The sequence below is a fragment of the Triticum aestivum genome, chromosome 4D, assembly GCF_018294505.1.
Source record: "Triticum aestivum cultivar Chinese Spring chromosome 4D, IWGSC CS RefSeq v2.1, whole genome shotgun sequence".
NCBI lineage: Eukaryota > Viridiplantae > Streptophyta > Magnoliopsida > Poales > Poaceae > Triticum > Triticum aestivum.
In genome coordinates this window covers 54,225,838-54,296,974 of record NC_057805.1, presented here as the reverse complement: position 1 = coordinate 54,296,974, position 71,137 = coordinate 54,225,838, and the positions used below count along the sequence as shown (strand labels likewise).

Genomic DNA, 71,137 nt, shown 5'->3' with positions numbered 1-71,137 from the left:
ATGAGGTAACTGTACCTTCTCCCGAATTGGAAAGTTGTTCATCACAGAAATCAGTTCCAGTGATGCCTACACCAATTAGTGAGGAAGTTAATGATGATGATCATGAAACTTCAGATCAAGTTACTACCGAACCTCGTAGGTCAACCAGAGTACGTTCCGCAACAGAGTGGTACGGTAATCCGGTTCTGGAAGTCATGTTACTAGACCATGATGAACCTACCAACTATGAGGAAGCGATGATGAGACCAGATTCCGCGAAATGGCTTGAGGCCATGAAATCTGAGATGGGATCCATGTATGAGAACAAAGTATGGACTTTGATTGACTTGCTCGATGATCGGTGAGCCATTGATAATAAATGGATCTTCAAGAGGAAGACAGACGCCGATAGTAGTGTTACTACCTACAAAGCTCGAATTGTCGCAAAAGATTTTTGACAAGTTCAAGGTGTTGACTACGATGAGATTTTCTCACTCGTATCGATGCTTAAAAGTCTATCCGAATCATGTTAGCAGTTGCCGCATTTTATGAAAATATGGCAAATGGATGTCAAAACTGCATTCCTTAATGGATTTCTTAAAGAAGAGTTGTATATGATGCAACAAGAAGGTTTTGTCAATCCTAAAGGTGCTAACAAAGTGTGCAAGCTCCGGCGATCCATCTATGGACTGGTGCAAGCATCTTGGAGTTGGAATATACGCTTTGATGAGTTGATCAAAGCATATAGTTTTATACAGACTTGCGGTGAAGCCTATATTTACAAGAAAGTGAGTGGGAGCACTACAGCCTTTCTGATAAGTATATGTGAATGACATATTGTCGATTGGAAATGATGTAGAATTTTCTGGGAAGCATAAAGGAGTTTTTCAAAGAAAGACCTCGATGAAGCTGCTTACATATTGAGCGTCAAGATCTATAGAGATAGATCAAGACACTTGATAAGTTTTTTTAATGAATACATACCTTGACAAGTTTTTGAAGTAGTTCAAAATGGAATAGTCAAAGAAAGAGTTCTTGCCTGTGTTGCAAGGTGTGAAGTTGAGTAAGACTCAAAGCCCGACCACGGCAGAAGATAGAGAGAGAATGAAAGTCATTCCCTATGCCTCAGCCATAGGTTCTATAAAGTATGCCATGCTATGTACCAGACCTATTGTATACCCTGCCCTGAGTTTGGCAAGGGAATAAAAAATTTGATCTAGGACTAGATCACTAGACAGCGGTCAAAATTATCCTTAGTGGAATAAGGAAATGTTTCTCGGTTATGGAGGTGACAAAGACTTCATCGTAACGAGTTACGTCGATGCAAGCTTTGACACCGATCTGGATGACTCTAAGTCTCGATCTAGATACGTATTGAAAGTGTGAGCAATTAGCTAGAGTAGCTCCGTGCAGAGTATTGTAGACATAGAAATTTGCAAAATACATACGGATCTGAATGTTGCAGACCCGTAGACTAAAATTTCTCTCACAGGCAAAACATGATCATACCTTATTACTCTTGGGTGTTAATCACATGGCGATGTGAACTAGATTATTGACTCTAGTAAACCTTTTGAGTGTTGGTCACATAGCGATGTGAAGTATGGGTGTTAATCGCATGGTGATGTGAACTATTGATTTTAAATCACATGGCGATGTGAACTAGATTATTGACTCTAGTTCAAGTGGGAGACTGAAGGAAATATGCCCTAGAGGCAATAATAAAGTTGTTATTTATATTTCCTTATATCATGATAAATGTTTATTATTCATGCTAGAATTGTATTAACCGAAAACTTAGTACATGTGTGAATATATAGACAAACAGAGTGTCACTAGTATGCCTCTACTTGACTAGCTCGTTAAATCAAAGATGGTTAAGTTTCCTAGCCATAGACATGAGTTGTCATTTGATTAACGAGATCACATCATTAGAGAATGATGTAATTGACTTGACCCATTCCGTTAGCTTAGCACTTGATCATTTAGTATGTTGCTATTGCTTTCTTCATGACTTATACATGTTCCTATGACTATGAGATTATGCAATTCCCGAATACCGGAGGAAGACTTGGTGTGCTACCAAACGTCACAACGTAACTGGGTGATTATAAAGGTGCTCTACAGGTGTCTCCAATGGTGTTTGTTGAGTTGGCATAGATCGAGATTAGGATTTGTCACTCCGATTGTCGGAGAGGTATCTCTGGGCCCTCTCGGTAATGCACATCACCATAAGCCTTGCAAGCAATGTGACTAATGAGTTAGTTGCGGGATGATACATTACAGAACGAGTAAAGAGACTTGCCGGTAACGAGATTGAACTAGGTATTGAGATACCGACGATCGATTCTCGGGCAAGTAACATGTCGATGACAAAGGGAACAACGTATGTTGTTATGCGGTTTGACCGATAAAGATCTTCGTAGAATATGTGGGAGCCAATATGAGCAACCAGATTCCGCTATTGGTTATTGACCGGAGACGTGTCTCGGTCATGTCTGCATAGTTCTCGAACCCGTAGGGTCCGCACGCTTAACGTTCGGTGACGATCGGTATTATGAGTTTATGTGTTTTGATGAACCGAAGGTAGTTCAGAGTCCCGGATATGATCGTGGACATGACGAGGTGTCTCGAAATGGTCGAGACATAAAGATCGATATATTGGAAGCCTATATTTGGACATTGGAATAGTTCCGGGTGAATTCGGGCATATACCGGAGCACCGGGAGGTTACCAAAACCCCCGGGAGGTATATGGGCCTTATTGGTCCATAGTGGGAGAGAAGAGTGGGAGGCCTAGGAGGGGGCGCCCCCCCAAGCGTAATCCGAATTGGGTGGGGGCCCGGCCCCCCCTTTCCTTCCCCTCTCTCCCCCTTCCTTCCACTCCTAGTCCAACTAGGGAAGGGGGGAATCCTACTCCCGGTGGGAGTAGGACTCCCCATGGGGCGCGCCATAGGAGGGCCGGCCCTCCCCCTCCTCCACTCCTTTATATACGGGGGAGGGGGGCACCCCATAGACACACAAGTTGATCATTGTCTTAGCCGTGTGCGGTGCCCCCCTCCACCATAATCCACCTCGGTCATATCGTCGTAGTGCTTAGGCGAAGCCCTGCGCCGGTAGCTTCATCATCACCATCATCACGCCATCGTGCTGACGAAGATCTCCCTCGACACTCAGCTGGATCGAGAGTTCGTGGGACGTCATCGAGCTGAACGTGTGCAGATCGCGGAGGTGCCGTACTTTTGGTACTAGGATCGGTCGGATCGTGAAGACGTACGACTACATCGACCGCGTTGTCATAACGCTTCCGCTTACGGTCTACGAGGGTAAGTGGACTACACTCTCCCCTCTCGTTGCTATGCATCAGCATGATCTTGCGTGTGCGTAGGAAATTTTTTCAAATTACTGCGTTCCCCAACACCATGCTATTATAGTATCAATCTTGGATGTTTTGTATACATTTATAAGCAGCTTTATATCACTTTTGGGGACTAACCTATTAACTTAGTGCCTAGTGGCAGCTGCTGTTTTTTTGCTTGTTTTTGACTTTGCAGAATATCAATACCAAACGAAGTCCAAATGCCACGAAACTTTTTGAAGATTTTTTTCTGGCAATAAAAGACCCTAGAAGCTTCAGGAGGGGACGAGAAGACGAAGGAGTAGCCCACAAGCCTCCGTTTGACCTAACTCCGCCTCTGTAAATTCTCAAAAATCAGGAAACCAACAGGGGAGTCCATGAAATACTTTTTCCGCCGCTGCAAGCCTCTGTTCTCATGAGATCCCATATGGGGACCTTTTCTGGCACTTTGCAGGAGGGGGTTCAATCACGGAGGGGCTCTACATCAAGCTTGCTTCCCTTCCGATGATGCGTGAGTAGTTTACCGAAGACCTACGGGTCCATAGTTAGTGGCTAGATGGCTTCTTCTCTCTCGATGTTCTTCAATACAATGTTCTCCTTGATGTTCTTGGAGTCCTATCCGATGTAATTCTTTTTTGCGGTGTGTCTGTTGGGATCCGATGAATTGTGAGTTTATGATCAGATCTATCTATAAATATTATTTGAGTTTTCTCTGGAGTCTTTTATGCATGATTGTTATAGCTTTGTATTTCTTCTCTGATCTATTGATTTGGTTTGACCAACTAGATTGATTTATCTTGCAATGGGAAGAGGTGCTTTGTGATGGGTTCGATCTTGCGGTGCTCAATCCCAGTGACAGAAAGGGACATAACATGCATGTATCATTGTTATTAAGGGTAAAAATATGTGGTTTATTCATACGTGAGTTCATCTTGTTTACATCATGTCATCTTGCTTAAGGCTTTACTCCGTTTCTTGTGAACTTAATACACTATATGCGTGATGGATAGCGGACGATGTGTGGAGTAATAGTAGTAGATGCAGACTCGTTTCGGTCTACTAATCTTGGACGTGATGCCTATATACAATTCCATTGCCTTGGATATTGTCATAATTATTTGCTTTTCTACCAGTTGCCCAACAGTAATTTGTTTACCCACTGTATGCTATTTTCTCGAGAGAAGCCTCTAGTGAAAACTATGCCCCCTGGGTCTATCCTTTATCATATTAAAATCCTAAAAATACTTGCTGCAATTTGTGCGATCTATTTATCTATCACCATACAATTTAATCTTGCAATTAACCGCCAAGGGATTGACAACCCCTTGTTCGCGTTGGGTGCAAGGATTTATTATCTTGTGTGTTGGTACTGTTTATATAGTGTTGCTTGATTCTCCTATTGGATTGACAACCTTGGTTTCATAACTAAGGGAAATACTTATCTCTACTGTTCTGCATCATGCCCTTCTCTTCGGGGAAATTCCAACGCAGCTCACAAGTAGCACCGTTGCTCTTCCTCGACTAACAACATGGTAGTAAACTTACACACTTGGCATGCAACTCAAATGGCTTTGAGATTTCAGGCTTTTAACAGGGCTAAGGTATAAGATATAGTTGGTCGAGACCCATAAAATTTAACAAGAACCCATCAGATTTAGTAGGCACATTGGATTTCGTTTGTTCACAATTCTATATTTGATACACCTGCAGTTCAGTGGAGAACGATTAAGGTTGAGCCCCACCTAGCAGATAAGCATCTAAACTTATCAACAACTGAACAATGAAAGACTTGCCACTGCATGTATTGCAACCCGACAACAACTGCATGACCCCCAACAGGGCTGCAACTAGGGCAAGTAGTTTTTATCTTATTTTGTTGGCTAGTTGCTTGATAGAGATTGCAACTGCAAATGTTGCAACCTGATTATAACTGCACGGGCCACCAACACGACCTCACGTGTTACAACCAAGAGTGCAACTCCAGTAGCCCCAGTGTAACTGCCGAGACTAGGAACTCGACTAGTGGTGATGAATTTTATTCACTTTATTTCAAAAAACATGAATTCTTTCCAAAAATCAGTAAACATTTTTAAAAGCTTGTGATGTTCACAAATTTGTGAACTTTTTAAAAAGTTCACGGATATTCTTTGAATTGGCAACCATTTTTTGATTTGGCAAATATTTTTAAACCCACGAATATATTGGTAGAATTCGTGAACATTTTTTAAATTAGCGCAGACCGACCAGTCCACGTGAAGGCAGGGAAGGAAACAATTTTCCTGTCTGTAGCGCACAATACTTTTTTGTGAGAATATGCACTCATGGGCTGTTTTGTATAACCCACACACATAAGCCCATGGGTTTTATTTTCTTGAGGAAAACAGAGAGCCCTATATTTCATTTCCAGAAACATCAACAATCTTTCTATGCTAAAAAGAATCAACAATCTTTCTCTATTACATTCTTGATACGGAATGGCACATTGTTAGCCAGAAAAAAAATCATCATAACTGTGCATAATCGGCCAGCTCATGTCCAACCATGTTGCTCTCTCTATTGATCTTGGTCACGTTGAACAAATTCAAGTTTTCAACATGCGAAGAGCATTTTTCTAAGTGGCCCACCACCTTACTATCTGTTTTTAGCATTTAATGCCTCGGCAACTCTTCATGCAGGCAGTTTGTAATAGAGAGATATATATTAAAAAACGTTGACCATGTACAGAAAAAAAAGTCAAATGTGTATAGAAGAAATGTTGACCATGTATTCAAAGAATGTTAAACTTGTCTTTGTAAAATGTTAAATGTCTATACAAAAAATGTTGACCATATATTAAAAAAATATCAATCTTGTAATTGAATAAAATGTTAATCATGCATTTGAAAAAATGTTAATCAAGCATTTGAAAAAAATGTTAAATGTGTATAGAAATAGTTTTTGACAATGTATTCAAAACATGTTAATATTGTATTTGAAAAATGTTAATCAAGCAATTGAAATTTTATAAAAATGTGTATAAAAATGTTGATCATGTATTAAAAATGTAAACTTTTATTTGAAAAACATTCAACATATATATAATGCTTCGATATATACCAAAAGTGTACAATTTGTACGGAAAATTTAGACATAAAAAATAGAATGTTTCAAAAAAATTCAATAATTTATTTAAAAATATTAAAAGTGTATATAAAAATGCTTCTGATGTACACAAAAAATGTTGAATGCGTACTGAAAACCGATATTGTCATAAAAAGAAAAGGAAACAAAGAAAAGAGAAAACCAAAGAAATAAACAAAAAATAGAAGAAAAACTCAAGTGAAAACCAGAGAAAATGACAAAAACACAAAAAACAGAAGGAACACGTGAAAGCAAAGAAAACTGATAAGAACCGAGAAAAAGGAAGAAAAATGATGAGAAAATATAGAAAAGAAAAAAACCAATAAAAAGAAAAATAAGATATAGCTCGAAGAAAACCGGTAAAAAAATAAACCACAAATAAAACAAAGAAACGTCCGCAGCATAAAACCCCGAAAGTCATGAGCGGAACGTTCGAACAAACCAGTGAAGTGCTTGTCTTGGGAAAAAGAACCAGAAAAACAGGCCGGCCCAGTCTCGCGCGTGAGAGCTATATCCTTTTATGCGAGAGTGTCCCCCATCTCGCCTAAAGCGGTATATAGCTCTCTCGTGGTGCAAGTCGACCAAAACTGCCTTAGGTTACGTCTGAGAATCAAAACAGTTTGGAAGCCCATGAGCAATTCAAAAAACAGTTTGAAGCCCACGAAATCATTAATTAAGAAGCATTCTTTGTAAATGTCACTTTCACTTCACCAGGTTGCGACAGGTGGCGGACATGCAGTGCACCATTTGTGGTTTATTCAAAACACTGTACCTCCTGTCGCAACAAGGAAGTTTTACCTTTTTCCGTAGATCCGTTTATTCAGAACACTGTACCTTTTAAACCGTGCGTTCAAATCTTGAACTGTTTTCACCGTTGGATTACTCGCGTCGAGATCTTCAAAATTAGATCCCATATTGAAAGGTTTTCACGAACTTTTTTAAACAAAAAAACCGGACAGGGAGCACGTTTTATTTTCTTGACGAAACAAGGCACGATTGTGCCTCTCGCGGAAGGTTTTTCATTTCCAACAGGCACAGTCGTGCCTCTTGCGAAAAAAAAACGCGTTTTTTCTTTTCCGAGAGGCACGGCCGTGCCTCTCGCGGAAGCAAATCCGTGCCTCTCGCGGAAGCAAAACCGTGTCTCTCGCTGAAGAAAAAAACAAAAACGCGTTTATTTTTTTCGTTTCCGAGAGGCACGGCCGTGCCTCTCGCGAAAGCAAATCCATGCCTCTCGCGGAAGCAAAACCGTGTCTCCCGCTGAAGGAAAAAAATGATAACGCGTTTCTTTTTTTTGTTTGTGAGAGGCACGGCCGTGCCTCTCGCGAAAGTAAATCCATGCCTCTCGTGGAAGCAAAACCGTGCCTCTTGCGGAAGGAGTTTTTTCCCGTTTCTGGGAGGCACGACCGCCGCGGAAGCAAATCCGGGCCTCTCACGGAGAAAAAAATGTGTTTCTTTTACGTTTCCGAGGGACACAATTGTGCCTCTCGTGGAAGCAGAAAAACGCATTTTTTTTGCACAACATTTTTCCCCCAAATGTTTTTTGTTCCAAAAGTTAACAAAGACCGGTGGAAAATTAAAAAGCCAAAAAGCAGAAAATAAAACATCTAAAAAGCCGAAAATGCGTACAGAAAAATAATATTTTTTTCCCGAAAGGAGCCCAGAGCGCGGCACGTGGTAGCGGCTGAGAGCGCGTCAAGGATCACCCCAAATGACCCTTGGAGAGGCTTCCGAAGGAGCGCTCCTTCGTTAGTTGCTTCCGGAAGCTCATGCGTCATGTTGAACCTTAGTCGTTGTACATCGGGCCCAATAAATAAACAAGAAACAAGGGAAGTTATTTTTCATGGTAATACGTTTCCCATTTATATCATAAGGACTTACATGTTGACCTGGTAAAACAGAAAAAAAAATAGCAGAATGTTAGCCTTTGCATGAAGGAACCCCAGCCAAGAAGTGATATTACAAACAAGACCGAAAAAAACCTCTGAGCATGACACCAACGCCCGTCATGTGGCTCTGACACCACCACAGCAACCACCTAAGGAAAAAAATAACGGATCACCTCCACAGCCGAGCTCGACGCGGCTCCATCCCTGATATGCAACTTTCTAAATCTGGCTTGCCAAAGGCGAAACCTTTAGTTAAACGAATCCGACCGGGCCAACACTTCAGACACGCTATCGAACTCCAGATCTGGCACCCCCACATGACTAAGACGTCGGAGGAGGAAATCATACCTGCAATCCAGATACCACAAACCCAGCACACGATCCACCATCTTTCAGATTCCGTCGATGCAGACCACAATCTGCATCCGCTCCTGGACTACCTCCCAAGCTCCGCGCCAACCCTGGATCAAACGTCGTCGCAATGACAGAGCCCGAGGACACAGGTCCCCCACGAGGATGCCACTGCCGCCGCACCATCCTTACTTGAACAAACTTAATTCCAAATCCATCCCCAACCATAGGACCAATTGCCTCGGCGGAGTAGGATCTGAAGAGATTTTATTCTGCGCCGCCGCTGAGCCAAGACGATGAACAACCTAAAAACTAAGCTACTTTGGCCTAAAACTATCCACACGCGTGGATCCGACGACCCCCCTCACCACCGATGACTGAGGTCGTCAGCGGAGGGGAGTTGTCGGAGGACGGCGGCGGAGGAACTCCCTGGCGACGGGTGCTGCCGAGATCGCCTTTTCCTTCGGGAGGAAGAAAGAATGATACGTGTTGCCCAAAAAGTAGTGACAACGTTCAGGCACAACTATACCTTGTTGGGGATCGTAGATGAAATTTAAAATTTTCTACGCATCACAAAGATCCATCTATGGAGTTTACTAGCAACGAGGGGAAAGGAGTGCATCTACATACCCTTGTAGATCGCGAGCGGAAGCGTTTAAGTGAACGGGGTTGATGGAGTCGTACTCGTCGTGATCCAAATCACCGATGACCGAGCGCCGAACGGACGGCACCTCCGCGTTCAACACACGTACGGAGCAGCGACGTCTCCTCCTTCTTGATCCAGCAAGGGGGAAGGAGAGGTTGATGGAGATCCAGCAGCACGACGGCGTGGTGGTGGAAGTAGCGGGGATCCCGGCAGGGCTTCGCCAAGCGCAAGCGGGAGGGAGAGGTGTTGCAGGGGGAAGAGGGAGGCGCCAGGGACTGTGGTACTGCTGCCCTCCCTCCCCCCCCCCACTATTTATAGGGGCCCTGGGGGGGCGCCGGACCCCTGGAGATCCCATCTGAGGGGGGGGCGGCGGCCAAGGGGGTGGCTTGCCGCCCAAGCCAAGTGGGGCGCCCCCCCCCCCACCCCAAGGGTTTCCAACCCTAGGCGCAGGGGAGGCCCAAGGGGGGCGCACCAGCCCACCAGTGGCTGGTTCCCCTCCCCACTTCAGCCCATGGGGCCCTCCGGGATAGGTGGCCCCACCCGATGGACCCCCGGGACCCTTCCGGTGGTCCCGGTACAATACCGATAACCCCCGAAACTTTCCCGGTGGCCGAAACTGGACTTCCTATATATAATTCTTCACCTCCGGACCATTTCGGAACTCCTCGTGACGTCCGGGATCTCATACGGGACTCCGAACAACTTTCGGGTTTCCGCATACTAATATCTCTACAACCCTAGCGTCACCGAACCTTAAGTGTGTAGACCCTACGGGTTCGGGAGACATGCAGACATGACCGAGACGACTCTCCGGTCAATAACCAACAGCGGGATCTGGATACCCATGTTGGCTCCCACATGTTCCACGATGATCTCATCGGAAACCACGATGTCGAGGATTCAATCAATCCTGTATACAATTCCCTTTGTCAATCGGTACGTTACTTGCCCGAGATTCGCTCGTCGGTATCCCAATACCTTGTTCAATCTCGTTACCGGCAAGTCACTTTACTCGTACCGTAATGCATGATCCCGTGGCTAACTCCTTAGTCAGATTGAGCTCATTATGATGATGCATTACCGAGTGGGCCCAGAGATACCTCTCCGTCATACGGAGTGACAAATCCCAGTCTCGATTCGTGCCAACCCAACAGACACTTTCGGAGATACCCGTAGTGCACCTTTATAGCCACCCAGTTACGTTGTGACGTTTGGCACACCCAAAGCACTCCTACGGTATCCGGGAGTTGCACAATCTCATGGTCTAAGGAAAAGATACTTGACATTGTAAAAGCTCTAGCAAACGAACTACACGATCTTTGTGCTATGCTTAGGATTGGGTCTTGTCCATCACATCATTCTCCTAATGATGTGATCCCGTTATCAATGACATCCAATGTCCATAGTCAGGAAACCATGACTATCGGTTGATCAACGAGCTAGTCAACTAGAGGCTTACTAGGGACACGTTGTAGTCTATGTATTCACACATGTATTACGATTTCCGGATAACACAATTATAGCATGAACAATAGACAATTATCATGAACAAGGAAATATAATAATAACCATTTTATTATTGCCTCTAGGGCATATTTCCAACAGTCTCTCACTTGCACTAGAGTCAATAATCTAGTTACATTGTGATGAATCGAACACCCATAGAGTTCTGGTGTTGATCATGTTTTGCTCTAGGGAGAGGTTTAGTCAACGGATCTGCTACATTCAGGTCCGTATGTACTTTACAAATATCTATGTCTCCATTTTGAACACTTTCACGAATGGAGTTGAAGCGACGCTTGATATGCCTGGTCTTCCTGTGAAACCTGGGCTCCTTGGCAAGGACAATAGCTCCAGTGTTGTCACAGAAGAGAGTCATCGGGCCCGACGCATTGGGAATCACCCCTAGGTCGGTAATGAACTCCTTCATCCAGATTGCTTCTTGCGCTGCCTCTGAGGCCACCATATACTCCGCTTCACATGTAGATCCTGCCACGACGCTTTGCTTGCAACTGCACCAGCTTACTGCCCCTCCATTCAAAATATACACGTATCCGGTTTGTGACTTAGAGTCATCCAGATCTGTGTCGAAGCTAGCGTCGACGTAACCCTTTACGACGAGCTCTTCGTCACCTCCATATACGAGAAACATATCCTTAGTCCTTTTCAGGTACTTCAGGATATTCTTGACCGCTGTCCAGTGTTCCATGCCGGGATTACTTTGGTACCTTCCTACCAAACTTACGGCAAGGTTTACATCAGGTCTGGTACACAGCATGGCATACATAATAGACCCTATGGCCGAGGCATAGGGGATGACACTCATCTTTTCTCTATCTTCTGTCGTGGTCGGGCATTGAGCCGTGCTCAATTGCACACCTTGCAATACAGGCAAGAACCCCTTCTTGGACTGATCCATATTGAACTTCTTCAATATCTTGTCAAAGGTACGTACTCTGTGAAAGACCAATGAGGCGTCTTGATCTATCTCTATAGATCTTGATGCCTAATATATAAGCAGCTTCTCCAAGGTCCTTCATTGAAAAACACTTATTCAAATAGGCCTTTATACTTTCCAAGAATTCTATATCATTTCCCATCAATAGTATGTCATCCACATATAATAAGAGAAATGCTACAGAGCTCCCACTCACTTTCTTGTAAACACAGGCTTCTCCATAAGTCTGTGTAAACCCAAACGCTTTGATCATCTCATCAAATCGAATGTTCCAACTCCGAGATGCTTGCACCAGCCCATAGATGGAGCGTTGGAGCTTGCATACCTTGTTAGCATTCTTAGGATCGACAAAACCTTCCGGCTGCATCATATACAATTCTTCCTTAAGAAAGCCGTTAAGGAATGTCGTTTTGATGTCCATCTGCCATATCTCATAATCATAGTATGCGGCAATTGCTAACATGATTCGGACGGACTTCAGCTTCGCTACGGGTGAGAAAGTCTCATCATAGTCAACCCCTTGAACTTGTCGATAACCCTTAGCGACAAGTCGAGCCTTATAGATGGTCACGTTACCATCCGCGTCTGTCTTCTTCTTAAAGATCCATTTATTTTCTATGGCTCGCCGATCATCGGGCAAGTCTGTCAAAGTCCATACTTCGTTTTCATACATGGATCCTATCTCGGATTGCATGGCTTCAAGCCATTTGTTGGAATCCGGGCCCGCCATCGCTTCTTCATAGTTCGAAGGTTCACCGTTGTCCAACAACATGATTTCCAGGACAGGGTTGCCGTACCATTCTGGTGCGGAACGTGTCCTTGTGGACCTACGAAGTTCAGCAGTAACTTGATCCGAAGCTTCATGATCATCATCATTAACTTCCTCCCCATTCGGTGTAGGCACCACAGGAACATCTTCCCGCGCTGCGCTACTTTCCGGTTCGGAAGGGGTGACTATCACCTCATCAAGTTCCACTTTCCTCCCACTCACTTCTTTCGAGAGAAACTCTTTCTCCAGAAAGGACCCGTTCTTGGCAACAAAGATCTTGCCTTCGGATCTGAGGTAGAAGGTATACCCAATGGTTTCCTTAGGGTATCCTATGAAGACACATTTTTCCGACTTGGGTTCGAGCTTTTCAGGTTGAAGTTTCTTGACATAAGCATCGCATCCCCAAACTTTTAGAAACGACGGCTTAGGTTTCTTCCCAAACCATAATTCATACGGTGTCGTCTCAACGGATTTTGACGGAGCCCTATTTAAAGTGAATGTGGCAGTCTCTAAAGCATAGCCCCAAAATGAGAGCGGTAGATCAGTAAGAGACATCATAGATCGCACCATATCCAATAGAGTGCGATTACGACGTTAGGACACACCATTTCGCTGAGGTGTTCCAGGCGGCGTGAGTTGTGAAACTATTCCACATTTCCTTAAGTGTGTGCCAAATTCGTGACTTAAATATTCCCCTCCACGATCTGATCGTGGGAACTTTATTTTCCTATCACGTTGATTCTCAACCTCACTCTGAAATTCCTTGAACTTTTCAAAGGTCTCAGACTTGTGTTTCATTAGGTAGACATACCCATATCTACTCAAGTCATCAGTGAGAGTGAGAACATAACGATAACCTCCGCGAGCCTCAACACTCATTGGACCGCACACATCAGTATGTATGATTTCTAATAAGTTGGTTGCTCGCTCCATTGTTCCGGAGAACGGAGTCTTGGTCATCTTACCCATGAGGCATGGTTCGCACGTGTCAAATAATTCGTAATCAAGAGACTCCAAAAGTCCATCTGCATGGAGCTTCTTCATGCGCTTGACACCAATGTGACCAAGGCGGCAATGCCACAAGTATGTGGGACTATCGTTATCAACTTTACATCTTTTGGTATTCACACTATGAATATGTGTAACATCACGTTCGAGATTCATTAAGAATAAACCATTGACCAGCGGGGCATGACCATAAAACATATCTTTCATATAAATAGAACAACCATTATTCTCGGATTTAAATGAGTAGCCATCTCGCATTAAACGAGATCCAGATACAATGTTCATGCTCAAAGCTGGCACTAAATAACAATTATTGAGGTTTAAAACTAATCCCGTAGGTAAATGTAGAGGTAGCGTGCCAACGGCGATCACATCGACCTTGGAACCATTCCCGACGCGCATCGTCACCTCGTCCTTCGCCAGTCTCCGCTTATTCCGCAGCTCCTGTTTTGAGTTACAAATATGAGCAATCGCACCGGTATCAAATACCCAGGAGCTACTACGAGTACTGGTAAGGTACACATCAATTACATGTATATCACATATACCTTTGGTATTGCCGGCCTTCTTGTCCGCTAAGTATTTGGGGCAGTTCCGCTTCCAGTGACCACTTCCCTTGCAATAAAAGCACTCAGTCTCAGGCTTGGGTCCATTCCTTGGCTTCTTCCCGGCAACTGGCTTACTGGGCACGGCAACTCCCTTGCCGTCCTTCTTGAAGTTCTTCTTACCCTTGCCTTTCTTGAACTTAGTGGTTTTATTCACCATCAACACTTGATGTTCCTTTTTGATCTCCACCTCCGCTGATTTTAGCATTGAATATACCTCAGGAATGGTCTTTTCCATCCCCTGCATATTGAAGTTCATCACAAAGCTCTTGTAGCTTGGTGGAAGCGACTGAAGGATTCTGTCAATGACCGCGTCATCCGGGAGATTAACTCCCAGCTGAGAGAAGCGGTTGTGTAACCCAAACATTTTGAGTATGTGCTCACTGACAAATCTATTTTCCTCCATTTTACAACTGAAGAACTTGTCGGAGACTTCATATCTCTCGACCCGGGCATGAGCTTGGAAAACCATTTTCAGCTCTTCGAACATCTCATATGCTCCATGTTTCTCAAAACGCTTTTGGAGCCCCGGTTCTAAGCTGTAAAGCATGCCGCACTGAATGAGGGAGTAATCATCGGCACGTGATTGCCAAGCATTCATAACGTCTTGGTTCTCAGGGATGGGTGCTTCACCTAGCGGTGCTTCTAGGACATAATCTTTCTTGGCAGCTATGAGGATGATCCTCAGGTTCCGGACCCAGTCCGTATAGTTGCTGCCATCATCTTTCAGCTTGGTTTTCTCTAGGAACGCGTTGAAGTTGAGGGCAACGTGGGCCATTTGATCTACAAGACATATTGTAAAGATTTTAGACTAAGTTCATGATAATTAAGTTCATCTAATCAAATTATTCAATGCACTCCCACTCAGATAGACATCCCTCTAGTCATCTAAGTGAAACATGATCCGAGTCAACTAGGCCGTGTCCGATCATCACGTGAGACGGACTAGTCAAGATCGGTGAACATCTTCATGTTGATCGTATCTTCTATACGACTCATGCTCGACCTTTCGGTCTTCCGTGTTCCGAGGCCATGTCTGTACATGCTAGGCTCGTCAAGTCAACCTAAGTGTATTGCGTGTGTCCCGAGGCCATGTCTGTACATGCTAGGCTCGTCAACACCCGTTGTATGCGAACGTTAGAATCTATCACACCCGATCATCACCTGGTGCTTCGAAACAACGAACCTTCGCAACGGTGCACAGTTAGGGGGAACACTTTCTTGAAATTATTATAAGGGATCATCTTACTTACTACCGTCGTTCTAAGCAAATAAGATGTAAAACATGATAAACATCACATGCAATCAAATAGTGACATGATATGGCCAATATCATTTTGCTCCTTTGATCTCCATCTTCGGGGCGCCATGATCATCTTCGTCACCGGCATGACACCATGATCTCCATCATCATGATCTCCATCATCGTGTCTTCATGAAGTTGTCATGCCAATGGTTACTTCTACTTCTATGGCTAACGTGTTTAGCAATAAAGTAAAGTAATTTACATGGCGTTATTCAATGACACGCAGGTCATACAAAAAATAAAGACAACTCCTATGGCTCCTGCCGGTTGTCATACTCATCGACATGCAAGTCGTGATTCCTATTACAAGAACATGATCAATCTCATACATCACATATATCTCATTCATCACATCCTTTTGGCCATATCACATCACAAGGCACATGCTGCAAAAACAAGTTAGACGTCCTCTAATTGTTGTTTCATGTTTTTTTACGTGGCTTCTATAGGTTTCTAGCAAGAACGTTTCTTACCTACGGCAAATCACAACGTGATATGCCAATTTCTATTTACCCTTCATAAGGACCCTTTTCATCGAATCCGTTCCGACTAAAGTAGGAGAGACAGACACCCGCTAGCCACCTTATGCAACTAGTGCATGTCAGTCGGTGGAACCTGTCTCACGTAAGCGTACATGTAAGGTCGGTCCGGGCCGCTTCATCCCACAATACCGCCGAAACAAGATAAGACTAGTAGTGGCAAGAAAAATTGACAACATCTACGCCCACAACTGCTTTGTGTTCTACTCGTGCATAGTAACTACGCATAGGCCTGGCTCATGATGCCACTGTTGGGGATCGTAGCAGAAATTTAAAATTTTCTACGCATCACCAAGATCCATCTATGGAGTTTACTAGCAACGAGGGGAAAGGAGTGCATCTACATACCCTTGTAGATCGCGAGCGGAAGCGTTCAAGTGAACGGGGTTGATGGAGTCGTACTCGTCGTGATCCAAATCACCGATGACCGAGCACCGAACGGACGGCACCTCCGCGTTCAACACACGTACGGAGCAGCGACGTCTCCTCCTTCTTGATCCAGCAAGGGGGAAGGAGAGGTTCATGGAGATCCAGCAGCACGACGGCGTGGTGGTGGAAGTAGCGGGGATCCTGGCAGGGCTTCGCCAAGCGCAAGCGGGAGGGAGAGGTGTTGCAGGGGGAAGAGGGAGGCGCCAGGGGCTGTGGTACTGCTGCCCTCCCTCCCCCCCCCCACTATTTATAGGGGCCCTGGGGGGGCGCCGGCCCCCTGGAGATCCCATCTGAGGGGGGGGCAGCCAAGGGGGCGGCTTGCCCCCCAAGCCAAGTGGGGCGCCCCCCACCCCCAGGGTTTCCAACCCTAGGCGCAGGGGAGGCCCAAGGGGGGCGCACCAGCCCACCAGTGGCTGGTTCCCCTCCCCACTTCAGCCCATGGGGTCCTCCGGGATAGGTGGCCCCACCCGGTGGACCCCCGGGACCCTTCCGGTGGTCCCGGTACAATACCGATAACCCCCGAAACTTTCCCGGTGGCCGAAACTGGACTTCCTATATATAATTCTTCACCTCCGGACCATTCCGGAACTCCTCTTGACGTCCGGGATCTCATCCGAGACTCCGAACAACTTTCGGGTTTCCGCATACTAATATCTCTACAACCCTAGCGTCACCGAACCTTAAGTGTGTAGACCCTACGGGTTCGGGAGACATGCAGACATGACCGAGACGACTCTCCGGTCAATAACCAACAGCGGGATCTGGATACCCATGTTGGCTCCCACATGTTCCACGATGATCTCATCCGATGAACCATGATGTCGAGGATTCAATCAATCCTGTATACAATTCCCTTTGTCAATCGATACGTTACTTGCCCGAGATTCGATCGTCGGTATCCCAATACCTTGTTCAATCTCGTTACCGGCAAGTCACTTTACTCGTACTGTAACGCATGATCCCGTGGCTAACTCCTTAGTCACATTGAGCTCATTATGATGATGCATTACCGAGTGGGCCCAGAGATACCTCTCCGTCATACGGAGTGACAAATCCCAGTCTCGATTCGTGCCAACCCAACAGACACTTTCGGAGATACCCGTAGTGCACCTTTATAGCCACCCAGTTATGTTGTGACGTTTGGCACACCCAAAGCACTCCTACGGTATCCGGGAGTTGCACCATCTCATGGTCTAAGGAAAAGATACTTGACATTGGAAAAGCTCTAGCAAACGAACTACACGATCTTTGTGCTATGCTTAGGATTGGGTCTTGTCCATCACATCATTCTCCTAATGATGTGATCCCGTTATCAATGACATCCAATGTCCATAGTCAGGAAACCATGATTATCTGTTGATCAACGAGCTAGTCAACTAGAGGCTTACTAGGGACACGTTGTAGTCTATGTATTCACACATGTATTACGATTTCCGGATAACACAATTATAGCATGAACAATAGACAATTATCATAAACAAGGAAATATAATAATAACCATTTTATTATTGCCTCTAGGGCATATTTCCAACAGTAGCCATGGGCAGCCCGACCCGGACAACCCGACCCGAAAAAGCCCGATCTGACCTGGCCTGACGTTGCTCACGGGCCAGACTTGGGCCTAGATATTGAGCCCGAAAGCCGAGCCGGACCGGGCCCGAGCCCGCCATATTTGTGATTCAACGAAGAGGCCCGACCCGAGGCCCGACGGGCTTTTACACTAGCGAGCAGGGCTTGGGGCTTGATTTCTAGGCCTGACGCCTGGGCTGGGCTGGGCCCAGGCCTGGGTTTTCTCCGTTGGGCTTGGTTAGGCCCGGCCCGAGGGATGGCCGGGTATAGCCACAACTAACTACTTTGTACACGTGAACAACCTGTGGTTGGATGGTTAGAAGGACTGTGGTATTCCCAGTCCATCAGGGTTCAAGTCCTAGTGCTCGCATTTATTCCTGGATTTATTTCAGGATTTCCGGCGATGTGCATTCAGTGGGAGGAGACGTTCCCGTCGACGAGAGGTGCCTAGGTGACTTCGTAGGCTCAGTCTTTCGGAGGTGCTCATAAGGGTAGGGTGTACGTGTGTACGTTCATATGGGTGAGTGTATGCGCGTGTATATAAGCGCTTGCGTCTGTACTGTTTTAAAAAAACTACTTTGTACACAGGGACAGGGGTGCCACGTCAAATGGTCGACACATAATTATATCTCATCTAGATTTGTTTCAGCGCTTCCTTTAGCAAATCTACGGCAAATTCGTCCCCTTTTTCCCTTTCCCTCCTTATAAATGACCTCTAACGCTTCACTACGCTCCCACACTACTACAGCAAGCAACAACCAGTCAAGAAGAGCAGAAAACCAACCACACATGCTTGCTCCTAGTGCTGAGGAGCAACATATCAACAAGAAGTGCAGAAACAATGAGACCAGGGGCAGGTTTCAATGCGACGGCGGCAGCAACAAAGGCTGCGGTAGCCCCTCTGGCCGCCGGCGCCGCGCACTCCGCGTGGCACTCGCCGGTGCCGTACCTCTTCGGTGGCCTGGCCGCGATGCTGGGACTCATCGCCTTCGCCCTTCTCATCCTCGCCTGCTCGTACTGGAAGCTGTCCGGGTACCTGGAGGGCAGCGCCGGCCGCGGTGACGCCGAAGGTTCCGCCACCGACGGCGCCAAGCCGGTGGCCTCGGACCTGGCGCCAGCAGCGTGGGAGGAGAAAGTACTGGTGGTCATGGCCGGGGACGTGGAGCCGACGTACCTGGCCACGCCCATGTCAAGCAGAGACCGTAGCGGCAAGGGAGGAGAGGAAGAGAAGAAGGTGTCCATGGTCGCCATGGCTAGCACCAAGGATGCTGGTAATGGTGAGCACAGTCAGAACCAGAGAGAACGAGACGACCACCACTTCCCCGAGGTGTGAGTTTTGCATCCTGTTCCTTTTTAGGCTTAGGTGAGCTGGCAGTGAAGCCTTTTGATTCTTCCAAATAGGAGAAAGTTCATCTGCAGTTCTGGACTATGCAGGGAGAGCGTAACCCCGATCAGAGCCATGTTTTTCGTGGGGTTCTTCAGTTTTTGCAATGACCAAATCGATTAGATCAGCAATCAAGGTCATGTTTTTGCGGATTTATCTCTAACTTTTGCTATAACGGGAGTGGAATTAGAGCATGAGAAATGCAGCTTTTGATACCAAGCTTTTTGTTACCTGAGAAATAGTTGGTGCTCTATTTCCTTTCCTGTTGTTTTCTTGCTCTGAGTAATGGAAATGAGCATATTTTTCTTCTTTCTCCCCCTGCTTTCTATCGTGGCCAATAGGCCCCGTGTGTGTGTGTGTGTGCGCGTGTGTGTGTGTGTGTGTGTGGAGGAATCAGCAGGTAGGGCACACACATGGCATGTACGTATGAGTAAACCAAGGGCAAAGTGGATGGGAATGAATCGTTCGTTTCAGGCAGGACAGGACGCGGTGCGTCGATGGGCATACTTCTCATGATTGCGAATATATGATGTGATCAGGGGGGTGCTCTCAGGAGAGGAGACTTGCTTGAGCTGCTTGTTCCCTTGTGGGCTTGTGGCTAATATTGTTTTCAGGATATCCTGAGTCAGCCAAACCTGGGAGACAGGGTCTAGTGAGCAGATTCTTGAAGACGATGTAAGACATCCTCCATGATGTGAACTGTTGACCTGCACGCATCACTAGGAGTCTAGGATGAATGTATGCTGCTATCACCAATGGTATGATTAGTGCTTGGAACGGTACCTTGGCGCCCAGACCAAACCACGTCTACAAAAGTTTGAAACGGCCGCCGGCCGAAGAGGTACGGCACCGGCGAGTGCCACTACGCTCCCCAAACCCTTCTTAGCGGACGGCCAAGTTATTGACCGGTCATAAAATTCCGACTCAGACGGACTCCTCAAACCGGTCCTATATGTCCACGTTGGCCGGCACCCCTCATATCCGGTCCAAATCTGAGATAGGTATAGGAAGGTCCGGAGGCGTCCGCCACGTCAGATCCAATAGGTAGGACGCATCATATTTGCATCAAATTGGTCCACCAAATCCACAAGACCACAACCCTCCTTCCTCGTTCATTTTTCACGCCCTAGCCATCACCACCATCCACCCTTGCTCCCCCATCCACGCCGCCACCCCACCCGCCGCCCTAGATGTCATCGTCGGGTACCCCGTCCACCACCGCGGCCACGGATGTTGCCTCGGCGTCGTCCATGAGCCTCACGTTAGTGGTGCCGAGCTGCAAGCCGGAGAACGTCGCCCCGAGGGAGCGGCGATGGAAGCAGCACAAGAGGGAAGCGACGACAAGGAGTTTCAGACAAGGATGTTGTGGACCTCAAGGAGGATGTGTCCCCTCCGTTGTGCCTGGTCGCCCACACCCGTCTATCCAGCCGCCGACAATGAGGTCGTCGTTCGCCCTGCCCATGATCGACATCAATCCAATGACCGATTGGAGGATTCCAAACGGGTTTATGGGACCGCAGGGGACGGACGACTAGGTGTGCGACTCGCCGCAACTCCATGGATGCACACAAGCACGGGTATCGCCGACGGCAGCAGGTCTACTCGTGTCATGTTCGACGGAATGTCCCAGCTGGAAGGGGTAAATATTTTGCTCAATTTTGTATGGCTTTGTTCATTACATTTGCTATGCATCGTATACGTTAGTTGCATATGCCATTGAATGAATTAGTTGCATATTCCGTTAGTTTATTTGAAATCATGATCGTTTTAGGGGAATACATGATCAAGATGATCAACGAGGGTCAAGAGCCTATGGCCGGTATGGAATATGAGTTGAGGGATTCAAATTTTCTTACATTTGATATTGGGGTAACATCACGTACGCAAGGCACCCAAGGCAAGAACAAAAAAACGACAAAGGCACCCCAAGCAAGAGGTTCGGACTTCACAACATTTGAAGATGTTTTGTTGGTTAAAATTTGGTTGGCCACAAGCATGGACCCTATATGTGGGGAAGAGAAAAAGGACAACAAGTATTGGGAGAAGATCCACAGATTCTATCATGAACACAAGAAAAATGTGAAGCCACATCCTATCATTACCACCCACAATGATGTTTCTCTTCAACATAGATGGTCCACCATTTAGGAAAATGTGAACAAGTTTGCCGCGCACTATGCTTCCGTATTTGGCCGGAATTAAAGTGGGATGAGAGCCCAAACTCATGTAAGTAAAATTGCGAAGTTTTTTGTGAAGTGGCATGCAAATTTCCGGGGCGTCGTGGGTTGTAAACTTTCGCGCACTATCATCTTTTTTCATGCATGCTTCATGATGAAGGGGCATGCTTGCATGTTGAGAGGCATATGATAGTGAGGTGGACCTTTTCTCATGATATTGTATGCTTGCATGTTGAGAGAAATAGTTTGTGATGCTAACCGTATGTTTTTAGGGGTAGTGAGGGCTAGCTTTTTTTTCGAGGCAAGTGAGGGCTATTTAGAAGATGTCTGCCTGGGCCTGAAAGTGTGGCACGTGTGCCAGCACGGCACGGCCCATTTGTAAACGGGCCGCCGTGGGTCGTGCCGTGCCAGGCATGTTTTACGGGGGACGGGCCGTGCCGACCCATTTGGTCAGGTCTGCTCCTCGTGCGATCCGGAATCCCCTCCTCCCTTGTTCGTCGGTCCAGCCAGTAGAAGCGGCGGCGCCCTCCTCGTTGCTGTAGCAGGGCGAGGCAGCGCTCGACCTCCGCCTCCTACCCCCACTGCTGGGCTCAACCCCAGGGCTCCTCTTCTGCGTCCCGACCAGTACCTCAACCAAAACGAGCTCAGATTTCTCAATTTCCATTCGGAAATCAGGACCGTGGTCATCTCCGTCGCCGCCGCCTGCCGCCGCCATCGCCATCGCCATGGCTTTCGCTATACGGGCCATTCACCACCGCCTCCCCCGCTCTCTCCACCACTCCAATCCCCTCTCCACCTCCGCCTCATCTCATGACCTCCGCGAGCTCCTCCGCATCCAACGCATCCTCAGTGACCCCGCAGCAACCACCCAACCCCCGCAAACGCAACAACGCCCACGAGCCGCCGCCACCGCCGACCTGCACCAACTGCTCCACCGCGCGGCCGGCCTCAGCACCGCCGAGGCTACCTCCCTGCTCCACCGCATCCCTAACACCCATCGTCTGGAACACCTTCTCCAAGAACTTCGTGGCCTGCGCCTCCCGGCGGACGAGATCAAGAACGCCCTCGGGTCCGACCCCGACGGGCTCCTCTCCATGGAGCCGGGCGAGCCGTCCCGCCTTGTCGAGCTCCTGGACGAGCTCCGCTGCCGGGCGGCCATCAAGGACCAGGTCCTCTCTCACGGCGTGCTCAGCGCCGCAATCGCCACTAGGCGGCGGGTCGAGCTACTGCACGAGCGCGGGCTGAGCCGGCGGGACGCGCTGAGGGTGATCTCCGTTGAGCCTCGGGCAATTTTATATAGCCTGGAGGATGTGGAGAGGAAGGTGGAGTTCTTGGTGGGCAGGATGGGGTTTGAGATTGGTTGGCTGGTGGAGTACCCGGAGTTCTTGGGGATAAATCTCGACAGGTCGATCATCCCGCGGCACAATGTGGTGGAGTATTTGGCGTCCGTGGGTGGTCTTGGGGACCCCATTGAGATGAAGCATTATGTGAGATTCAGCCGCCTCAGGTTCTACAATCTGTTCGTGAAGCCATACCCGGAGTGCGAGAGGATTTTCGGGGGCCTGGTCAGGGAGAGAAAGGATGAGGTGAGGCGGCGGCATCCGGTGGGATTGTGGAAGCTGTTTAAGCCGACGAAGTATGAGAGCACTGAGGAGAATGTGAGGGACATGAAGCTGGTTGTTGAATCACTTCATTAGCTCTGTTGAGAACAACAAATGGTATGATTTGCAGTGCATTCTGCCAGCAAAATGTCATCTGTGTTGAACAAACATAGAACCAGTTGGAGTTTTGGGACACCATGTCTTTGGAAGGCATTCCAGCATAGAGCGGGAGCTTAATTAAATTGAGTCCTAGGCTCCTAGCTTCAGGTTGAGGTCAATTATAATGCCCTAATCATGGTATGGTGATCAGAGCTGGTCTCATTGGGAAACAAACAAGATAATAGTTTGATGGAATCTGGCAACTTACAGAAGGCTCATCTCAAGTTATCAACAAATAGGTAAGAGAGGCAGTCATTCTCTATATTTTGAATCAGTGATCATCGGGGGAAAATACCTGATAAGTTGCCAAATTGATTATTAATGTTGGCAGACTTGTGAACTTGTATGGTCTTCTCGGAGAAAGGTTATTGTGATACAAATTATATAAGCGGCTAATTGTCTCCTGAAGTTTTTGCAAAATCAAACTGAGTGAATAAGCAGATGACATAGTGTGTGCTGTTATGCTTGGAATTTGTGTACGAAGATGACAGATGATAGCAAAAAAGTGATGTATCTGGAAGAAAACAGCAGTGAGGCTAATACTCAGTTTTAGTATTGTCATTAGAAGCGAGGAAAAAATCAAAGGTACTCAGGTAGTATGCTCTTGTTGCTGGTTCTTGCATGATCTGTTTAGCACAGATGATGTAGGATTTGTAAAATGGTCATGCTTCCTAACTTGTACTCCCTCCGTTCTAAAATAGATGACCCAACTTTGTAATAACTTTGTACTAAAGTTAATACAAAGTTGGGTCATCTATTTTGGAACGGAGGGAGTATCTGTTAACATAAGGTTGGTGGTCACTGTAGAGAGACTAGATGCCTTTATTTCTGTAGTCTTCAGTTTTCAGTTTCTAGTGGAGCACCCGGTATGTGGAGATCATAACTCTTTCTCTACCGTATTTATTTCATAGGAAATGCCAAGATGATACTTGCCATTTCCAGTGCATATAAATACACGGGGATAACTCTTCGTTCTTTTGAACTTCAAAAGCTGACATCTATCTGTCGTAGTGCTCACTATCCTTAATGCACAATATCACTAATGATACGTATCTAATACCTTTTTCTTCTTGAAATTTTCAGTTTGCAGAAGTTAAAATCTGTTTGCGGTCTATAACACCAGGTCTATTTTTTATTTGAATTGTTTATTTTGTGTTGGTCTATTACATTGTGGGAGTAACTTTATAGTGCATGTAGAAAGCGAGGAGAATTTCTGTGTGATGAGAGAGAAGCATTTTTTTCTACTTTAAAGTGCATTGAAAAGATAGAAGTACACTTTTTTTGTGGACAAATTTTGAATGCTAAATGTCCGTTTATTTGAGGACGGAAGGAGTATTGTATAAACTGAAATTAGTGGTGGTGATAGTGAGTTCAGTCTCCACTTCGCTCCAATCTCCCTTATCCATAAGAATCCACCAGACCGCTCCTGGTTGGAAGGTCACTGGGCATGTATACCAATCATGACGAATCTTTACTAGTGGCGATACACCAAACAGTTTTAGATCTGAATTCAAATACGATCAGAAAAGAGTTTAGGAGAAAAAAAATCACGAGCAAGGAGTCTCGGTTCATCTACAATAACCTTCTCTCTCCCTCACCACATTTTACGTTTTTTAACAATGATCTACAACTTTATTCAAACTCGTCAAAATTACAAATACAATGCTACGGGTCATAGATCCAAGAAACTGCAAAGTAACTCCAATAACTAAGAACGATAAAGAAATTTTTCAGAAATATCTTTAGTAAATAGAATTGTCAAGGCTTTGGTAAACAGACTCTGGTCAGATCGGAGCAGCAACATCGTCACTCACACATTTGCACGAACTTTACTCCCTTTATTGGTTTCAAAACACTCTTATGTTGTCCATCCAAAAGAATGAGAAGCCATGAACTTTGAACATATTTTCAGCCGGTAATGATCCCTTAGAGGTATTCAGACCACATTATTTTCATCGAAACTTTGAAGTCTGAATGAATCACACTAATAAACACAAAAAACACTAATACAAACTCATCAAATCTATGTGATCAAATACGCATGCAAAGGTGTTAAAAAATGCATGCAAAGGACATATAAACCCAAAACCCACAAGGTCAGACACTAATACAAACTCTCTCTTTTTTTTGCAACGGGTACTTTGAATGGGCCAGACTTCCAGGGAGTACCTGGGCCACGTGCTGGCCGGGGAAACGTGCGTGACAGATACGCAGCAGCAGCAGCACGCCTCCCGTGGCGCCGCGCTCCAGCCCCGCCTCTCGTCTCCTCCGGCGGCCGCGGCGCGCACCCCCCCCCCCCCACCACCCCCCCCCCCCCGCCCCCCCATCGCAATTGCTCCGTCAACCTACTACCCCGGCTCGGAACCCTCCCCGTTGCCGCAGCAGGGCGAGGCAGCGCTCGACCTCTGCCTCTGTCAGGACCTGCACCGCGCAACTACTGAAGAAGAGAAGAAGGAGCAACAGGAGATTCAGATAACGAACGGTCAAGATGCGAGGATACCGGTTCAGAGCAGATCAACGGCTCAGATGTAGCCTTCACCGTTTATCTGTTTAATTCAGTTATTGTAATATAACCGTTACTACAGTTTACCGCAGCTGAGTTGATCATGTTATAAGTCCGGCTCCGAGGCTTGGTCGGGCAAGTAAGGAATATTCGCTATCTCATAGTAGTAGGTAGAACCCTAGCTATCGTATGGAAGACGGGGTATCTTCTCTCGCAATCCTCCTCTGTATCCAATTTTCCCCAAGTAATTGCATCGATCTGGAGAGAATTGAGCGAGCTATTGATTCCTAAGTGATCCGGGTCTTACAAAGGTATTAGAGCGCCAGTGGATTCCTCGGCGATGACTCGACGGCGGCGAATCGGGCTGTGGAGAACAGGAGGTTGGGATATCTCGTAAAATCCATCCCGTCCCTCCCAGTTCGCGGCGGCGGTGTTGCGTGGCGGCGACAGGCGGCGGTGACATTCGGGCGCAGATCACCGAGTCCGATCCGGTTGCTGAGAGGCATTCTCTCGGTGGTAAAATTCCGGGATCTGAAGGGATCCGTGCGCCAGAGAGGAGATCCGTCAGCGAGGCTAACGGGACTGTCTCAGTCGCATAATAAGTGAGCAAGATGGCGGACACTAGAGCCAAAGTGCAGATCACAGTAGATCGAGTGGAAAAGGAAGTAGCAGATCTACGGGCAGAGGTAGAAGGCCTACAGGAACTCAAACAAGAGGTAACTAAACTCAGATCCGAGATGGTGACGATGCCAAAGGTCGAAGCAAAGTTGTCTGAAATGAATGAGAGAATTCAACAGACACTATAGTTGATTTTGCAGCAGATGAACATCAATCGTCGGAAAGCAGAGATAGTGACTCCAGATCCCAAAGCTCCAGAGCAGTTTAACCAGGAAAAGGACAGTGATCATATATCAGTTACTGTTCCAGGCAGCACCACCGTGCCAGTGGCTCCAGTTTCTCGAAATCTTGAACAAGAATTCAGAGTTTCAGGAAAAGTTCCAGTAACTAACATCACTGACATTACTACAGAGTTGTCACACACTCAACTGATGTCTGAAAGTACCAGAGTGTACAGTGATAAGCAACAGGAACCAGGAGTAAGGGGGCAAGTCAGAAATGCTACAACAAATCCAAGTGCAACAATACAAGCTCATACATTGGGGTTCTCAGGCAACAGTGGGCAATTTGCTCCTATAGGTGCTCCTTTGTTTTCTCCACCACATACTTACAATCCTGTTACTGGTCAATATATTAACATGACAACAACTGCTCAAGGAGTTCCTCCTGTATAACAGGCAATGGGAAACTTGTATGATATTCAGAGAAATCAACACTCAACTCAATTAGGGGGACCCTCTTATTTTGCAGAAGCTGTATTAAAAGGCCCCAGACTGGAAATTCCACTATTCAGTGGAGAGGATCCTATTGGGTGGCTAATAGCTTGTGAAAAATTCTTTGATATGTCTAGAACACCTTATGAGCAGTGGGTGAATCTGGCTACAGGACATCTGCAGGGCAGAGCATCAAACTGGTTAAAGAACATTTGCGTTCCCTGGCAAATGGTCACATGGCAACAGTTTTGTCAAATGATAGCTGACAGATTTTCAGAAGCTAGTGTTCATGAAGCTGTAGAATTGTTGAAAAATATACAACAAACAAACACTGTGGCTCAGTATATTGACAATTTTGAACAGTGTGTGGCTTTAGTCAAAAGAGATCATCCTTGTCTCCAAGAGAATTTCTTATTAAGCTGTTTCATTGGAGGTTTGAGAAGTGATATCAAACATGAAGTATGTGGACAAAACCCACTGGGATAATTGAAGCATATTGGTATGCAAAGGTCTATGAAAAAGTTGTAGCTGCCAGAAAAAATCAAAATCCCCCAATGTACAGAAACAGGAACTATTCAGCTTCTTACAAGCAACCTGCAAATTCATTACAAGTGCAAGTCCCAAGTCAGGAAAAGTACACTGTTCCTTTTCCCAAAGATGCTAGAGCTTGTTGGTATTGTAGGGAACCATGGTCAAGGCAACACAAATGCAAAATTGGGAAAACATTGCACATTTTGCAAGAGATAGATGATGATGAGGACAGTGACAACGCAGAAGACAGTGCTGGTATGGAACAAGCATATCATACAGCTCCAAACACTCCGGATAAGGAAAAAAGCAGTGATCCCACTGTAGAGAAACCTGCACAAGCAATGCACATATCTGCTAATGCAGTAGAAGGAACCCCAAGCCCTAATACCTTCTCTCTGATCATAGAGATTGCAGGAAGAAAAGTCACAGCCTTGTTTGACAGTGGATCTTCAGATACATTTATTAGCACTGAATTTGCTATTAAAAGTAACTGCCACCAACTACCTATACAGCCCAGGAAAGTGACGGTAGCTGGAGGGGGCAAACTCATATCCCTGTCTAAAGTCCCTCAGATGGATTTCCAAATCCAAGGCAAAACCTTTTGTAGCAGTTTCAAAGTGCTGGATCTCCAATCTTATGATATCATATTGGGTGCTGACTGGATATATCAATATAGTCCCATTTGTTTGGATCTGGTAGAGAGAATTTTGATTGTGACCAAACAAGGGCAACCAATCACATTATTTGTTCACACAATTCCTAAGAAGAAATGCATCATCTCAGCAGCTAGGATGGAAACTGCTAACAAAAGGTGTGATGGGTATATTTTGCAGATTCAGGAAGTGGCAACAGACAACAACAAGCAACAGATACCACCACCACCAACACTCCAACCTTTGCTACAGAAATTTGCTGACATTTTTGCAGAGTCAGACAAACTACCTCCACAAAGAGATTGTGATCACAGGATTGTATTACAAGAAGGAGCAAAACCACCAAACTTAAGACCTTACAGAGTACCTCATTATCAGAAAGCAGCCATGGAAGAGATTATTAAACAGTTGATTAAAAAGGGAGAAATTCAGGAAAGTTTTAGCCCTTTTTCTTCACCTGCAATCATGGTCAGAAAGAAAGATGGGGGATGGAGACTGTGTGTGGACTACAGGGAACTTAATGCAATCACCATCAAAAATAAATTTCCTATGCCAATTATTGAAGACCTCTTGGATGAATTACATGGAACACAAGTGTTCTCTAAGTTGGATCTTAGATCTGGGTATCACCCGATCAGAATGGTTGTAGAGGATATTCCAAAAACTGCCTTCAGAACTCATACGGGTCACTATTGTTGGAAATATGCCCTAGAGGCATAATAAATGGTTATTATTATATTTCTTTGTTCATGGTAATTGTCTATTGTTCATGCTATAATTGTATTGTCCGGAAATCGTAATACATGTGTGAATACATAGACCACAAAGTGTCCCTAGTAAGCCTCTAGTTGACTAGCTCGTTGATCAACAGATAGTCATGGTTTCCTGACTATGGACATTGGATGTCATTGATAACGGGATCACATCATTAGGAGAATGATGTGATGGACAAGACCCAATCCTAAGCATAGCATAAAAGATCGTGTAGTTTCGTTTGCTAGAGCTTTTCCAATGTCAAGTATCTTTTCCTTAGACCATGAGATCGTGCAACTCCCGGATACCGTAAGAGTGCTTTGGGTGTGCCAAACGTCACAACGTAACTGGGTGACTATAAAGGTGCACTACGGGTATCTCCGAAAGTGTCTGTTGGGTTGGCACGGATCGAGACTGGGATTTGTCACTCCGTGTGACGGAGAGGTATCTCTGGGCCCACTCGGTAATGCATCATCATAATGAGCTCAATGTGACTAAGGTGTTAGTCACGGGATCATGCATTGCGGTACGAGTAAAGAGACTTGCCGGTAACGAGATTGAACAAGGTATTGGGATACCGACGATCGAATCTCGGGCAAGTAACATACCGATTGACAAAGGGAATTGTATACGGGATTGATTGAATCCTCGACACCGTGGTTCATCCGATGAGATCATCATGGAACATGTGGGAGCCAACATGGGTATCCAGATCCCGCTGTTGGTTATTGACCGGAGAGGCGTCTCGGTCATGTCTGCATGTCTCCCGAACCCGTAGGGTCTACACACTTAAGGTTCGGTGACGCTAGGGTTGTAGAGATATATGTATGCGGAAACCCGAAAGTTGTTCGGAGTCCCGGATGAGATCCCGGACGTCACGAGAGGTACCGGAATGGTCCGGAGGTGAAGAATTATATATAGGAAGTCCAGTTTCGGCCACCGGGAAAGTTTCGGGGGTTACCGGTATTGTACCGGGACCACCGGAAGGGTCCCGGGGGTCCACCGGGTGGGGCCACCTATCCCGGAGGGCCCCGTGGGCTGAAAGTGGAAGGGAACCAGCCCTTAGTGGGCTGGGGTGCCCCCCTTGGGCCTCCCCCCATGCGCCTAGGGTTGGGAACCCTAGGGGGGAGTTCCCCCTTGCCTTGGGGGGCAAGGCACCCCTTCCCCCCCACTTGGCCGCCGCCCCCCCCTTGGATCTGATCTCCAGGGTCGGCGCCCCCCCAGGGGGCCTATATAAAGGGGGGGAGGGAGGGCAGCACACAACAGCCTTGGGCGCCTCCCTCCTCCCCTGCAACACCTCTCTCTCTCTCGCAGAAGCTCGGCGTAGCCCTGCGGAGACCCGCTACATCCACCACCACACCGTCGTGCTGCTAGATCTCCATCAACCTCTCCTTCCCCCTTGCTGGATCAAGAAGGAGGAGACGTCGCTGCACCGTACGTGTGTTGAACGCGGAGGTGCCGTCCGTTCGGCACTCGGTCATCGGTGATTTGGATCACGGCGAGTACGACTCCGTCATCCACGTTCATTGGAACGCTTTCGCTCGCGATCTACAAGGGTATGTAGATGCACTCATTTCCCCTCGTTGCTAGTATACTCCATAGATGCATCTTGGTGAGCGTAGGAATTTTTTAAATTATGCTACGATTCCCAACAACTATGAGTATAAAGTAGTTCCTTTTGGACTATCTTGTGGGCCAGGAACTTTTCAGGGCCTCATGAACACTGTATGTGAAGAAATCAATGAACCAGAAAAAGAGAAATTCATTCTAGTGTTTTTTGATGACATGTTGGTGTTCAGCGAATCACTAGAACAACATTATTCTCACTTGGAAAGAACTTTTGAAATCTTAAGAAAGCATGAACTTTATGTCAAGCTGTCCAAGTGTACATTTGCAACAACTCAAGTGTCATACTTGGGTCACATAATTTAGACAAGGGAGTAGCCACTGATCCAGGAAAGATCCAGTCAGTAGTGGAATGGCCAGAACCTGAGAATATTAAACAGCTCAAAGGATTTCTAGGTCTGACTGGTTATTACAGAAGATTTGTGAAGAATTATGGACAAATGTGTAGACCACTACATGATATGTTGAGAAAAGATGCATTTCAGTGGGGACCTGAGCAAAGCAAAGCCTTTCAAGCATTAAAAACCACTATGACCAGTTGCCCTGTTTTGGCACTACCAGATTTCACTCTACCTTTCACAATAGAGGTTGATGCTTGTGCAACAGGTATTGGAGCAGTTTTAATGCAACAAGGCAAACCACTTGCTTTCTTGAGTAAAAGCTTAGGACCAAGGTCTGCTGCCCAGTCAATCTATGAGAAGGAAGCAATGGCCATTTTAGAAGCACTGAAGAAGTGGAGACACTATGTGTGGGGACATCCTTTGATCATAAAAACAGATCAACAGTCCTTAAAATATATGACTACTCAGAGATTAACTGAAGGAGTCCAACACAAGCTGTTACTTAAACTTCTGGAGTATGATTATACCATTGAGTATAAAAAGGGAAAGAAAATAAAGTGGCAGATGCACTTTCCAGAAGGGACAATGTACAACACATACAGTGCAACAATATCACTGTAGTGATTCCTTCTTGGACTGAAGATGTGAGGAAAAGTTACCAAGAAGATCAGGACACTGACAAAATTTTGAAGAAAGTGGCTGCAGATGTGGAGGAAAATCCCAAGTTTACCACTCACAATGGACTGTTAAAATATAAAAACAGAATATATGTGGGAGCCACCACTAACTTTAGATTTCACTCATCTGCCATAGGGGGCCACTCGGGAATTAAAGCCACTTACTATAGAATCAAGAAAGTCTTTTACTGGCCAAACATGAAGAAAGATATTGAAGTTTTTGTCAGTCAATGTCCTGTGTGACAACTTAACAAAGTGGAACACATTTACCCTCCTGGATTACTGCAACCCCTACCTATTCCTGACATGGCTTGGTCCCACATCACAATGGACTTCATTACAGCTCTACCAAATTCTCAGGGCAAGGAGGTTATTCTAGTGGTGGTGGACAAGACTAACCAAATATTCACATTTTATCCCATTAGCTCATCCCTACACAAATGACAGTATTTGAGGCACTCATGGATAATGTGATTAAGTTGCATGGCCTGCCTATCTGTATTGTGTCTGACAGAGACTCAATCTTTACCAGTGCTTTATATCAAGAGTTGTTTCAAGCTTTTGGAGTTCAGATCAGATTTAGCACTGCTTCTCACCCACAAACAGATGGACAGACAGAAAGGGTAAATCAATGCTTAGAAGCTTATCTATGAGGGATGGTTTTCCAAGAGCCCAAGAAGTGGATGAAGTGGCTACCATTGGCAGAGTTATGGTATAACACCAGTTACCATTCTTCATTAAAGTGCACACCATTCCGGGCACTATATGGATATAAACCACCTCAGATTGGAGAATTTGCTGCCACACAGCCACTGTCTCCAGAGGCAGTTCTAACAGTTTCTGAAAGAGAGCACATGATGCAAAGACTGAAAGCAAACCTGGAACATGCACAAAGTAGAATCAAACATTTTGCTGACTAGAAGAGAACAGAGAGGCAGTTGGAAGTAGGGGATTTGGTATTTCTCAAAATACAACCCTACAGACAAAATGCTTTTGGTTTGAGAGGATCTCTGAAACTAAGGTCAAAGTTTTATGGCCCTTACAAAATCCTGGAACGGATTGGGGAAGTTTCTTACAAGCTACAATTACCAGAGGGAACTAATATACATCCTGTGTTTCACATTAGCCAACTCAAAAAACACATTGGTCACCGAGCTGTACCATTGCCCCATGTGCCACTAGTCACACCAGAAGGGTATGTTAAGACAATTCCTGTGGCAGTGTTAGACCGCAGAGTGATACAAAGGAACAAGACACCAGTAGGCCAATGCTTGGTCCAATGGGAGAGTTTGGCTCCAGATGATGCAACGTGGGAAGACGCAGCGTTCCTCAACAAGACATTCCCTGGCCACAAGCTTTTTCGCCTCGAGGACAAGGCGATTGTTATGGCGGCGGCATTGTTAGGACCTGCACCGCGCAACTACTGAAGAAAAGAAGAAGGAGCAACAAGAGATTCAGATAACGAACGGTCAAGATGCGAGGATACCGGTTCAGAGCAGATCAACGGCTCAGATGTAGCCTTCGCCGTTTATCTGTTTAATTCAGTTACTGTAATATAACCGTTACTACAGTTTACCGCAGCTGAGCTGATCATGTTATAAGTCCGGCTCCGAGGCTTGGTCAGGCAAGTAAGGAATATTCGCTATCTCATAGTAGTAGGTAGAACCCTAGCTATCGTACGGAAGACGGGGTATCTTCTCTCGCAATCCTCCTCTGTATCCAATTTTCCCCAAGTAATTGCATCGATCTGGAGAGAATTGAGCGAGCTATTAATTCCTAAGGGTGTGTTTGGTTTAAGAACGAAGTAGAATGGAATGTCATGGTTCCGTTCCACTGGAATGGGTCGGTTCCGTTCCCGTGTTTGATTGGGGATATTTGATGGAATGGAATGGTTACGTTTCAATGTTTGGTTTGAGGGATATAATGAAATGAATTCAGTTCAACCCATCTTTATAAAAATGATGAGGCTGCCTCTTAAATTCATATATATACAAAATGAACAAGTATAAAATCTTTATATTTCTAGAAATATATTATTGGAATTTTCAGAAGCATTTACATCGAATTGTACTTTCAATTGAATGTTTGCAATGACTTCTGCTATTGAGAGGACAAAGACACGGGTAAAAAATCATCAACGAGCAAACAATCAAGGAAATTTGCTCACAGATGAAGCGCAACAAAACTCTTGCTGTTGACCTCGAGATAGTTGCACAACAAGAGCAACCCCTGTCCATCCCATAGATCAGGTCCCAGAAGTAGTGCTCGTCGCTGTTGTAACCCACGTCAGATCAGGTCGTCGCCGTCCCTGGCACCTCAGCTCGTCGCCGTCGCCTAGCAGACCAAGTGGAGAGAGAGCCGTGAAGGAGAGGGGTTGGAGGAGAGGAGGTGAGTGCGAGGGTGAGAGGAAGCAGGCGAGGGGAACGAGCGGTTCCGCGTCGCCGCTCAATTTCGAGGTATCACCTCGTTCCGGATATCGGCCGAATATTCGGTTTGTGGGAACGAGTCCGTCCCCGGTCCACCTACATACTGAACGCGAGAATGTGGCCCAAAAACGGGTCCGACCCGTGACATTCCAGCCTGTTCCTGCAAGCAAACACACCCTTAAGTGACCCTACCCCGGCTCGGAACCCTGCCGCAGCAGGGCGAGGCAGCGCTCGACCTCCGCCTCCTACCCCCACCCACACTGCTGGGCTCGGCCCCGGGGCTCCCCCGGCCAACACTCCAAGAACAGTTCCCACGAGGATAGTACGTGCCCTCACTCTCGGACTCGAAACATCGGCCCGCTGACAGCCCGCCCCCTCCGACCTTATTTACCAAGCCTGCTGCCCACCAGACCCCCGTCCACCTACCCAATCCACGACCGTGAGAAACGGCGGTCAGAGCTCAAGCGACCACCAACCAAGCCCATAGCCGCCGCCGCCGCCGCCAGGGACCCCTCCCCCCTTCCTTTCCCCCACGAGGTGCATTTATACGCTCGCACACCTTCCTGACACTTCCTGTAACTCCCGCTTTCAGCTCACTCCGATCAATCTCGATTTGCCAGCCCTCCGCGACGCCGGCAGGTCGCTGTTGAGCCTGACTACTCCCCGTAGCGGACATGGGATCGACGGCGCTCGGTGGTGCGGCTCCGGCGCGCGCCGGATTGGCCCCCAAGGTGACGCCCGCTCTTTCGTTCCATTTCTATCATGTGCAAGCTCTGATTGCTTGGGGAATTGAATAGGGGCGTGCCTGAGTTGGTTCGGACCGTGTTGACCAGCTCTGGCCGTGTATTGGTTGGTTCTCACCTGTCAGTTGAACCCGATTAGCTGTTCTAGGCGGTCGTTTCTTCCCCCCTCTGTAGAGCATGTGTAATAAACATATGCCCTAAGCGTGACAAGGGAATTACATCGAACTAAGGTTTTAGTGAAACTGATTGCTTCGGTACCAGTAAGCAAATTTGAATTTGCTAACTGAAATGTCTGAGAATGGTATGATTGCATCTTTTAAATGGGGATATCAACTGTACCTTAGAGCCAGTGTATTGGTCATAACGGGTGGTCCTTTTGACCCAACCGTGGCATCGTTCCAGCAATTGCATCCTGTTTCTGTTTCGTCATGAAATTGCTTATTTTTAACTTGAGCGCTAAAACGATTTCTTATTTCTCGTGTAGAGTGGAGTCCTTGGATCTACTTTCAAGCCATGTGGTGGTTTCAAGCTCAAAACAACTACTAAGATGAGTTTTATGCCCTCTTATTTTCTTATAAAGATTTGTTTGTGTAGTGTGGTATTCCACATACTAATAAAAGTGTCTACATTGAAGGTTGGACGCTCTTCAGTTTGTGTGAGGGTATCCATTGCTTCTTCACCACAAAAACAGTACTCTCCTAAGACATCAGCAGTTAAATCAGGGGAGGAAGTGCGCATTGCGGTGCTAGGAGCCAGCGGTTATACCGGGGCTGAGGTTGTTCTTTTCTCCCTGTCATTTTCCATTTGTGTTGACTGCTTATCATCCAGGACCAGGGTTAGATTGTTTCACCCGACAACCATATAAACAAGGGCACATTCTTGGCCCCTATTACCAAAAATGTGGCAGGGTGGGATTGGTTTGGTTGCAAACCCACCTTTACTCCTATGCAATTATCTTCTTTTTTGCTTTTCCGATGCAACATTCTGGTGCTAGGATTCTGATATTTTGATCCTCTTATGGCTCAGTTACTAATGTGGTACGGTACATTTTTGCCAACAGATTGTTCGGCTTCTAGCAAACCACCCTCAGTTCCGTATCACAGTGATGACCGCAGACAGAAAAGCTGGTGAACAGTTTGGATCTGTATTTCCTCACTTGATAACACAAGTAAGAACTTTTCTTCACTTCCTCCACATTTGATGCGTCATTATTGTGCATGAAGAATTAGCTGAACCTTTCAGCAGTAGCACATTTCGGTATGGCATATATTGATCCTCTTTTAATATTGCAGGACCTGCCAAATTTAGTTGCGATTAAAGATGCAGATTTTTCAGATGTTGATGCTGTTTTTTGTTGCTTGCCACATGGAACAACACAGGTTGGTATCTTCATCATGATTTTTCTGAGATATTTTCTGTCAATTGCTGAACTTATGAAGGCATCCAGTTATATGCTCTGCTGTCAATTGGGAGATCAGATTTTGTACTGGACACACTAAGAGCAATGCCTGATCGCAAGTTTTTTATCAGGAAATTATTAAAGGCTTACCCCAACAACTGAAGATTGTTGATCTCTCTGCGGTATGCTCTACACAAACTCATGCTTTATCTGCATAGGTCCTCGGTTGCTATTGAACATCCAATCATTCTGACTTACCATGCTTGCAGGATTTCCGATTGCGTAACATCAATGAGTATGCTGAGTGGTATGGCCATGCTCATAGGGCACCAGAACTTCAGGTTTTCTTGACTACTATACCCTACAGATTTTTTAATATACCAGCCATTGGTCACACAAATTTTGAAGCTACCAAGTTCTGAAGTGCCAGTTTCAACATTTAATTACCAACTTGGATTCCTATTGACATGTTCCATCGATTTCTTTGTATATTACATTTGGGCTTCAGTTAGATTCCTTTGTAGCCTATGATGTTTTTTACTCCTCTCCTGTCATTATGTGTGTTTGTTATAAACTCATTTCCTTTGTGGTCTGTGTATCTTTATATTCAGGAAGAGGCTGTTTATGGTTTGACGGAGGTTCTTCGAGATGAAATAAGAAATGCACGGCTTGTTGCCAACCCGGGATGTTATCCCACGTCTATTCAGCTCCCTCTTGTTCCTCTAATAAAGGTTAGAATCAATAGAAGTTCTTAGTCCTCCCATTCTTTGATCAAAGCAACACAAGTTTAGACTCAATAGCCCCCACTTGTGCGATATATTTACAAATGTACAAAGAATCTCCATTTTCTGTAGCAAAGGAAGTAAATTTGTCAAAATATTCTGCCTAGTCATGCTCCTTTATGTAAATTTAAAAATGTCATCAGTTTAATATTACCTCCGTTCCAAATTATAAGATGTTTTGGATATTTCAATATGGACTACATATGGACTGAAATGAGTGAGCAAACACACAAATATACATCCGATTCAGAAATAAGTTAGAACATCTTATAATTTGGAACGGAGGGAGTAGTCTTCTTAGTATCTAGGTTGCGGACATACGTTGTCTCCACATGGGATTCAGAACAGGATCAGAGGTTCTAACCATATTTTATTTTACCTTGCAGGCAAAACTGATCAAGCTGAGCAATATAATAATTGATGCAAAATCTGGGGTTACCGGGGCAGGTATTTTTTGAAGATACGATGACTTCAAAATATAAGCTTGTAATGACTGGATCAATAACCAAACTGCTCCCCATGACATGTATTTCTTTAGGACGTGGAGCTAAGGAAGCAAATCTGTACACCGAGATAGCTGAAGGCATTCATGCTTATGGAATAAAAGGCCACCGTCATGGTAATCCTTTTTTTCCAAACATCTCAAGTCTGACATTTGTTCTCCCTTTGGTAAAGTGGCTTTAGTATGGCCTTACTGACAATGAGATAAAACCATTTCAGTTCCTGAGGTTGAACAAGGATTGTCAGAGGCTGCTGAATCCAAAGTTACTATCAGCTTCACTCCAAATCTTATCTGCATGGTAAGCACATACTCAAAGACAACTCCAGGTTCTGCAGTTTGTTCTGTGCTGCACCTGCACTAAAGGCATAAAAAATGTGTGGAATTCAGTTGTTAAATCAAATCATTTATCTGTATGATGAACAGAAACGTGGGATGCAATCTACTATGTTTGTTGAAATGGCACCTGGAGTGACTGTCAGTGATTTGTATCAGCATCTCAAGTCTACTTATGAGGTTTGTTTGTTTGACCATGTGGATTAAATTATCATTCTGCAGAGAGCTCCTATTTTACAGTTTTACCACATAAATGCTTTTTCTTTTGTTAGCATCATTCTGCGTGTGCATCTTTTCAGGGTGAAGAATTTGTCAAGCTGTTAAATGGCAGCAATGTTCCTCACACACGCCATGTTGTTGGATCAAATTACTGCTTCATGAATGTCTTCGAGGACAGAATTCCTGGAAGGGCAATCATCATCTCTGTCGTAAGTGCTGCATCAATCTATAAGTTGCTCAAGGTTAGCGAAATGTTGCAGATTTAAAGATGCAAAATCCTTATTCTTCTTGTTCTTCAACACTGCAGATAGACAATCTTGTAAAGGGAGCATCTGGCCAGGCCGTGCAGAACCTCAATCTGATGATGGGACTGCCTGAGAACATGGGGCTGCAATATCAGCCCCTATTTCCTTGATATGTTGTGCCTTTGTTGTGCTCTTTCTCGATGATGCTTTGGAGTTAAGCACCCATCTCTGTTTTCCGTTGAGAAGCAAAGAGCTGAATGTCGGAGTGTAACCAAACTCGCTCAACAGCAAAACTTGGTTTGTGCTGGTGTAGTATTTAGAGAGGAGCAACAATTAGCAGTTGAATAAGAGTATGAACTGAGTGGCTTGGTGTAATGAAAGTCCAAAGGCTATTATATCCTACAGTGGATTGTTGTCATGAGATCAATAAAGCAGTGTAAAACCCGATTCAGAGACATCAACCATTGCTGTCAGCATTGGATAATAGTTAGAAGTGTGTTACTTTTAAATATTAAAGGATAAATTAGTTTTCAAGTTATTTGTCAAATTTTATCTTGTGTGACGTGACCAGATCCTAAACTTTACCACAATAATGCAACTAACTGGTCATTGTGTTTCTGTCCTTTCTAGCCTATCAAAATACCATGATTTATTTCTGAGTCAACTTTGAATCTATCTAATTAGTTACCATCTGTTGTTTGGAATGCCATGGTAAAGCTCCAGCAGTTAATTCTGTTAATGTAAATGGGCTTGCAATAAGGTTGACTTTGTGTGGCCCGTATGCAGTTGTGACTCAAGAGGAGCCTGGCAGCATAAATTTTATTTGAGAATTGCTTGTGTTCATTTGATTTCATATTTACATGATAAATGTGTGTAGATGCATCGAAAGAGGAACCCAGGGATTATTATTTTTATTTCCCATTGTTCTTCTATGTCTGGTTGATTCTTTCGTTATGCTGTTGGGTGCTATCCACACAACAGATCTTTGTTATTTTGACATATGTTAGGGGCTGCAAGCCTGTCATGAACTCTGAACTTATAAATTGATTTTAGAAATGTATGGTCAGGTTCCAGTAGTTCTTCAGCCAGAAGTTTTAATTACTTTCTTCATTTTCTGGAGTGATGATAAAAAAATATAGCTCCAAATATTATAATTTTGTCATTTTTTTTACTGGTCAATCTGATGTTAATGTTGCAAAATCTAAGAACATAATAATTTGATGCGACTGTACAAACTTGTCAAAGATATAGGTACATATATCGATCTTCTACAAAATATCAATTGGTAAATATATGACTATGAGGGAGGCTGCAATGATAAGTCTAAGTTGTTCATTGCATTAAGGAGGGTTAGCCACTCAGCCTACATACCTACGTAAGAGGCAATGCAAAGAAAACTGATGTTGCATGTAAGTAAATTTGAAGCCTAATGGTGAAATAGGAATATTATCCTTTTGAGTATTGTTCTTCAAGGGCTCTTAACTCTTTACTTCTTCAGTACCACTTATTCCTAAATTTTCTTGCTAATGGGTCTTGTTAGGAGATGTATCTAGGCCCTCCTAGCAAAATTTTGAGTTAAAAATTAACTGTTGATGCTTTCTTTTTTGGTTGTGCTAATCGAAGATGCTATGTTCTGTTTGACTTGAAATGGCTGTAGGCTTGGAAACACTTCTGCACTACTTTATTAACCTTTGACCTTCAGGCTTCAGGTCTTTATGCATATTCTCTGACTTCTTGTTCGTTCTCTGGTTTATTAATGTATTTTTGTTTTGTTTGACTTCTCAGTTTTTTGCATTCACAATGCATATGAAATATGAAAGTATGATACATGTTCTTCTGTTTTTAATCAACTTGTTTGGGGGTATTTTCGGGAGTGGTAAAATGCAGATGTGGTTTGGGTTAGCCAAGATCATTGCAAGTCTTTATAATATGTGTTTCACACTTATTTGATATACCTACAAGATAAAATGAAACCGTCCTTCATGTTTTTCTCATTCTGTGTTGCTTTATTTTCATGATAATATCATCATAGCGTGGAAATATCAAAATAAATTTTATCCACTTGAGCTTAAATAGGTAAGGAATGTTTATGCAGTTATTTTAATGTATGTTTATTGAGAATATTCGTATTATCTAAAAGAATGTTTATGCAGTTATTACAATGTATATTTATTGAGAATAATCGTATTAACTAAGGTAGATAGGTTTCAAGTGCATGCTGCAGCAGAACCTACTGGAACTTTTACTTATAAACACTTTGACCTCAGTTTCATTTGAGTTATGTTACTGTACTAGTTAATTTCCTGTAGCATGGCTGCAGCAAACTTTTTTTTCGTAGCAGCGACTCTGCAGGTAAGGTCTTTGTTTTGGATGCTATTTCACATGGTCGATGTACTTTTCTTCACCATTTCTTGTTACGTAAATGTATATAGTTCAGTAAATTAGTATTTATAAGTAAAAAACTTTCCATGTATCAAAAGTCTTACTCCCTCCGTTTCTAAATATAAGGCTTTCTAGAGATTCCAATGCGGACTACATGTGGAGCAAAATGAGTCAATCTACACTCTAAAATACGTCTATATACATCCGAATGTAGTCCATATTGAAATCTCTAAAAGGTCTTATATTTAGAAACGGAGGGAGTAAATGTTATTGTCTGACTAGTTAATTAGCAGGTTGTTCACAATGTATATAATTCAGTAAATTAGTATTTATAAGTAAAAACTTTCCATGTATCAGAAGTCTTACATGTTATTGTCTGACTAGTTAATCGAATACTCTGAAATATATTGTATCGGAGAGTTGTGTTCCTGGGTATCTATCATATTGACACTTCTATGCAAGTCAATCAGTAATATTCCATTAATTGGTTCGACTTGCCATTATCCTTTTTCTCAATTGAAAGTGACACACCATTTTATAAACTGAAAGTAACAATGAGAAATATGTTGTGTAAACATTTGACCAAAGAATCAGAATTTGCTGCCAAGTGAAGCTGCCATCCCCATTGGGTAAATTTCCATGATACAGTGTTCCAAAAAGATCCATTATTATAGTGCACATAATGTTATCCTAGTTAACATGCAAAAATAATAATATGAAATTCGTCCTTGATATGTAGAACCAAAAAGGGGATAGTGATCACTTGGAAAAAAGGGGATAGTAATATTTGTGCGCATGAGCAGTACTCATACTCAGGTTCCATACATAAGTAGCTTTATTAGTGTTATTTAATCTTAATAAGACAACAACAAGGTTATTTCTCCATACATATTTTATTAGTGGTAGTCCTATGCTTGATCTGTGGGCTAAGGAGAATTTCATGTTTGTCCCTTCAGATTTGAATGGGTTCAGAGGAAACAATTTTGTAATTTCGCTTCCTCATGATGCAATTGGACCTTCTAGAAGTCGGAAAGTTACTTTGTATTTTGGGTATGTTCTAGGACTCCATATTCTTCATTTCTATGTCTATCAGAGACACAAGATTACTATTTAGGTATTTCACAAATCATTCTGCAATTTGGCTGCAGAATGTTTGGAAGTTCCTGATTCTTTCATGCAGCTAAAAGGGCAACAACAAACAGGTCTATAAACAAAACACATTATCTTGCTCCTTCCAATTCATCTCCCTTTGCCAGCATCTTAGATATCATTGTTTATTCCATCCTTGATCCTCTGTGTGGAACAAAGAGGCAAGAAGAATAAGTCCTTTTTTGGTGGCGAAGGGGCATTGCACAAGTACAGCTCATTCCTTGCACGACTGGTAGATTCGAGTCATGTGCAGCTCCTAATTCCCTGAATATACGGAAATCAGTTCCAGTTGATGAGGATATCAGCATCAGATCATCCAATGACTCAGATTTGTCGGGTCATTGCAAGACTGATGTTGTGCAGAGTCATTTAGATTTCACATGCTCTCTGATTTTGAAGATATGCCATAATCTGAAAAGAGTATTGAAAGTGCCCACCTGTGAATCTGTGATGTCTCTGGTAATCTTGGCTGAAACTTTTACCTGGTTGACCACCAGACAGATGTCATATTATACTGATGATAGTTACAACTGTACAGGTTTTCTCAGTTCTCAGTTTGCCTAGATCTGTATTGCACTCTTTGGGTGCTCGGAGCTTCTTTCTTCTATACACTCGTTCGCCAGCTGTGTACAGGTTTTCTCAGTTCTTTTTTTTTTTGACAAAGGGTGGATTTTATTAACTCAAAATGAAGTATCAAGTGGATACAAAGACAATGAGCACACACCCGGCCTCTGCATAACAAAGATGCACACAGCCAACATCAACGCACACACTGGCAAAAGGCAAAGTCATATAAGACCAAAGCTATGCCCAAGCGAGGAAAAAGAAAATAACTCGAAGCGATCAAAACAGTGATCACCAAACTACAACAACGACTGTATCCGCACCAACCGTCTTTCGACACCATAAGGACAACGATGTTCTTCAACAACAATGCCTTCAGGAAGGAAACGACGCCATCACCGAATCAAACCACTATAGGCCACATTTTAGGTTTTCACCCCGAAGAACAGATCTGAGCAATTCCAAACAATGCCTTCAACAAGGTAACGACACAAATACATCATCATTGCCAGGTATAAGCAATTCATGTCATACCTAGGGTTTTCACCCCGGAGCTCGAGACCTGGTACTGAAGAAGCACCACCAAATCGAAGTCAAACCTATGTTGTCGCCGCCACTTTTCCATTGTCCGAGCGGCTACATGTCATGGGCAAATTCCCATCGTCTGTGCTGCACAATCATATCCTTTGCGTCAAGTCATCATCCGTAGATTGGATCTCATCACTGTCCAAGGCAAACTGATTGAAGTGGGAACCGTCAAACCCACAACGGAGCATTCCGACTACATCCCACGACCACACCAGTATGAGTTGCCGGCAACGGCCATCAGATCTGGAGATAAACCCTCATGAAGACAGTTCGGTGGTCAACGCAAACTGCAGCTCAAGAGGCCATTGATGCTGCCACGATAAGGTCTGAAGGATCCGGCGCTGAATCGAAGCACGGGAACCCCAGAACTGCCCCAGATCCATCGCACCCCTGAAACGCCATCGCAGGCACAAATCATGGTCGTGGCTCCGGCTACCTTCCCAAATCCCATCGTGAGATGTCATCCCATGAGAAGGAGCTGCCAGATCCACCGGGACGGAGCAGCCAGCAACCGGAGCCGAGGAGCACGAACTGCCAGTCCGATCCGACCGCACCTAAAATGGGGGAGAATTTCACTTCCCCGGCCTCTGCACCAACTAGGGATGCATACGGCCATTTTAGTATGAGTACCAAGATAAACATGGTCCTCAGAATTTTTTAAATGAGTATCAAGATATTTTTTGATGAGTGGTTCCACCACACACCAAACTTGATCCTCAATAAATGGGGAAAAACCCCTGTGCATCACCTGTCAATTCTAGGAATTGAACTCGGGTCGTTAGGCTGCACAACCGCATGCCCAACCACAAACTTGATTCTCAGTTCTAAGTTTGTCTAGATCTATATTGCACTGTTTGGGTACTTGGAGCTTCTTTCTTCTATACACTCGTTCGCAAAAGGTAAATGATTGGTGCAATTTTTGTTTATCAGTGGCTGTGCTTCGATTTGATGATGTAGTAGTATCATAAGTATGAAACAGAATTGAAGGTTGCGGGCAGATGCTGTTGAAATAGGGGTGATGGAAAGCTGTACATTTTGAGTATAAGATGGCAAGCAATCGGGATACACGGAGGACTAGAGGCATTGTCCAATCCCTTTTAAGCATTTAAGAATGTCCAGATTCCCTCCATCATGGTCGTGCAAGCCTCTCCTTGCAGCTCTCTAGTTTATTGGGAGTGGATTATTCCATTCCAACAACATTCTCAACAATACATAATGCCTGATCCTGTATTAATTGCTAAGACAAGCCCATGTTTGTCCTGGCTTTGATTTGAACCTGGGAGGCATGCTTTTTTCCCTTGTCCTATTGGTGCATCGACGCTGCGGGGGAATTCTCTGCAATCATTGAAACCGGCCTTGGGACACTTGCCACTCGAGCTCTGATTGGCTTGACTTCTGAAGATGTGTGATCTTGGATAATTCACTATCTTGTTGTCTACCAACTAGCAGTTGAAGTTTTCTAAACTCATTATTTGCCCATCCCCAGGCCATACTTGGAAGGGTCGTTGTCAGCACAGGTCATACCCAGCCGTGGGTGTCCATTTCTCTAAGCATGATCCTGCATTTCTTAATCCTGCAGCTGCTCTGTTTTCCTTCAGCATTCTCATCAGTATAAATGCACCTGTCCTAACCTGCATTTTTGCTTCAGGAAGCACAAGTGTATCAAACAGCCAAGTCCTCTCTCACACCCTACACTTATATCAGGATGGAGTCTGGAGGAGTGATTGCTGAAGCAGGCTGGGACTCGCTTGGCCTGACGTCGCAGGCCGAGGAGTCGGAGATGATGGAGCAGCTGCTTGGCACCTTCCCCTCCAACGGCGAGGAAGAACACCAGGAGCTACCTTGGTCTGTTCAGGCCACACATGCATACTATGCCCACTGTAACGGTAGCTCTAATGCATACAGTTCCGCTAGTAGCAACAGTGTTGGTAGTCTCGTCCTTGATGTGCCGTCGGATTATGGGGGCTTCTATTTGGGCGACTCAAATGGGATCGGCTCCTGCACCGCAGCACTTGACCTGAACATGGTTCAGGAGCAAGGTGCGGCTCAGTTTATGGATGCCATCTTCAACCCTTCATATGGGAATGGCCATTCAAGCTGCGACGATCTTGGAGACTCGAGCATGAACCTGCTTGACTCCATCGACACGTCCAACAAGAGGAAGCGCCAGGATCAAGGGAAAATAGCTGACCAAACAAGTGTGAGTGTTCAATGCTTTGTTCTTTTTTGTACAAGGGTCGTTTTAGTTGCCCGGTGCGAATGCTTACTGCTTGAATCTTTTTGAAATGCAGGGTCGGAAATACTCGAGGAAGGCCGACTCGAAGCGGACAAAGAAGGCCATGCAATGTGAAGGCGACGATGGCACCACTGCTGACACAAGCAAGCAAAGCTTGAGCTGCTGCACGTCTGAAATTGACTCAAATGCTTTTCAAGAGCCTCCTGTTGCCTCTAAGCCGAAGGGCAAGGCTCAGGCTGGCCGCCAGACAACTGATCCCCAGAGCCTCTATGCAAGGGTATGCTACACATCATCCTCTCAGTTTTCTGCTGAGCAATGTTTTACTGTTAATTAAAATTAACAGTTACTCATGCTCTTGTTGGTTGGATACAGAAAAGAAGAGAAAAGATCAATGAGAGGCTGAAGGTACTACAGAACCTTGTTCCGAATGGAACCAAAGTAAGCATCTCAGCAACATGTCCTTCATAGTTTTTTGGGGGAAATTACTGTAAAATGAAGGGCAACAACTCAAAGATCAACACTTGTGCTATCTTGCAGGTAGATATCAGCACTATGCTTGAAGAGGCAGTGGAGTATGTGAAGTTCTTGCAGCTTCAAATCAAAGTGAGACTATTCCACAGTTCAGTTCAGAACTTCATCCATTTCGAATGCATGTGTTAAGACTTCAGAGTTACTTAATGGTTTATTTGCTACTATGTGCAGCTCCTCAGCTCCGACGAAATGTGGATGTACGCGCCGATTGCGTACAACGGGATGAACATTGGAATCGACTTGAACCTCTCTCAGCACTGTTAAGACACTTCTAACAGTCTTAAAAAACAGCAGTTATATACTTAAAAACGTGATTTGGGTTAATTGGCTCAAGTGTTCGTTACTAACGTGCAAGTGGTTTCTGATCAATAAGCTATACTGGGCAGCTGTATCTCTCTCAGGCGTAAATAGAGGCCGAATACAATGTCCTTCATAAGCTTTTTTGTAACTTCGGTTACTAAAGGAGTGGCATGTATGTTTGGCCCGAAAAATACGCGAAAAAGACGGATACTGAATGTCGGAAGAGGCTCCGCAACTTGTGAAGACAAGGAAGGGCAACCTGTTCTGTTTCTCCTTACTTCAGATGCGACTTCGCATGAGAAGGCTGTGTCGTTTTTCTTCTTTTTTCAGGTTTGCTCTAGTAGCAAATTTGTGTCTTCACTGAAATACAGTGTTTATAGGGTAATATAATGTGGTTAGCTGGAACTTGGCGGTTGTCAGACAGCTAATAATGCAAGATCGTGGCATGATGTGGCAGTTGTCATATAACATGTTCTGTAATGATTACTGTGATCACGTCATTTTCTGCTATACAGTTTGTGTTGAAACCTCAATTCTTGCTGTTGTCGTGACAAAGCGTGGTGCCTTCCTCATATTCTTTTCATCGTTGGATGTTAGTGGAATACTTGTATACTGTTGTATTGCTGGTGTCATCCAATCATTGGTCCGGCATTATTTGGTCCACCTGTTGGTTCACGTTTCTTTAATCGGTTATAAGTTTTCTGGTCCCTTTTACCCTGTTTTCATAGGCAATACAGTCCATGATGCTCGTCTTGTACTTGATCCGTTCACAAATATAAGATATTTTGGATATTTGAGTGAACAAACACACTAAAATGTGTCTATATACATCCAATTCAAAAAAAAATGTTACACTTGTGTGAACAAACATTCTCTATGGTGATATTTGGGTCTCTAGTTCTGAGTGCCACCTGCAATATAGCGCCTTGAATCTGAGTAATAAAATTTGGATTTGCAAAAAATCAAAAACCAACTTTTTAAATTTCAAAAATCACACATTTACATAAGGATCAAAGGATGTATACTTAATGTCCATAAATTTTCCTGATGAAATATGTTTTGATGTGAGCTACATAAAAAAAACATGAAATTCATGATTTTTAGCACGTCAAAACATATTTCATCATGAAACTTTACACACATGGAGTATATATTCCTATGTATATGTGTAATTTTTTTGACAAATTTTGAAATTTGAAATGTTAATTTTTGAGGTTTCCAAAATTCAGGCTCCATGGAGCCTGAGTTCTATTAACAACCGTCCAACGCTATTCATCAACATAGTAGTAACAGATAGTATTACCCATGAAGTAATATAAAAAAGTTCATACTTGTCATGGAATTAACACGTCAGATGTCCTTAGTGTCAGGACTTAGTCGTGAGGCCAACGCATCTATGTGGTAGCTTGAGAGGGGTTGAGCGAAATCGAGAGACGCAACACAAGACAAGGATTTAGACAGCTTCGGGCCCCGGGAAACATCATCCGGTAACAACCCTACATGCTGTTTGAGGCTAGGTCTCATTATGATCACGGGAGAGTCGCCGGGAACCGGCTCTCGGTGTCTAGCCCTAGAGATTGTTTCTTGTTACTTGTCCCTCTTTGGGATGCCCTGCCCCTCCTTATATAAGTTAGAGGGGCGGGTTACATGCGGAGTCCTAATAGGACTACAACTAGTCTATCTTCTCTTACAAGTTGATTACAAGTCCGGGTCTTGCTTCCTCGTAAAGGAAATATTCGTCATCCCTTTCCTTTTAATCCGGCCCATCATAACGTGAGCTGGCCTTCTGGGCTTTGGGCCTTGTTGTCCATCTGACCCGCCCGCCGGGTTACTAATGAGTCGCCAAGATCAGGCAGGTTATCTGTGAATCGCCAAGCTCCGGGCGGGTCACCAGTGAGTCGCCAATTCCGGCCGGGTCATACCGCGGGGTATATCCCCGACATTAGCCCCCAGTTTGATTTGGATTCATCCATGTTAAACTGATCCTATAAAATAAACACAAGAACAAACTTGATAGGTTCTGCTCCGGGTTAAATTTTTGTAAGCCGGCACCTGATCATCTTTAAATCCTTGTCATTTCCTTCTTGATACATGCCCATGAACTCATCGCAAATCTCCTTTAGTAGATATGTTCAAACTTTGTGAATGCAAAAAATCCAGATACTTCTTTTAAGAAATCCGGGTCAATAGGCCAGCTTCAGAGTCAATTTGCTGGCATTGGTCTCTTGTAGAGAAATATTGTAAGAAATAATCCAATTGAGTCGGCCTTCAATGCTCTGACTTGACAAAAATATTGGTCTTGAAATATTCAACTGATATTCAGCCGGCTTAAAGATGTAGATCTTGCCGATTTATGATTTGCAAAATCACCGGGTTATAAAAACTGATGGTTCCGGGTCATAATTGTCACCGACGCCGGTTTATGATTTTTGCAGACACCAGGTCAATCTAATTTACTCAAAACTGAGAATTTGAAGATATTTCTCCCTTATATCCATATTACCTGTAGCCCCCAAGGGCCGGTTTAATCAGCATGAATAAGCCGGGACTTATCACCATGGCTTTAAATAAAATCCAGTTGTGTAGCCCCCATGAGTCGGCTATAGTCATAGTAGTGTAGCCGGGTCATCCTAGAATTGTATTGAATTGTTGCCAGGAGCAATTGGTAGCCCCCAAGGGCCGGCTCATTACGATGTGATGAGTCGGGTCTTCAATGAAGTGAGCAAAAAATGACTTTGCATTAGCCCCCAAGTGCCATGGTGCATGCTGGCAGTGACATGGGACTTGCACATTTGATGTAATCTCAACTTGAATAATGTAGCCCCCAAGTGCCGGGTTGTAAGCCTACAGCGACTCGGGACTATTCCTATCATTGTAGAATAAATCATATCCATTGATAAAATAATAGCCATTGCGCTGAAGCGACTTTGAAAACCTTAATCATAATATTAGTTTCTGATAACCATAATAAAAATCCAGCCATGTTGGCTATTAAAGATTTGACTAACCCGGTTTGAAAACCTCAATCATTCAAATCATAATGAAAATCCAGCCAAGTTTGGCTATTTAAAGATTTCAAATACCTTATCTGTTGACAAGTAAATCCGGAGTTTAAATACCCGGCGGCTCTTGGCCGATGGCGATTTATTACGCCTTCATTGTAAGCCGGAATTTTTATAACCCGGCTATTTATAGCCTTTGAGAAAATCAAGAATTGATAACCCTTTTGAGACACCAATGTCAATCTTTCAATGATGGGCTTGAACTGAATCATTTATGTAAGTCATAGCTCTGTAAATCCTGCACAGAGTTTAAATAACATATGCCCTGGCGACTTAACGTCAAAAGCCAGGGCGGGTAACCACCCGAATGTAGTCTTACCCTGCACACAACTAGATCACAAGATCCCTATGATCCCTTGAATGATACCGCCGGTTTATGTGACCCGGACAGTGAGGGTGAGAACCCAATGCTGTAAAAGCCGGCACACATGATATTTGTGACAACTCAAATATTTGTGATTACCAAAACTGTATGAGAAACAGATAAAATTTTGAGGCTTCTGATTCGAATACGATCAGTAAACCGTTCCAATGGGGTTAAGCTAAGATTCGAATACGATCATATAGCCCCCAGTGGCGTTGGCGTTGCCGATCAAAGTGGGTATCGACAGCTATGTTCTCTTTGGTTCGAATACGACCTATGTTTGAACAGGAAGCCCCCAAATGACCTTAAGAGTTGTTTAGCGACGCTGATTCGAATACGATCCACGTCGATTCCCAAAGGGGTTGAGCTATGATTCGGATACGATCAAGAAGCCCCCAAATAGGTTCAGCAGTTTGCCAATCAAAAGGGTATCGACAGCTATGTTCTCTTTGGTTCGAATACGACCTATGTTTGAACAGGAAGCCCCCAAGTGACCATATAAGTTTAAGCATTGCACCGATCAAGAGGGTACTGATAGTTATGCCCAATGAGCAGGAAGCCCCCAAGTGACCATATAAGATAAGCCGTAAGGCGGAATACCTATGTTTGAACCGCGCATCATGGCAGCCAGTTCTTTTTGGCAACCTTTAATTTTTCCTGAGAACTCGAATCTTGCGAGAGATTAATTCTTTTCGAACCGGAACTTTGAACCGGATTTGAGAGCTTAAAAACTTTGTAAGAGACAAATTTACCTTGAGCCGGATGTTTGAACCGGATTTGAGAGCTTCAAAGCTTTGCGGGAGAGAGATGTCTCTTGAACCGGATTTTAAACCGGAATCTTTATTTTAAGCCAGATATTTTTCTGACGGCCTTTAAATTTGCATCGATAGAGTAGTAAACTCCAGGGCCGGGTTATTTTTTCCTCCAATGACCCGGAATTCTTGAGCCTGCTGAAGCTGGCACGATTTGTTGAGTCATGTCATTGTAGCCTCCGAGTCTCAAGACGACTCAAGGAGTTGGCTTGAGATTCTCCATATTTGACCATAGCAGAAGGTGTGTATCATTGGCGTTGATAGCGCGATGTGAATCCACAGAACGTTGAAAATGACTGTGGTGGGTTATAAATGATCCCGTATGAGCTGTGTCAGCAACTCGGCCAATGGTTCCTTCCAACTGGCTGTTTGAAGTTAACCGAACTATAGTGGCGGCGATTTGTGCGCCTGCCCATTGAACCATGCAGTGCAGACGGCGGCTGATAACATATGATAATTTGCCTCCAATTTGTTGGAAGAAAACCGGGCTTCCCAAGTAGTGACCTGCTCTTATTCAATACACAGCTCATGCAGACAGGTGCAGCTCGGTGTGTTGATGCTGACCAGGCCGCGAGAGGCGGACGGAAAAGGCGACCGCAACATCTGAGGCGGCACAGACAGATGAACCGGCCGTGGCGTTGTAAGCCGGTGCGGACGGGCAAGTTGTCCTCCTTGTTGTAAGACGGCGTGGTCGCAAGAGACGGCCACGACGTTGTAAGTCGGCGCGGTCGCGAGAGACGGCCACGGCGTTGTAAGCCGGTGCGGGAGTCCGTTGAGTAACGATGACCATCTGTGCTCAAAAGATGTTGGCATGCCTCCATCTCCGCGGTATAATACCACCTTTTATCATAAATAATTGCCCTGCATAAACAATATTGCAGACCAAGGCAAAGATAAACTTGTCCTTTGACAACAACGACATGTGCTAATAAAACAAACTTGGATGGATATCGCTTGATTTGTTTGGACGACGGATGATCCGTTTATCGCGACAGAGGTGGCTCAGGCAGACCGGCGACTTAATATAACCCCGGCGGCTCAAAACGGCAAGGGCGGCTCAACGCGGCTCCGGCGGGTTGATGTAGATTAAGCTGCACGGGCGGTGACTTGCGCACACCTGTTCCATCAGTAAGCGGGCGCAGACGCCGGTGCGTGATGGTGCTGACGTACACTTCATAGGCACAATATGGCACCACCTTTGCTGCACATAAAAATATACAGACCAAAGTAATTGTTCCTTGATGAAAACAATATGTTTAATAAAATATACTTAAACGGATAGATATCACCTGATGTATTTTGAACAGCAGACATGAAATGTCCGCTAGAATCTGTCTAGGATGTCTTGTACTGTGATTTCAACCTTTGAACAGACAAAGTACTACCAGTACTTGGCCTTATGTGGGATGCAGCAGTAACTTGGAACGGAGATGAACCAGTAACAGCGGCATGCGGCGGAGCGCGTCTGAAGTGGCACAAGGCCGTGGCGGGTCGTGGCCACGGCGACAGGCTACAGCTGAAGCGAGCGTTGATACTGCAGAGACCCAGGTAGTTACTGTAGCAACGGCGGGTTGAGGCTGGTGCTACAGCTGCAGAGGGGCGTCGGCGGCTCGCGGCAAGTGCGGCCCGGCAAAACGGGCGGCTCTGCGGCTGAGAGGCGCTGGCCGAGACCAACTTGGTGGCAGACCCGGCAGTAGCCGGCGCACGCGGGCCCGGTAGGGGTGGTGAGATGGTGGCGCGGCATGGCAACCGTTACAGTGGGTCGCGGGCGGAGGCTACTTGCTGGTAGCAGTAGTGGCGAGGCTGGTCACAGAGGCGGCGGCTCGAGGCCGTGGGGATTTGTAGGTGGAAGCTCACGATTCGCTGCTCGTGGTGCGGCGGTTTAACGGCGGCTGCGGGGCGGCTCTCGGACGACGCGTCGACAGCGGCTCACGGCCGGGGTGCATCAACGGTGGAAACCGAGGCGCGGTGCGAGCCGACGCATGGATTATGGAAAGAGCACACGGGCGGCCCCATCTGCGAACCGGCGGGCACACCGGTGGCTTAGAGGCGATTTGGAGTCCGAGAGGAGGCCGGGGCAGCTTTGGTATGGCTGCGGGCTGGTGTCCCGGCAGAGGCGGAGGCGAGTCACGGCAAGGGCGACATGAAACGGCCGGGCGGCTTGGCGCGACCCCAGCAGTGGTAGTAACCCCAACGGGGCAAGCCACGGCGGCGGGAGAGTACGGCCGTGCGGGGCGGGGCAGGACGGAGCCAGCGTGGACGGATCACACACAAAGTGAGGCAGCACGCTGCAGAGGCCGCAAGTCTGGGGCGGCTCAGCTCCGGCGGCTGATGCGATGTGGTGGGTCAGGAGGCCCGCAAAGAGATGGAGTGATCGATCGGACGCGGTGGGAACGGTGCCTCGAGGAAACCCCTCGGGAGGCGCAGTCCGGCTCGGAGCCAGCAGGTGGTCGGTGCAGGTAGCCAACGGCAGCAGCAAGTCGGAGCAAAGTGATCCACGGAAAAGAGCGACGCGGGGAGTCGCGATGGAGGAGGTGGCGGCTCCTAGGTGCGTCCCTGGCGGTGAGAGCCGGCTGCTTGACAGGGGAGTGCGGCGAGGCACCGGCGACTCTGACGGAAGATGCGGCGTCTTGCCAGAAGTGGAGCGCGTCATGGCAGCAGAGGCAGGGTAATAGGCGACTCGGACGGGCACCCGGCGATGCACGGCCGCTGCCGCGGCAGAAGAACATCCGCAAGGCGGCAACGGCAGCTCAGGTGACTCGGCGCAAGGGCAGGAGGCGAACGGCGGAGCCTGCGGCCCAGTTCGTTTCCGGGTCATGTATTTTTCAAGTCCACCTTCGCCTCAACCTCCGGGTCGTGGCCCTTCTTTCCTTTTTTCTTTGATGAACCCTTTCAGGCGCGTGCTCTGCAAGTTGATGCACTTGTGCGTTGGCGTGGAACAAGGAGCAATAGTTGGTGAGCAAAACCACCCGGAAAGCCTTGCTTGAGATCAATTTATGGTAATGATGGCCCAGGAATCTGTCCCTTGGAAGGTTTACTTCTCCGTGTAGCAAACAGAAGCTAGAAAACTGATTTGGAGATGTCAAAACATGAGTAACCTTCGGACTTGCTTTAAACCCGCGAGTAGACGATTATGCGTACGCTGCTGTCTGCGTTTGACTGTTGCGGCCAAAAAAACTGGTAACAGCCCCGGCAGAGATAGAAATTTTTGTTAGTCTCACGCGGCTTGCCGTAACGGTTGTAGCGGAACATCCAGGTGGTGTCGACGACTTGCGGCGGCTCAACCAACAACCAATGCAACCCTAATTTTCTTAGAATCTTTTAATCTCACAAATCATAAATCTGGACAGATGAACTTGATGTTGATGTGGATCTTTCCAGACCGGCTCTTTTTCATCTAGATAATTGCGAACTTCCTCAACCCCTGAGAAAGATCCCTCCAAGAACTCAACACCACCGTGCGTCCTGCCCCACGGTGGGCGCCAACTGTCGTGGAATTAACACGTCAGATGTCCTTAGTGTCAGGACTTAGTCGTGAGGCCAACGCATCTATGTGGTAGCTTGAGAGGGGTTGAGCGGAATCGAGAGACGCAACACAAGACAAGGATTTAGACAGCTTCGGGCCCCGGGAAACATCATCCGGTAACAACCCTACATGCTGTTTGAGGCTAGGTCTCATTAGGATCACGGGAGAGTCGCCGGGAACCGGCTCTCGGTGTCTAGCCCTAGAGATTGTTTCTTGTTACTTGTCCCTCTTTGGGATGCCCTGCCCCTCCTTATATAAGTTAGAGGGGCGGGTTACATGCGGAGTCCTAATAGGACTACAACTAGTCTATCTTCTCTTACAAGTTGATTACAAGTCCGGGTCTTGCTTCCTCGTAAAGGAAATATTCGTCATCCCTTTCCTTTTAATCCGGCCCATCATAACGTGAGCTGGCCTTCTGGGCTTTGGGCCTTGTTGTCCATCTGACCCGCCCGCCGGGTTACTAATGAGTCGCCAAGATCAGGCAGGTTATCTGTGAATCGCCAAGCTCCGGACGGGTCACCAGTGAGTCGCCAATTCCGGCCGGGTCATACCGCGGGGTATATCCAGAGTGAGGAAGTACGAATAAAGCTCAGAGTGAGGAAGTACGAATAAAGCTTGGCAAGACTATGGTACCTTTTCACCGATAGATTTCTATTCAAGACCAATGCTAGAAACCAATACTAAAACATTTCCTACTAATCCTATGCACAAATGGTCAAACATGAGAAAAATTGCTCAACCGGTCGGTGTGAACAAGACCAATTCAAAACAGTCCACGAAAACGAGCTCCAAGATATACAATCGAACCGATCATGGCATTGGTCAGGACTAGACTTTGTTTGGTACGGGAATTACAAAAACCATAGCACATGCTATACTAACACGACTTTTTGCCCGGTAAAACCTGTTCCGCCTCTTAATCTCTATTTCCACATATCCCGCGGCTGCCCATCTCGAAATGGGAAGCATCCATAGGCAACACGATTCTAAAAATTACACTCTCTTGCAATATTTGTGTATCTTACTAGGATGGAATATTTGCTTCACTGCTACATTTGTTGCGAGACATGTGCAAATGTAATTGCACGCATAGAGCATGTCTTTTCTTTTGAGGGGTGCATAGAGCATGACTAGGAGGGGTTAATTGCTAAGATCAAAGTGCTAGCCCAGGCCAAATAAGAAACTTGTTTCCTATGGCCCATTATTTACTGATTTTACTGGACCAAATAACTATGTTTCTGCATGGGAAGACCAAGGCATCGCCCAGTATGGTCCCCATGAGGCTCTGCTCGGCGTAGGTATGTTCTTCGGGCGCGCCTATACCTTGCTCACTGCCAGATGAAGCGGAAGCTCGCCTCAGGCGCCCCCTAAATGGGCCGACCCGGCGCGGGAGCAACGCTGGCTCTCTGGCGCACATTTTTTTATTTTTATTTTTTATTTTATTACTTTTACTTACATTTATAAATAGAAAATTATTTTACTTACATTTATCAAAAGTTCATAGCATGTTCAAAAAAGATATTCGTGTTGCAAAATTGTTCTTACAACTTTAAAGAAATATTGATAGCATAAAAAATGTGCGTGATATTTTAAAAATGTTCACATGTTTCAAAAAATTGTTCTGGACATTTTAAAAAATGTCTATATAATGCAAAAATATTTTCTTAATTCGAGAAAAATATTCTGTACCATTAAAAAGACTGTACCATGACATTTAAAATAAGTGTTACAAAAATATGTTCGTGATTTATAAAAAAATGCTTTTACAATATAAGAAAATATCGGCATAGTTTAAAAAAATGTTTCATGCCATTTAAAGAAATGTATGTGTGTCCGAATTTTTAACACATATTCAAAAATATGTACGTCATGTGCTTCAAAAAGTTCAACGTGTATCATTTTTTGTACGAGTGTATAATAGAAATTTACAATATGCATTGAAGAAATAGAGATGTGTTAAAAAAGACAAAGAAAATAACCCAAAGGAAGCCAAAGAAGAGAAACAAAGAAAACAGACACAAAAAACAAAATAAAAAGAAAAGGAAAAAAACTAAGAAAAACCGATGCAAAACGGCGGAAACAGAGGAAACCGGTACTACAATACTGGGTTGGCACAAGACACTAGGCACCAGAGGCGAGACTACCTTAGAGCTCATGGTAAGCGAGGAATAGCTCTCGCGATGTTTTTTCGCGTGCTACAGCTAGCGGTGTTTTATAGAGAAGCAGAGGTGTTGGATCCCCGGAGCAAAGCTGGCCAAACGGGCTGGGATAGCTGGGCCGGCCCGGTAGCACGCCCGCACGGCACGGCACGTCACGACACGTGCTAAATAGGCCAGGCCTAGCACGCGTCATGCTAGGGGCCGTGCCTGGGCCTGAAGGCTGAGCATGCGGGCCGGCATGACACAACCATTTTATTTATTCTATTCTTATTTAGGAATTTATATATATATGGCTGAAAAAATAGCCTAATAGGCTGAATTTGGCCCCAAAACAGCCTAGCAGGCCGGCCCGCATGGCTTCTGGGCTGGAGGGGCAGCCCATGGGCCGGCACGGCACGGCCCAGCTAATAATCATGCCACGGCGGGCCAGGCCATGCCAGGCACGATTACGATCGGCTGGGCCGTGCCGGGCCGGGCCGCTTGGCACAAGGCAGTGAGCCCAAACAGACAGTTTGATCTCTGCCAGAATAATGTGATTATTATTAACGTATATACGTAGTAGTGCTTATTCGATAGCAGCAGATTGGGTTTTAGTAACTCTTTTAATAATTGTTCAAACGTCACTTTGCGTCCTTTTGGACTGGTCACATCCATGATCCATCGACCGTAGCATTGTCGACCCTCCTGACAATCTTTGAGACCCATTCTTCATTGCACAGTTCTGGACCACTTTTTTTTTTTGGCAATAATTAATTTGGCAGTGTTTGCGTTGTGTGTGTCCATCAAGAGTTTCCCGGAGAGGTTGAATCAGGGCGATACGTGAGAGTCCTCTTTTTTTTCTTTCGAGAAATACGTGAGAGTCCTCGTTGCTGAATTCAGGTCAAACATTGGGAACCCAACCTCATCCGAACCACTATGATCGCATCGGCATGTTCAGGCAGCACGCATGCCTGACGACGCAAAATCTGCCGGCAGGCGGAGGGGCTGGCTGCCTCTGCTCTGCTGCGTGGTGCGTGCGGTCTTCGGTCACCCAAACGTACGGGCATGTCCTTGAGTTGAGCAACTGTTGAGCAACCAGCAAAGACGCAAGCAAAATGTGCAATCCAAACCAGCCTTGCCATCGTTGTCTTGTCAGGCATCTCGACTCCTAGAGCCATGGTATGATAACCTTCACCTCACATCAAGCATATTATTTAAGTAATATCTAAGGTCACCGTCTTCATAACCCAAGCATATAATTTTAAAATGTTTGCAAAAGTCTAAAAGATAAGCTAACACAACATCGATGTATGTTGTCACAAAATTTCATATGAAAATCTGAAACATTGCTTGAGATAAAAAATGACATATTTGACATCATTGTGATAATGGGCCAAATCTAAAAGCCAAACTTATTTCATGTACTATTCAATGTCGAACTTGTCATTTTTGTTTTCTAGTTATGTTTCAAATTTTGGATTCGAAATTCTTAGACAACATACATTGTAGTAAACAGTCGGGAGGTCATCGTGCTAAGGCCACATAGGACCAGCGCATCAGAACAACAATTGTCGCCGCTGAAGAGTAGCGTAGATCGAAAGGATCCAACCTGAAAACACACGAAAGTAGACGAAAGACAAACAGATCCGAGCAGATACCCTAAAGATAGATCCGCCGGAGACACATCTCTACACGCCCACTGATGATGCTAGACAAACCACTAGAACGGGGGCTAGACGGGGGAGGCGGGGACCTTATTCCATCTCCAGAGAGCCGCCGATGTCTCACCTTCCTGAATAGGACACAAATCCCACAAAACATAAAGTAGCATCTAAAAACGAAGTCCTCCCACCACAAGGGCCAGAATCCATCATGCCTCCATGGCCCTAAGGCCACAAAAAACGAGGCGGACCGGCGACGGCGGCGGGAGGCAGAGAAAACCTAAACTTGAGAAAGGAGGCGGTGGCTACTTGAGGCGAGATGGATGGATTTAATATGAAAAATTAACTTGCATCAAATAAAAAATCACAAATAGCCGAGTACTCACCAGTATGTGAGTATGTGAACTAGCTATCTTCCTGAACATAGACTAATCGTTCGAGAAGTGCACTTTGGCCATCACACGTACGCTAAGGGCATCTGCAACCTAACATAGCAAATATGATCCCTTAAATGTCCGCGGACGCGCCTGATCAGAGACTGGGCGTGTCCGTTCTAAGCCCCTATTTATTCATCCACGCAGCCATAGTCCTCATTTTTCTTCTCATATGTCCAATCACTTGCACGTGATTAATAGAGATGAAGAGAGAGAAATAAAAGAATGAATAAAAAAAAGACAAAATGTGGTCTGGGGTGGGGCCACGTCCTATGTGGCGGAATGCCCGGACGCATCCGCGAGCCCTCATATCCTCCCCATATTTGAGATGGATATGAGGGTTCGCGGGCAGCCCGAACTTATAGGGATGATATGAGGGATCCGGCTGGGTCACGTTTTTCCTTCTCTCTCATGTCCGATCACTGACCGGGCGCGTCCGCGGGCGTATGAGGGATGGATTGAGGCGTCCAGCTGTAGATCATTCGAAAAAAAGACTGAATATATATGCAAAGTAGTAGTAGGGCATGTGCTAAACCGTGGCGTGGCAGGGGTACGGATGGTGATGGCTCCTCCCTTCTCCTGGGTTCGGGCCGGCGGCGCGGTGTTCGCACCACGGAGATGGTCAGGACATGGGGCTCGTGCTCGGGCTGATCAAATTGGGGCCCGAGACAGGCCGAAACTCCCACTCCGGGTAGGTGATGATGGGCTCGGTACTGGTGGTGCCCGCGGATGATGAGGTTTCTCTCCTCGTAGGTGCGGTGGTTGATGGTTGTGATCGGGACTCCCCTAATTTGTCAGCAGAGCAGCGTCGAAGACCACGGGCATTGGCATCACGCGAGTGTGCTCGGCGACGACCGTTGGTAGCCACAGGGTTGTGTCTCCCACGGTCCATCCAGAGTAGGTGGAGAAGCACGCGTGGGCGGATGGTGGTGGCTCCTCCCTTCTCCTGGGTTTGGGCCGGCGGTGCGGTGTTCGTGCGGCAGAGATGGCGAAGAACTAGGGCTCGTTCTCGTGCAGATCAGATTGGGGCCCTAGGCGGGTTGAAAGTCCCGCTTTGGGTAGATGACGGTGGGCTGGGTCCAAGTGGTGCCCGCGAGCGGTGAGGTACCTCTCCTCGCGGGTGCGATGGTCGTTGGCGGTAATCGGGACTCCGCTAGGCGGAGCAGCGTTGAAGACCATGGACATGTTGTCGTGCGAGCGTGCTCGGCGACAACCGTCAGTTAGCCACGGGGTTGTGCCTCTCCTTGTCCATCGAGACTAGCCGGAGAAGCAGGCATGGGCGCCTCCTACCGTTGATGCGTCGACCCAAATATTCCTTTCCCCCGGTAGAAATTCTTTGGTTCATATTCCGTTTCAATTTCATTGGTTCATCTTGCGTTTTCCCGGGCTAAAAAATTGTCAATTCTTTGGTTCATATTCCGTCCCCCCCGGGCAGAATTTATCGATCGGCTTACCTCCTTGTCAAAGATCGGGACGGTTGATGACTGGTTCCAAATGTTTTTTCAGAGGTTCCCGTCAGATGATGGCACTGATAGCTAGATCGTGGGCCGAGACGACGATGGTGTGGACAAGAGGACCTGCCTGCTCCATTCCCATAAGCGAAGGCCCGCCATTGGAGGAGGATGAGCTGGGTAGTAGCTCACTCAAGCTGTGGAAAGACACTAACATTGAAACCAACAACAACCAACATACATTGCCTTCGAAATTTATTCAGCCTTTGTGTAACGATCTGTATCACTGATATTGACATGTTTTTATACTAGATCGGTTCATATGGATGGTTTCCGATATCGGCACCTTCCCCTTTCCTTTTCAGTGGAAATCAGGGTTCATATTATATGTTGAAGTTCAATTTAATGTGGATCAGGGTTGAAGACTTGTACGACGAGAAAGCTAGTTTGATCTTTATGAATTGTGATGGCATTTTTTTTTCAACCGGGCTCGCACCCCTTTCAATTAATTTTGCAATCAACGGAAATACAGTGTTCCAGTAGTTTTCCAAGACAACAACCCAAAAAAAGACTGAAAGGGGAGGAGCGAGCTGGAGCATCGACAGAAAACCCACCGCAAGAAGACCCTAAAACGGATCAACCGCCATGGGACGAAAACCTGACGACACTGACTAGCCACTACCCTAACCACAAAAGATAATAGTGCGAAACCTGAGAGGCTACATAGCCTACTCAGGGCATAAAGAGATAATCCTCCAAAATCATAGATCACTCCAGGACGGGCATCAAACCCCAGTGGACTGGAAAACGAGCAGGTTAGCCGATCTGGATCCCATCTCCATCCTTCAAAAGCATCACACCTCGCGAGTGAGACCTGTCCGCCAGAGCTGCTGCCGCATACGCCATTCTCTTCACGCCCGCCTGAAACTTCGACCTATCTTCTTCTTTCACCAGTCCTGCCCAATACAACATAAAAGAGCATGCACGGAAAACAACCTCAAGTGGAGTACGAGCATTATATTTGTTAAAAGTGACTTTATTTCGAAGACACCAGATCCCCCAACACAAAGCAGCAATAATCATCATGTAGAACTTTTTTCCACCTGGGAAAAATTTATATAACCACGCCCAACTTTGCCATAGAGACCGTGGGCAACAGGATGCTCCAGCCGTGAGCCCCAGGGTCCCCCAGACTGTTCGAGCAAGAGGACATGTAAAGAATAGATGGTTTGCAGTTTCTATGTTAGTGCAGAAAGAGCAAACAGGATTCCCGGGCCAATTCCTCTTCCGCAAATTATCCCGAGTAAGCAGAGCATTTTGAAATAGCTGCCACAGAAATATTTTGATTTTCAATGGGATACTAGCTTTCCAGATCCACTTATAGTTAGGACCAGCTAAATCCCTCTCCAACCATTCATACACAGATTTAGTGGTAAATCTTTTGTTCTTGCAGAGATTCCAAAACACAGTCTCAGGGGTAGTGTTTAAAGCATATTTTTTTGCCTCAGATACCACCCACTCCCACTGATCATTAACCTCCCCAAACAACCTGCGCCTGAAGCCCAGCTTGTAGTTTTTTGCCACAAAATCAGCAATAGTCCCATCCTGATCCTGACATATGCTGAACAGGATAGGGAATTTTTCACACAAGGGCGCAACATCTAACCATGGGTCATGCCAAACCCTAGCCAAGTTACCACTGTTAATCTTGACAGCCCTTCCTGTCATATATGTCTCCTTAACTTTCATAATCGCTTTCCAGCAAGGGGAATCCGAAAAATGACTACGAATATTAGCCACAGTTTTGTTTTTGAAATATCTGGCCCGAATAATTTGTTGCCACAACCCATCTTTAGTTTCAAGCTTCCACCACCACTTAGTTAACAGACTAATGTTCTGCTTATGAAGGTCCCTGATCCCCAGCCCACCTATTCTTTTGGACCGGCAAACTCTAGCCCATTTCACCATATGATAAGCACGTTTTTTGTTCTTTCTTTTCCAGAAAAATCTTCTCCGGTGTTTATCCAGTTTATCAATAAAAGTCTTGTTGAACAAGAACATAGACATAAGATAAGAAGGGATCCCATCCAAGCTCGAACCTAACAAGGTGAGCCTAGCTCTAGATGAAGCTGCATAGGCTATCCAGGCATCTAGTTTTTTTTATCATCTTAGCATCGAGGAAATCCAACTCTATATTCTTCAAAGTGGAGTAGGAGATCGGTGTACCCAGGTATTTCATAGGTAAAGAACCCAGCTGACACCCAAACATCTCAGCATATACTGCATCAGTCTCATTATCCCCTCCTATAACAATAATTTCACTCTTGTCGAAATTAATTTTCAATCCGGACATGAGTTCAAACTATACCTGGCCATACCTCGGGCCGGGCCGGGCCTAGCCAAGCCCGACGCAAAAAACCCAGGCCCGAGCCCGGCCCGACCCGACCGTCGGGCCTGTTTTTTTGGGCCCGAGCCCGACCCGAACACGTAAAAGCCCGTCCGGCTTCGGGCCGGCCCGGCCCGTCCTTCAGGAAAACGCGAAAACGATGGGCCCGGGCCTGGCCCGGCCCGGTCTTCGCGCTCAAAATCTAGGCCCGAGCCCGGCCGGGGAGCGGTGTCGGGCTGGGCCGGGTCGGGCTTTTTCGGGCCGGGTCGGGCCGGGCTGCCCATGGCCAGGACTAGTTCAAACAAATAAAGCAATAGTTTCACATTAACAGCTTTATCTATATCATGCTCGAAGCAAATGACAGTATCATCTGCATATTGCAAAATCCACACTCCATCCTTTATAAGATCAGAAGCCAACCCTTTGACGAGGCCATTTTTCTGGGCCGAGGTCATCATCTTAGTTAGGCATTCTGCCGCAAGATTAAACAGGAACGGAGCGTGTGGATCACCTTGTCTGACCCCTTTAGCACTCTGTATATATGGTCCTAACTCATCATTGATCTTAACACTAACCGTCCCATTCCTTAGGATCTGATTTACCCATCCACACCATTTTTGGTTAAAACCACGTTTAACATGACATTCTAGCAAAAAGTCCCAATTGACTTTGTCATAGGCCTTCTCAAAGTCAAGTTTGAGAATCACTCCTTTTTGTTTTTTGATATGAGTGTAGTGCATAATCTCATGTAGGGATAAAATGCCATCTACTATATGCCTCCCCTTGATAAAAGCATTTTGCTGTATGCTAAACAGTTTATGTGCATATTTTACAGCCCTAAGGTCCATGACCTTGGTAATAAGTTTGTACGGACAACGCAATAAACAAATTGGTCTGTATTGTTGTATTCTACTAGCATCAGTCGACTTAGGCAATAAGGTAATAATGCCATAGTTCAACCTTTGCACATCCAGTTTCCCCTCATAGAAGCATTCAAACAGAGCAAATAGGTCTGGAGCTACGACCTCCCAGCAATGTTGATAAAATTCAACCGGAATATTATCGGGCCCAGGTGCCCGGTTAGATTTCATGTCGAATAGGGATTTTTTAATTTCCTCAATAGAGAAGGGTTTAGTCAGTTCATCATTGTCTTCAGAAGATATCCTTTCCTCATGGGACCAAAGATTTTCATCAATATGACAAAGGTTACCAGGGGCTAGTCCGAAGAGATTCTTATAATATTCAGTAGCATGCGCCAGGAGGTTCTTAGTCCCTTCAACAATGATCGCACCATACTCCAGTGAGATCATGGAATTTTTCCTCCGGCGGCCATTTGCTACCTTATGGAAAAAATTAGTATTGTTATCTCCTTTCAGGAGCCATCTCTGAGTAGAGAATTGATGCCAATACAGCTCTTCCTCCACATACATGTTATTGAGCTCTAGCAAAATTTCCAGTTTTCTGGTATAGACCTGTCCACATAACCTAACAGTCTCCTCAAGCCCTTCCAGCTCTTGCAGTTCGAGCTTAATGATGTTTCTTCTGATCTTGTTGTGCCCAAAAATATTGGAGCCCCACCCTTTAAAGAATGTTTTAATTCTCTTCAGTTTTATGTTCAGAGTGTCAATAGGGTCCTCGGTATATACAGGTCTCGACCAAATTTCAGCAACCAGAGGCAAAAACTCTGGGTTATTAAGCCAATTGTTGTCAAACTTAAAGCACCTATTACCTGGTGCTCTAGAGGAGGCCAAACCCCCATTCAACAACAAAGGATTATGGTCAGATAACTCCCTCACTAGCTTACTAACTGAAACAAGAGGATACAAGTCCTCCCAGTCAGATGACATTAATATCCTATCCAACTTCTCCAGGGTAGGATTCTCCTGCTTGTTAGACCAGGTATAACACCCTCCTGACATACTGATCTCTCTAAGCCCCAGAAGGTGGATGACTGAATTGAACACCTCAGAAAAATGGGACATGGGGGTTTTCTTGTTCTTCTCTCCACTGTGCCTAAGGATATTAAATTCTCCTCCCACCAAATAAGGAATGTGGGTACTATTGCACATACTAGACAGTTCTGCAATGAATTCTGGTTTATTTTCATCCTGAGCTGCTCCATACACCACTAGCAGGGCCCAGTTGCATTTCTTACCTTTATCAAAAAGATTCATTTGAAGGACATATTTCCCATGTTTAACATTGATAAGATCAAATTTGTCTTTATTGACACCACCCAAAATACCTCCTAATTTACCCTTGGAAGGAATCCATTCCCATTTAAATTTACCTTCAGGGTCCAATTTCCTAAAATAGGAAGGATTATATGATTTTTTCATAGTCTCTTGCAGACCAATAAAATCCACATCATTGGCATTAATGATATCAATGAGGCAGGTAGACATGCCTTTCTTGCCTGCCCTCCTACAGTTCCATAATAGTCCTATCATTTATATCTTGCAGGTTTCCCCCTCTCCCTAGTAGGTCTACCAGGATTCAGGGCAGACTTACCATCCTTATTATTTATCTGAGTCCTCGTTACAGGTCTGTCCATATCATGAGGGGACAGGACCTTCACTTTTTTCCTCTGTTGAGCATGTTTCCTTTTTTGTCTAGACTGTACCAGGATATAAGGCTCATCATCGTCTACATTTTCATTATCCCAAGTTAATAATAAGGGGATATCATTACCCAGTCCATCATTAATAGTAATAGGAGGAGTGTTAGTTTCAACCCTCTTATCATGTAACAGGTTTCTAGATACTTCTAATTCACGCAAAATATCTATCGTGTCAAAGCTATCATCAGGACTATGCACCCCCATCATAGCAGCCCGAGCAACAATAGCACTATCATCCAATACAGAGAATTGATTATTCAAGTGGGATATTTTTTACCTTCAGCATCGCGCTTCTTTAGTCTGTTGGTGGCCGTCTCCTCCACACGCTCCAGTTTCTGAAACTGTCTGCGCGAAGCCTGCCCTTTAGGAGCCATATTTTCATGCATTGGCGATCCAGAAGGCGATTCAACAGTGTAAACACTGTGACTATCCCCCCTTCAGTGGACCCTTCATCAAGAGGCACAATATGAGGCAGAGATGGCCACACCACATAATCTGACAAGGGAGGAAATTTTTCTCCATAAGAGTCATCAACATATTGCATAAACATCGAAGATGGAGGAATAGGAGTTTGGATAATATCCCAAGCACCTTTTTTCATATTGCCAGCAACACAAGGAGACCTTTCCATCTCATCCCCTGATATCTCATCAGTTTTTTCCTCATAAGATTTTTCAGCTGGTGATTCAGAATAAGACATTTTCTCAGCTGCATATTCTCTGGCCATAGATTCGAGCAGAAGCTCAGTATGATTTCCCTCATCGCTTTCCCCCTCCTCCTCACTTTCAGCTACTGCAGATAATCTTTGTGACCCCTTATCATAGTTTTGAGAAGAGAAATTTCCCATCACAGATGCACTGGTTTCCCCTTGCCCATCAGAAGAAGCAGGATATGAATTCATCCTGGCTTTCTTTGAGAAAGAGGGTGATGCACTGCTGTCCACAGTGACAGAGGCCTGATTTTTCTCTCCTCCAGCCATCACAATTTTTTCAACCTCATAATAAAAGTCAGAATTGTTCCCCCAACATGCCCTCAGCAGTGGGGGGATTTTTTTCACCTCTCTACATCCAAGAAGAATTCTAACGTACTCAGGTTTATGCAGAGTAGATTCATCCACCTCAAGAGTGATACCTACTAACCCTCCTGCATATGCAACATGTTCAGAACATCTTTTCTCTAAAGGAATATTACTAACTCTAACCCATGCTTTTTCCATTTCCCTTTTAGCACCAACAGAAGCTTACCAGGGCTTTAAGTTGACCACAGCAGCCCCATCTTTCACAGGTAGACGTTTCCCATAGCAACATGCCCTCTCCACCTCACTAGCATTAGGAAATCTCATCATAAATTGATTATGACCAATGGGACGAGCTCTACAGCTCCATTTCTTTTTACCAGGCTTATGAGCAAAGAAGCCATTAAACTCAGATTCAATTTCTTTAGCTGTGGCACTCCCCTCCACAATAGAAATCACTACATTGTTCATTTTCTCATTCTTCTTAGCAACACACAAATCAGGGATATAAAAAAAGCCCTGCCCAGGGGATTGGAAACCACACAGAAAAGGTACGCATTCCCACGGCCTCAGAGTTTGACACAACTACGCCATATGCCCAAGCTTATTGCATTTCTCACAACGAACAGTAGGGCAGCGAGGAGCAAAGTGACCTGGGAGGTTGCAGTTGAGGCAGAGCTTGTCGTTGACCTTGGCAGCTGGATCTGGAGCACCCACCGCTGCCGATGAAGCCGTCTGAGCCGTCGACGTCGTCGTATTCGCCCGTGCCTTGGCGTCTCCACCCATCGCCCTTGCCGCAGCCTCCCATCGATCTTCAGTACCTCCGCCAGATCTGGCCCCTCCAGATGGTGGCGGCGGCGGATCTGGGCGTTGCCACACCATGTGGCGAGAGGGATTCGCCTGCGCCGTCTTGCGTCCCCCGCCGAATCCACCGCGCGTCGAGGAGTCGCGCCATCCGCCAGATCTGCCTCCCCCACGATCCCCCATCGATGCGGATGAAGCACCGCGCCCGCGCGCGCGAGCACCCACCACGTGAGCGAACGAACGCTCGTCGCCGCCCACCTTGCCACGCCACCACCCGAAGGAATCTCGCGAGGGGGGAGAAGAGGAATGGCAAACCCTAGTTTTCTCCCATAGGTGCCCGAAAAGCGGAGCGAGATGCGAGCTGCGGCTCTCAATAATGGAGGTAGGTGGGGGTGGGGGATATGATGCGTCTGCTCCCTCTCCGCGTCCCGCGGTCTCCCCCTGGTCAGATCTGGGCCCGCTGTGGCGGTGAGACCGCCATGGATCCACCTCTCTCGTGCTGCCAGATGTACCACATTCGACCGCTGCATGGCTCCTCCCCTCCCCCACCGGCATGCATGTCCCCACCTCCCGCATCTCCGTGCATGGCGCACTGTCAACCCTAGCCCGGTGACACGGGAAGGAAATGATCTGATCCGGCTCGATGTACTCCCCCTCGTGTAGATATCGCGCATCCACCGTCACGCCACGCGTGTCAACCAGGACCATACGAAGCGCGCCGTGCCGGAGGACGATCTTGCCGGCGGCGGCGGTGAGGACGCGTGCCGTGACGAGGTCGGCGACGTACGTGACGCGCCAGGGTGTCTCACGAGTCTCGCGTTCCATCTCCAGCGTGACGGCATTTGATTGAGAATCCAAAAGTGGTGGCCGATAACAACGTGTCAGCTTCTCAAATCTTGGTTTGGAGCTGGGTTATTGCTTAGTTTTAGCTTCTTTGGACATCAGGGCTTACTCAGCTCGGACTATCTTCTACACAAATATAATACAAAATGAACACGTCGTACTCGGGTATATCAGAAAGAATGTACTCCCTCAGAGAGAGGGCACCCCTGGACCCATGGGCATATGCACCCACTTAAAAAAATGCATTTTAAGCACATTTTAAAATGTAAAAAAAATTCAAAAGAAAATATCATGCGTGCATGTTCGCAAATGTGTGTGCGCAGCACAAAATTTTATGAAAAAATGTATTTTTGTTTTGTCTCCGCAAAAAAGACAAATTTCAGTGCTTCTAAATAGTGTTCCACGACATAATTTTTTGTCTTTTTTGTACAGACCACAAAAAGTTATTTTTCCGTGAAACTTTATGCACGCACATAGAACATGGAGACGTACCCGTGCAACTTTTTTCAAAAACAATCTATGATTTAGAAATGTGTTTTCTATAGTGGGTTCATATGTACCCGGGTTCATCCATGCACTTCTCCCTCAGATCCAAAATAAGTGACGCAACTTTGAACCAAGGTAGTTCAAAACTGCAACATTATTATGGATCGAAGGGAGTGTCATTTTGGTGTGGTCGGGAAGAGTTTTACCGCCTTCTAACAAATTACCAGTGATCATTTGCCACACTTTCCCCACACTCATACGACCGTAGTGATTCAACAAGCCTACGGTGGCAAAAATCCAGTGGTATTATGCAACTGCACTATTACGTGTGTAGCAAATCTTCATCGTCATGGTCTTGCCGAATCAAATTAAACAATTGATTCTGATCATTAAACCGTGGCCCAACAATGTTCAGATTATGAGCGGCTTGACCCACTGTGCAAGACTTTGGCGGGGCATTCAAAGTCCCTCTGAAGACAAGTACAGTATCTCGCTGCAGCGCTAGAGGGTGACCAGCACCGTAGAGTGAGGCCGCTTGCTCAGCATGTGCCTTGGATGTTGGAAACAAGGAGGCGGACGGTCTCCATCCGAAATTCAAAGCTGCGCCTCCTAGCAAGAACCAACTTGATTTGATGCATCATTCATTCAAGCCCCTCTCCCCTCTCCTCTCTACGGCATGGCGTGCATTGCATTGCTTGCTTGCTACGATTTGATTGGTGACCCATGCATTTTTTGTATCTCTTGCAGCCTATCAATGTCCTTGCTCGTACGTGGAGGAAGAACACAGGCAAAGCAAAACAGGGGAGGGGGAGGTGGAGACAGCTTGCGAGCGAGCTTCTGTCCTGCAGCCATGAATGCGGTTCGTGGTCAGCCACAGTCCACAGTGCGTCGACGTGACCGCTCGCACGTCTAGGCTCGGCAAAATTTCCTCCCCGGGTGAAAGGATGGAAGCGAGCCCTGCCCGCCTGCCCGCCCGATGATTCATCTCCATGGCAGCCTGCTTTGCATTGCCTGGCCGCGGAGTACGTAAAGCTTCCTGAGACTGAAGTTATTGCGCCTGAATGCATTGCATGCAATGCAATGGCAAAAGCACATCTTGAGGGCCGAGATCTCGATCCCAAGTCTGAACTCCCCCGACCAACCATGGTCAGAAATATTTTTTGAACAGGAGGATGATTTCAAACCTGTTCTGCAAATTTTTGAACCGCTCATCAAGGAGAAGTCGGCAGGCAAAGAGATGACCACTGTTGGCGATCTCATCGGCTCATCGCACTCTGTCTTTCTTCTTATATATCCCTCCCTGTTTCCGCTAGCTTGTCCAAGCAAAACAACAAAAATGGACGGATATGTTTTTCCGGGCGGGCGCGACTGGTACCCAGATCTGTCTTTTTGTTTTGATCGGGCCGGAGTGGAGCGGAGTGGTCACATATCCAAACCCTAGGTAGGGTAGCACGTACTAGCACCCAGCTACGAGAGAGATCACAGGGATCACAGCGGGTGGTCCTTTGGCGATCCTGACTGAGTTCCTCATGCGTGCTGCATGCAGCTGGCTATACATGGCGCTCGCCCGTGGTGTGGCCACCGGCCGACACTGCATCGCACCGGCCGGTTCCTCCCTTGAGGAGCAGCAAAGGTATTTGCCACTGCTCCGTATTTTGTCCCCACGAAATGTGCGCCCTGTTCCCTCGCAAAATAAGGGAAATGTGCACCCTGTTCATTACAGTGCCCAATATTACGTACTGTGTGTGTATATGCATGCATGAGGTCCAGATCAGTCCATGCTCCCGTTGATGTATCGCCTCGTCTGTTCTGTAGCGCCTGATTGACTTAGATACAGCGTCATACTACTCAAATAGTTCTCATTTGTGTTTTGTGAGAGAAGAAGTATGAGTTATCTCCATTTTAGTATTTAAAGTAATATCTAGATTAAGATATGATAACACACACACACTCTCTCTCTCATTAAATAGGGTGTCGAATTTTTGCATAGAGCACCTACAATCAAAGTTGCCAAATATGACCCTCTATATGTCCGTGGACGCGTACACGGACACAAGTATAGTTCTGATTTGTTGCCATTGCAACCACAGTTTCCATTTACAAACCCTCGTTTTCATACTCTTCCATGCAACGTTCATTCCATCTACGTACTACATAACACATGAAACAAACAAGCTACATTCAAACAGGAAACTACTCGTCGTCATCCGAGATATTGATGACCCCCATGCCGGATCCGCCTGCCTCATGGCCACTGGAGGCAAGACAAAGCTCCAGCGCCTCCTCGTCGTCGTCCTCGTCCATGAAGAGTCGCACCCTCTTCACGTTGGCGAGGTGGACAAGGCGGTGATTCATCCGCATCTCCCACTCGGAGTGAATCGAGTCTAGCTAGGATGGAGTGGTTTTCTGCCACGAGTACGGGATCGGCGACAGGCACCACAAAGCTGGTATCGCCTGCTTGCTGGGCCTCCCACCATGTCATAATTAAGATATAGTCCAAGGGGAAGCATCATACTACCCTAAGCAAGCTGACAGGAGCGGCAATCAATTAAAGACAAAAGACTTCCTTTTTGCGGGGGTAAAGGCCTATGTTGTCCATGAATCCAACAGTTAGACATAGGCAAGGTCATCAACAGCAAAATGGAGCGAACCAAGCATTCAAGGTGGTTTAAAAGAGGCCATTTTTTTTATTTGCATGATTGTCAAAATGGAGCTTGGACTCCGTGTGTGGTAAAATCTTCTTTAGAACGAGATGCTTATACTAGAACCGGTTCTAGATAAAAAAAATCTTAGCACCAGGGTGCTCTAATGGCTTGACCAACATTTGCCTTTATCTTAGCAAGCAATTGTCAAAAAGCCCTGAAGGTCCATGATTCCCCTCCTTCCAAACGTTTCACGTGATGTGGATGAACATCCTATTGAAACCACGATGATATGTCTTGGTTATCGCCTTCGAAGGCTTAGACAACCAGTCTATGATGTCGTCTAACTCCAAAAGCAGGTGCAACTAAGTGAGCATCTTGGAGAAGAACCAAGTTAGTACAATGGACCCAACAGAGTGTGCGAAGCTAGCTAGTGGAGGCTAAAGTGGATAACATTTCATACGCATCCAGTGATGTCAATGCTGGCGCGTATTGGATCGCCAAGAACTCGTGGAGGAACCAACTAGGGTGAAAAGGGGTACATCTACCCGAGGAAGGATGTACCGCAACCATCGGGGTTGTGTGGCTCATATTGATTGGGTGTGCCATTGTGACTTCTTAGTGTTTCTTTACTATTAACTTTTATCGTAAGATTGGGTGTGGCATTCTAGCGGATACCATGACCTAAGTTTATGCTTTTTCCCAATGCACTTTTTTACAATTCAGTGGGCATAGG

At 45.7% G+C, this 71,137-nt stretch overlaps 5 protein-coding genes across 6 annotated transcripts; 4 read left to right on the top strand and 1 right to left on the bottom strand.

Annotated features, from left to right (window-relative positions):
• The first annotated feature begins 18,764 nt into the window (after nt 1-18,764).
• On the top strand, nt 18,765-19,715 carry LOC123099591 (protein GLUTAMINE DUMPER 3). The gene has a single exon (XM_044521721.1). The coding sequence runs from the start codon at nt 18,864-18,866 to the stop codon at nt 19,353-19,355; it is 492 nt and encodes a 163-aa protein (XP_044377656.1). The 5' UTR covers nt 18,765-18,863; the 3' UTR covers nt 19,356-19,715.
• Nucleotides 19,716-21,927: 2,212 nt separating this feature from the next.
• Nucleotides 21,928-23,731, top strand: LOC123096153 (transcription termination factor MTERF15, mitochondrial). The gene is made up of 2 exons (XM_044517780.1): nt 21,928-23,582; nt 23,675-23,731. Exon 1 carries the CDS (start codon nt 22,309-22,311, stop codon nt 23,278-23,280), a length of 972 nt encoding a protein of 323 aa, XP_044373715.1. The 5' UTR covers nt 21,928-22,308; the 3' UTR covers nt 23,281-23,582; nt 23,675-23,731.
• Nucleotides 23,732-34,549: 10,818 nt separating this feature from the next.
• Nucleotides 34,550-38,941, top strand: LOC123096152 (probable N-acetyl-gamma-glutamyl-phosphate reductase, chloroplastic). Of its 2 annotated transcripts, XM_044517779.1 has the most exons (15): nt 34,553-34,721; nt 34,805-34,915; nt 35,412-35,474; nt 35,562-35,702; nt 35,988-36,095; nt 36,220-36,306; nt 36,458-36,508; nt 36,596-36,667; nt 36,938-37,057; nt 37,495-37,555; nt 37,647-37,727; nt 37,829-37,908; nt 38,034-38,123; nt 38,243-38,371; nt 38,470-38,941. In XM_044517779.1, the coding sequence occupies exons 2-15, from the start codon at nt 34,859-34,861 to the stop codon at nt 38,575-38,577; spliced, it is 1,248 nt and encodes a 415-aa protein (XP_044373714.1). In that variant the 5' UTR covers nt 34,553-34,721; nt 34,805-34,858; the 3' UTR covers nt 38,578-38,941. The 2 variants fall into 2 exon arrangements, with proteins under 2 accessions (XP_044373713.1, XP_044373714.1); XM_044517778.1 differs by having other exon boundaries at nt 34,550-34,721; nt 35,412-35,702.
• Nucleotides 38,942-44,424: 5,483 nt separating this feature from the next.
• LOC123099590 (transcription factor RSL3) lies at nt 44,425-46,690 on the top strand. Its single transcript, XM_044521720.1, has 5 exons — nt 44,425-45,290; nt 45,382-45,603; nt 45,699-45,764; nt 45,864-45,929; nt 46,029-46,690. The coding sequence occupies exons 1-5, from the start codon at nt 44,796-44,798 to the stop codon at nt 46,119-46,121; spliced, it is 942 nt and encodes a 313-aa protein (XP_044377655.1). The 5' UTR covers nt 44,425-44,795; the 3' UTR covers nt 46,122-46,690.
• A 13,525-nt stretch (nt 46,691-60,215) lies between these two features.
• Nucleotides 60,216-67,064, bottom strand: LOC123099589 (uncharacterized). Its single transcript, XM_044521719.1, has 4 exons — nt 66,280-67,064; nt 65,203-65,403; nt 64,889-65,106; nt 60,216-60,561 (listed from the first exon to the last, which is right to left on the bottom strand). Exons 1-3 carry the CDS (start codon nt 67,004-67,006, stop codon nt 64,907-64,909), a joined length of 1,128 nt encoding a protein of 375 aa, XP_044377654.1. The 5' UTR covers nt 67,007-67,064; the 3' UTR covers nt 60,216-60,561; nt 64,889-64,906.
• Between the last annotated feature and the right edge of the window lie 4,073 nt (nt 67,065-71,137).

Bases quoted from the DNA above. Each gene is read 5' to 3' on its own strand.
- LOC123096152 (XM_044517778.1), top strand. From the start codon at position 34,859: ATGGGATCGACGGCGCTCGGTGGTGCGGCTCCGGCGCGCGCCGGATTG. The intron at 36,096-36,219 runs GTAAGAACTTTT...TTAATATTGCAG, and splicing joins TTCCTCACTTGATAACACAA to GACCTGCCAAATTTAGTTGC. The intron at 36,509-36,595 runs GTATGCTCTACA...CCATGCTTGCAG, and splicing joins AGATTGTTGATCTCTCTGCG to GATTTCCGATTGCGTAACAT.
- LOC123099591 (XM_044521721.1), top strand. From the start codon at position 18,864: ATGAGACCAGGGGCAGGTTTCAATGCGACGGCGGCAGCAACAAAGGCT.
- LOC123096153 (XM_044517780.1), top strand. From the start codon at position 22,309: ATGGCTTTCGCTATACGGGCCATTCACCACCGCCTCCCCCGCTCTCTC.
- LOC123099590 (XM_044521720.1), top strand. From the start codon at position 44,796: ATGGAGTCTGGAGGAGTGATTGCTGAAGCAGGCTGGGACTCGCTTGGC. The intron at 45,765-45,863 runs GTAAGCATCTCA...GCTATCTTGCAG, and splicing joins TTGTTCCGAATGGAACCAAA to GTAGATATCAGCACTATGCT. The intron at 45,930-46,028 runs GTGAGACTATTC...TACTATGTGCAG, and splicing joins TCTTGCAGCTTCAAATCAAA to CTCCTCAGCTCCGACGAAAT.
- LOC123099589 (XM_044521719.1), bottom strand. From the start codon at position 67,006: ATGCGGGAGGTGGGGACATGCATGCCGGTGGGGGAGGGGAGGAGCCAT. The intron at 65,404-66,279 runs GTCACTTTGCTC...GATTATCTGCAG, and splicing joins CCTCAACTGCAACCTCCCAG to TAGCTGAAAGTGAGGAGGAG. The intron at 65,107-65,202 runs GTGCTTGGGATA...CTCCCTTGTCAG, and splicing joins TGCTGGCAATATGAAAAAAG to ATTATGTGGTGTGGCCATCT.